At 35.7% G+C, this 64,847-nt stretch overlaps 1 protein-coding gene and 1 long non-coding RNA gene across 2 annotated transcripts; both read left to right on the top strand.

Moving 5' to 3' along the window:
- The first annotated feature begins 4,368 nt into the window (after window positions 1–4,368).
- Window positions 4,369–19,371, top strand: ERp60 (disulfide-isomerase A3). The gene is made up of 10 exons (XM_068373995.1): window positions 4,369–4,572; window positions 12,962–13,049; window positions 13,190–13,310; window positions 13,613–13,747; window positions 15,547–15,754; window positions 16,633–16,765; window positions 16,904–17,067; window positions 17,172–17,400; window positions 17,782–17,910; window positions 18,861–19,371. Exons 1-10 carry the CDS (start codon window positions 4,436–4,438, stop codon window positions 18,963–18,965), a joined length of 1,449 nt encoding a protein of 482 aa, XP_068230096.1. The 5' UTR covers window positions 4,369–4,435; the 3' UTR covers window positions 18,966–19,371.
- Window positions 19,372–27,005: 7,634 nt separating this feature from the next.
- Window positions 27,006–41,311, top strand: LOC137640554 (uncharacterized). The gene is made up of 6 exons (XR_011044398.1): window positions 27,006–27,067; window positions 36,276–36,431; window positions 38,200–38,278; window positions 38,483–38,619; window positions 40,546–40,716; window positions 41,223–41,311. It is a non-coding gene; the product is annotated as an uncharacterized lncRNA (long non-coding RNA).
- The last annotated feature ends 23,536 nt before the right edge of the window (window positions 41,312–64,847 follow it).

Raw genomic sequence — 64,847 nt, 5'->3', positions numbered from 1 at the left:
ATATATATATATATATATATATATATATATATATATACTGTATATGCAATGGAGGATGAAATGTCATTGGAAGGAGAAAGGATTAATGAAGTAGCATCTTTAAAGTATTTAGGAACTACCATCTCTAATACAGGGTCTTTAGAATTGGAGTTTGATTAAAAATTAAAGAAAAAAAAGAAGCAAATCAGACAATGGTTGAGTACAATTTGGAAATCACATCGCTTGAAATTACATATAAAGATCAGACTATATATTAGTTTAGTGAGGTCAGTGTTATTCTATGGACATGAGTCGTGGTAGAACAATGAAACAATCTCCAACAGATTTAGTAGGTTTGAGAACGAATCCTCAGAAGAATATTGGGAGTTAAATGGCAGGACAGGATTAGAAATGAAACTATAAAGAGATTACTCGAGTGCCATATGTGGATGCGATCATGGTGAGGGGTAGATGGAGATGGTTTGGGCATGCTCCTCTCATTCCCCAAGAGAGATTGGTTCCCTAAACATTCAACTGGGTTCCACAAGGACACCCAGGCCTACATGGCTGAGGAGTATGAAGCGTGAAGTCGGAGATGAGGAATATAGAAGTATTGAATTAAAAGCTCAAGATAGAGACGACTGGCGAAATCTAATCGAGGCTCCTTGCGTCAATAGACCTAGGAGATGATGGTGATGATATATATCTCCAAATGGTTTGTATTCTCCCACCCCCTTTTAGAGGGAGTAGTCTAATATAACCTAAAGATCTTCCGTTTCAAAGACCAGTGTATCAACGACCTCTGGTATTTCTTGGTGGTCAGCTTTATAAATGTTTACCATTTCTTAACGCTATTGCAAATTTGTTCCTGTCGTCAGCACAGAGAGAGAGAGAGAGAGAGAGAGAGAGAGAGAGAGAGAGAGAGAGAGAGAGAGAGAGAGAGAGAGAGAGTTCAGATCTTTAAGCCATTGAAGAAAGTTATGCTTGTTCGTCAAAACAAACATTTTTTTCTGTGCACGTAAATCACATTTTTTTTTTTCTCGTTTCAAACAACATCATATTTTTCACCATCTGTCATTCCAAAGAATTGATGAAGAATCGACCAAGCAAAATTTTATCTATGGCATTCACACGTGGATATTAGCCTTATCTGATAACAAAAACGTGACTGAATTAGATCCAGCTGATAACACAAGATCAATTTTGGGGACATTACCCGGAAATTTTTAATAGAAACGCTTGGTGAATGTTTATTATTATTATTATTATTATTATTATTATTATTATTATTATTATTATTATTATTATTATTATTATTATTATCATTATCATTATTTTAGCTAAGCTACAGCCCTAGTTGGAAATGAAAGATGCTATAAGCCCAAGGGCTCCAACGGGGAAAATTAGTCCAGTGATGAAAAGAAATAAGAAAATAAATAAACGACATGAGAAATAATAAACAATCAAAATAAAATAATTAAAAAAACAACATCAACACATAGATTTCATGTATGAACTATAAAATTGCTTGTCAGCCTGTTCAACATAAAAACATTTGCTGCAAGTTTGAACTTTTGAAGTTCTACCGATTCAACCACCCGATTAGGAAGATCGTTCCACAACTTGGTCAGAAAGTGATTGTGTTTTCTTGACTAAAGCTAAGAGTCCTGTGAAATACTCCCCTTTGCTTAAATGACCCCCAAATTGTCCGTATATTGATGACGTTTCGGATTCTTGTAATTGCATCATTGGTGGGCTCGTTTCTTCAGTGACTGGTGCAAGACATGCAAGTTTTCCCGCCATGGCGTAATTTTTGACTCGACGTGTCACTGACGTTCCATTTTCTTATATTCTCTATTGATTACATCTTGTCCACATTGGATAGCAGAACGAGGGGGGGGGGGTTTAACTAGGGTACGTTAACACGAACACAGTAATTATAGTTCGTGCATGACCTACTAAGAACTTGCGATCAGACAAAACGAGAATCGGGTCTGGTGGTGTAGAACTATTTTGATGTTAAAAGATAAATCGATTTTCTCATTGTTTATATTAGGATTAACAGAGTACTATATTAATCCTGGTTTATATTAGCAGGTTTCAAATGCTACGGGGGAATAGTGATATGAAATAGTCCCTTGCTTACAACACTGTTGGATTACTATAGGCCCTCTGCGTCATATCACAAGGCCCCAGATCTTTTAAGATTAGTAACAACGACAATGATAATTGCCATGCATTTTTATCAACGTAAGTAGATAGTATTTGATGACCTCAGAGGCTTTTAGCAGCTACCTTAACAATGCTAATCAATATAACACAAACGTAGTATATACCATATGAAATCATTTTAACGAAACATCTCATTGACCCTAAATTTATATTGTTAGGCATTTTTTTCTCTTCACGCAGAAGTTTGACACATGAGAAATCAATTATTGTTCCAGAAGTTTGAGTCATGAGATATAAACTCACGCTAAATCGTGGCAAACGTGAAAAGAAGTTGAATGTTGTGTCAGCACTGTCAGGAGAACGGGAAAGCTTCAAATGAGAAACAAAGGAACAATAGATAGCGCAGCTTACTCAGGTTAACCCATTGTGTTCAGTCAAGGATTGAAAACAAAATTGTAATGTTATCCCATTCTCTTTGAATATATTTTATTTATTCACATCTGTTTATTTCAACTTCTGCTTTCAGAATTTGGAAAACAAAAATTGTTACGCCAGTTGGTCTCCATAATCTCAAAACCATCATATATTTCGGAGAATGTTTGCAAATCCGTACGAAATAATCCGCTTGTTATGCGAAATATGTCTTATCCCTTCATATTTATGTGAAATACATTTGCCAGGAATGGAAAAGGAGGTTCAATCAAATGAGAACGATCGGGAAAAATAATGGAACACCTGTGCTCTTAACTATCATTACCAGTGCTAATTCTAAGCCTTGCACTCATCGTCACTCTTCTTACCAGTTCTACGTTTATTTAATCGTGAACATAGAATTAGCTGTCTGAAAGAATATGTATAATACCTTAACATGCTTGTTTTTAATCATACAGGAAGCAGGCGAAAGATATGATCGATGCATTGGTGAAAAAAAAAAAAAAAACGAAAATAATATATCCCTGTCAAGAACTTCATGTAGACAACACTCCCAAAACTCAAATTTGTCTTACGTCAATATAGGAAGATTTAATTTTTCCATGATTGATGTTATTTACTGTAGATACATCTGTGAACATAACTCACAACGACAAATTATCATTTCTTATTATCTGCCAAAGAACAGGAGCCCGTACCACGAGTTGTTTTAATTTACAATATCGACATTATCAAGAATTATTGCCTTACCAAAACGGTAAAATAAAACATCTTCAAAGGGATGAATACGTTTGATATTTGTTGAGACTGTTGGACGTTATTAAAGGCTTATTTTGATTCATTCTTTTTATTAAAATGAAAATATATTTTACCTAGATTCCATATTAAAACACTATTTATTGAGTTATTGATTATTATTGTAAGTCTGACTTGAAAATTTCAGTTAGGGTATGCTTAAATCCTATAACTTGCTTTTCTTGTCATTATTAGAAAATTTATACCTATATATATATATATATATATATATATATATATATATATATATATTTATATATACATATATATATGTATATATATATATATATATATATATATATATATATATATATATATACATATATATATATATATATATATATATATATATATATATATATATATATATATATATATATATATATACACACGTCTGTTTGAGTGAGAGAACTGTCATCCTTTGTTTAATAAAAAGTAGATAGGGCTCATTCTTGTTAATCAAAATTGACATTATTAGCTATCTCTATATGAATTACATTATCATTTCGTATTACCTTATTCTAGTCCTTTTCATCATACCGCCATGATAATTGATTGTTATTTTGATAAGTGTATTGCAATGAACATTATCTCCAATCGCCCTAACGAATAAATCTCTCAATATAAGTGAAAGAGAAAATAATCTTACAAGCAGTACATAATATATCAGCTGTTTACTCCGGTTTAAATGGCGCGCCACTTGCTGTCGAACCTAAGTGTAAGGTTGCCATTGGCCATAGTATTCCGCCCTTGGCCAATGGTTGTTGGCCAACACAGAGACAGATGGCGTTATTATATGCGGACTTTATAAAACCTTCAATTTATTTCCGCTGATTTAGCTTATTAAAGTGAATAAAAGTAAGTCAGAAATAAATATATTGAATTATTTATTGTTTTATATGATATATATTAATATTAAGTTGATATTTTAGTGTAATTAATTATTTTTCGAAAGAGTAATCGTCAACTTCGAACGCCTTACCAATGTACACAAGTCCCAGTTGCCGGCATTTAAACAGTCAGGAGAAGTCGACTCGGGAGTACACTTCCAGCCAAAATGTTAACGAAGATTGTTGTTCTTTTTGCCATATTGGCCGTGTCTTTAGGAGATGAAGTCCTACAATTTAATGACGCAGACTTCGACGGGAAAGTGGCCAGTTATGATACGATTTTGGTGATGTTTTACGCCCCATGGTGAGTTACATGTCGTAATCCTCGTCATGCATCCTATTGACGTAAGGATGTGTGCCGTGGAAGTTAGCACGAGTAATTTTAAGGTGTGGATTATCAGGGTATTCCTGTATAATTGAGAAATATGTATGTTTTATTAATTTAATGGATAAAGTAATTCTATCACTCGTCTAGCTATACTTTTTATTGTTACTAGAACAGGCCAGCCGTGGGTTTGATTGCTTCCATAATTTAGGGTTAATTCAGGGCATCCGTATCTCGTATTTTACCTCGATGACCTTTATTATTGAGACGCCTGTTTTGCACAGGAGTAATACAAGCTTACAATTAAACTATAAGCAATGGGTTACAACATAGGTGGTCTGATTTGGTGATGCGAGAAGTGAAATTGTGGCCGTTGACATGTAATTGTTAAGTCAAGTATACCGAGCTACCCTAGCTAAGCCCAGAACTTTATGGTAAATATATACTATAGCTATAATAAAACTAAATGTGAAATAGGTTTCTATTATTTCATCTGCAGGGTTTGGTTCTTTTTAAATCTAGTGGTAGATGGTAAGGTAATCGGTAATTTAGGATTGCGGCCTAATCAGACTGTCATTGTAATGTTGGACAAAATTACTTCTGGTATAGGTGTTTATTTTAATAAAATCAATACCGATTGAAGTGAGATTAACAATGATTACCAAAATTACTGTCCAGAAGATCTAATTGAAAGTTTTGGAATGCACGTCCTGTACCTACATGAGATGGTTTTCTACGTGGTTTTGTCATCGTTCTTGTCTCGAAATTTTTATGGGACGCTTGGCGAAAGGCCTAAATTGTGTAGCTTTAATACAAACCTTGGAGCTTTTGTTTATCAGCGGCAATTTCCTCCTGTGTGCATAGAAATTGTGAATTTCTTCACCTTTTTCAAGTCGTATGTAAGACGTGGCCGCTATACTACACAATGTCACCTTTTCTGCAAAACTTCTACACTAGAACACCACACAACCTAACCTACAAGCAGTGTTCTTACCCACTTAACAAAATGGGGGCTAATGCCCCCATGCTACCCCCTTACACTGCTGTATTCTTAGCTTATCCTGTTTGATTCGTAATCAGTTTCATTCATTGCAGGGCAAGTCATATTTCAGGGTCAGCTTCAGGAAAGATTAATAGACTTTGCAACGCCACAATTACTCAGTCATTGTTAGGTTACTTCCCCTCATATTTAAAATGCTGTTAGAATATGCGACGCTGGACAATTGCCTGAAAAAATGCCCCGTGAGATTCATTTTATAAAAATAAGGAGTCAATTCATTACTCTAAAGGTCAGAATCTTTAGAATTTGGATTAATCAAATTGGAAGACGATTCACAAATATCTTTGCAGTGATATGTTGCTATCTTTGCGACTCATGGTTTAAGAATAAGCATCTCCGACCCACGCTTAATGCTCCCATTGCCCTATTTGAATTTTGGAAATATGGGATTCGGCTTGGATAAAATTAAGCCCTCCGGCAACTTCTCGGGTCAAATGGGGTACGATTGGTTAGTTTCAAATTACCGCTCCCTCCTATTAGTTTAGTATTCTGCTGCCAAAGTGCTGTTGAATTGATCAAAATGCCATTTAGAGAATTTTAGGCACTGCAGTACTGTACAAGAGCTTGTCTGACATAAATTGAAAGGCAGTTTTGTTGGTATTAAAAATAATTGTTTGTCTTTGGTAAGTGCTTATCCAGGGTATTTATATTCTGAACAGTTATGGTAGTTGTCATCGTACATACAGGTGGCCGCTATCATACATACACCCTCAAACCATCTTTTAATGAAAAGTATGTTGGGACAGACGTGAACTTTATTACAGTACAGCACTTGTCAAATTGAGATTCTTTTATTGGAAAAATTATATTTGATTGAAATAAGATATGAAGATAGTTTTAGGATTTATGAAATTCAATGATCTAGTGTTACCTTGCTATGAGTGAAACTGGTTGAGAGGCAAACACAATGCTGAGACTGTCGTAGGGTAAGCTAAGGATATGCCTGTACAAGGAGAGGTTGCAGCGTTAGTCATAACCTGACCCCGTTAGGTAAGGATATAGCACTAAGTTGGGTTAGGTAGGGAACCTTACGTTAGTTGGTGTTCTTGTTTGTTTCCCTTTTTAAAAAGGTTTATAAATCTTGAAATTTTACAAAGTTTGTCCCAACTCACTGCAAAGGCTCTGATTCTATTGGTTGAATTATAGAAAACTGCTAGTGTAACTTTACAATTGCTATTTGCAACAAGTATTGAGAGCAGTATGTAGTTAGTTGGGACAGTTACTGACTTGTTGCTTGTTAAGTCCTTTCTTTATGGGGAAAATTTTTATCTTTGTTAGAGATACAATATGTAGCTAGTTTTGATTTATGGAACAAGATTGTTTCTTAGTTGGGAATAAAGCTGGCTATGAAGCAAAATATGTTTGGGATTCGGTCATAAGGTAAGCGAAGTTAGTTTGGATTTCATAGTCCTTTAGTTTGTTATTGCTTAAGGTGATTGTCTAATTGAGGAATAGTTCAGAATGTGCGAAAGAAAAATCATAGGCCCATATATAGACCCATGTCAGTGATACTTTCTAACTTAACTACACTTAAGTGACCTAACATTAAGGGTCAAGGATCTTACTTGATTCTTGGGCTGCCCTTATAAGCCTTAGCATAATCTCAGATCTCTAATTCATAACTGTTTTTAGCATTAAAAATAGCATGACTTGCGAAAATTAAAAATTTTCTTGTAGGCTTAAGCAAAAATATAAAGTATGGTTACAGTCTTTAGATGGTGTGGAAGGGATAGAAAACAGCCACTCAGGTGTACAGGGCAAGACTTGGCCCATCCTAACAGGATTAAGGGCTTAGGCAAACTTGCATTATGTCATGCTTGTCCTTCGTATACTAATTTGCATGCTTGCAGTCGGTACTGGTATGAAGCCAAGCATATGCTGAAAGTGGTACTATTAAGTCTCGACAACAACAAATTTGTTGGATGTGGTTGCATACTTGGCGTCTTGGCAATTATTACGTAAGGAATGAAGGGAAAGTTAATTATTCAGTCACTATTGTTAAAATTAAATTGAGTTCATCAACATTTTATGTTTGACTTGAGCCCAACTGCATTCCAGGGAATCTTTAGAGGAAATGGTAGCGTCCACCTATCGTTCTTCTGTCGTCCAAAACCAGTAGTGGGCAGTTTGCCCATCAACACTCCGCTCATATTAGGAAATCTCGGTCCTGTGGAGACCAAATGGGTTTGTAGAAGAAAACCTTCCCCAGCCCTCCAAATGGAGGAGGAAAATTTTATCTGAAGACCCTAGTTGCTTTCCCAATTGTTAAGGGATAGAAAGCTGCCCTTGCACCTCAGAACTAATATGCTGGGTGCAACATCTGTTCCAGAATTAGTATGCTGGCTGCAACAGTTGTTCCCACAACAGGATGTCGAGGCGATGGTTGAGAAATGGAGGAAGATGAGCCATCTCTAAACTCCTCCAACAGGCGGTGACTTATAGGGAGGAGACCAAGATGCCCCAGTCATCCAGGCCTTTCAACAGAACTATTTCCTGTCTTCCAGCGACCTACGGAATGCTTACTATCAGATCCCAGTCCATCCGAGGACAAGTAAGTACATTACCTGCTTTTCACCTCAAAAGGTCTCCCCATGGTTGCATGCCTCGGGAATTAGACTTCTGTGCTATGTAGATGACTGGCTGTTATTGCCAGTCCTGGTTCTCGGCCACGGGAATTAGACTTCTGTGCTATGTAGGTGACTGGTTGATCTGCCACTGAGTTGAATCTGGAGTTTTGCTGCAATCTCTGGCTAAATTTGGAGAAGTTGAATTTCCATGTCCAGTGCTGTCTATGGTATCATGGCTTTGATATAAGACTTGGTCCAAGCCAGTATGTTTCCATCCAGACAGGATCCTGCAATTCAAACAGGTTGCAGCACCATTCTTAGAAGGATTTCCTCCAAGTCCATCTTTGGCAGAAGCCTATCGAATATCTAGCCTACCCCTCTGGAGAAACGTGCCTTTCGGAAGAGTGCTGATTTGTTCCATTCAGTGAGCACTAAAGGGACAGTGGTCTCAAGTTAACTGAACCTCGGTTTGTTTTCTCAATAGTCCATCGAGAAGTTACTTAGATTTTGCTTTACGGATCAAGAACCTGCTAGTCGGTTTACCACCATAGGTCCTTCCTTCGGATTTCCTTGTTCTCGGATTTCTCTAGGATGGGGAGCCTACCTGCCAACAGAATAGGTGTCTGGGACGTGGATGGAGGAAAATAAGTAATTAAAAATTAATATACCTAGAATTGAAAGTGGTTTATCTAGCGTTGCTCCTCTTCACGAACACAAAGGTCACTCAATGGTGTCGGTGCAACAACATGGCTGTAGTGGCCTGTCAGCAAGCGAGTAGGCTCGCTGTCGCCTCCTTTGCTAATTGGTGGTAGGGCTGCAACATTGGGTGTAAGTGTAAGCTGCCAGTTTCCTCCCGGGGAAAAGGGATGTAATAGTGTAGCAAACAATGAGCAGGCTAGGGTTTATAGTTGGTTTAGCATAGTCTTTTAATCAAGTAGCAAGGGAACTACAGTACTGACGTTGTGGGGTTCCATAATCATAGATGTTTACCACTCGCCTGAAAAATAAACGAAGTATATTGTTCTCCAGTTCAGGACCTAGCTGCAGTGACGGATGACACTTTCCAACACCTCTGGTACAGAATGGACGTTTATCTTTTCCCCCATTCTCGGTATGATTGAACCTTAGAGTAACACGGGTAATGCCAAAATTGCCACACGTAGTGGCATTTGGATCCTCTAATCTGCTCATAAAAGTTACCCAAGTACTACCAGTTTGGCCAAACTTTCTATGACAACCACATGTAAGACTGTTCCACATAGCAGTTCAGTGCCTCTCTTCATGGTTTCAGATTATCCATCTTATCCTCCGAAAGAAAGGTTCTTAGAGACAACTGCAAAGTACAGTAACTTTGAGTACAGAATACCTCAGTCTTCAGCAGCAGTCTACTAGGCAAAGTGGTTCCTCCTTTGTATTTGGTGTCATAGACGGGACACTGAATCACTCAAGGCCACTATTCTACAGATTGCAGAATTTTTACTCTCTAATCTGTCTCTGCCGTGGAAGGCCATCACTCTGCCTTGAGCCCGGTTTTTAGACTTAAGGGAATTGACCTCTCCTCCTTGTGGGAGTCATTTGCTTTGATTAGAAGTTTTGAACAATCTTGCCAATCACAGGAAATCAAATCCCCTACTTGGAGAGTGACCAAGATCCTAAGGTCCCTGAACATGGCTCCATGTGGACCTCTGAAGACTACGGATAGACCTCTGATATTTCCTCAGGAACGTAACTGATGATTAGTTTGTTACTACAGCTACGGATAGACCACTTGCATTTCTTCAGGGAGTTAACTGATGATGCCAGTTTGCTACTACAGCTGTGTCCTCTTGAGTGGTCAATCTTTACTTGTCTAAGAATCGCAAAGGACACCATTTGTTTCAGGTTATGTGAGACAATCATGAACGCATATGTCTCCGGTAGAAGTCTGAGCCCTCTCCCAAAGAACATGTCAAGATACTACCACTAGAGATTTATGGGGTCCTTTTTGACTGGCCAGACAGTACTAGATTGGATCATTCTCCCTGGTTACGGTTCATTTTCCCTTTGCCTACACATGCACTGAATAGTCTGGCCTATTCTTTACATATTCTCCTGTCTCCATACACACAACACAGATTACCAAACAATTCTTCACCCATGGAGTTAACTACTGCACTGTAATTGTTCAGTGGCTACTTTCCTTCTGGTAATGGTAGAAGAGAGACTTTAGCTATGGTAAGCAGCTCTTCTAGGACGACACTAAAATCAAACCATTGTTCTCTCTTCTTGGGTAGTGCCATAGCCTCTGCACCATGGTCTTCCACTGTCTCGGGTTCTCTTGCTCGAGGCTACATTTGGTCACACTATTTTATTTTATTTCTTGTTTTGGTAAAGATTTTAGTTTATAAGGAAATATTTATCTTGTTACTGTTCTTAAAATATTTTATTTTCCCTTTTTCCTTTGCTCAGTGGTCTATTTTCCCTGTTACAGCCCTTGGGTATATAGCATCCTGCTAGCTTAGTAAGTAATAATGATGATAATGCCGCAACCCTGGCGTTCCGCGAAAACTACTGTAACTTGGGTTAAAGCGGGAGTCTAGAAAAGACTACAGTACTTCTGTTGCACACTACTCAAAGGATTGCACCCAGAGGTCTCTAGACATTTTCTCTAGGTACTGTTGTGGCCACCAAACAAATGATGTAAAGATTAGGCCCTGGTGTCGTGTTATCAGTTACATCTAGGTATTTTGGTTTGAGAGTTGTGCCTGATCTTTTCCTCTTCCAGTTCTCCCTCCCTTAGGAATATCTCCACTGATCACACTTATATAGGCAAGCTCACCAGGGATAATGTTTTGTTTTTAACAAATCCTTGTCATATACCTATGGTTCTTTTAAGAGTAAAACCTTTATCGGGCCGTGGCATATTTGCCTATTAATGAGTCATGGGAGGCTACAATGCCATGTCCTTGCTCATCAGGACTAGTCATGATTGTTTGGAATTAAGCACCAGACAGATGCCATGTTCACTTAGGGGACTTCTCCCTCCTAATTAAATGATGAGGCTTTGTATATACATAGGAGCTTGTACAAATTTTAATATAATTTTTATTTTTCCTAGTTATACTAACCTGAATCATTTTATTACTCGCCTCTACCACCCCCTACCCTAAGTCCTGGTCAGAGACAACCATATCAAGTTGCCAGACCATCAATAATTCAACAGGTCATAACAGGCTGCTCTAGAATTAACCCAAGAAAATGACTGGTTTGCATAGCAATGAAAAATAGAAATATTAAAATTGTTAATTCTGCTCTTACTTCATTCGGCTTCAGTTACATCGTATAAATAGAGTTGAAGGGCACCGAAAATCACTTTACTTAGGGGATGAAAGAGGGAAAACCTGACATCACAGATGTGAAGAGGACTTGTAGGACCATTTAGCTTTTTTGGAAATAAGTCTGCTGGGTATTCTATATATATAGAAGTACAATACGTTGATCATTGATGATCTTGAAATAGTTAAATTTAAGTAGTTATGAATCTCTTGATAGTTATACTGTAGACTTCTCAAAGGGATTAAGTTCAGGCTCCCAGGGTCTTTTGGCTTCAGTATAGCTACGGACTTTTGAACGTTGGAGCGTTGCTGTGAATATTCAAATTATTAAGGTTGCCAGGCAGTAGTCTTAAAGACATGTGCATTATACATATGGAATAAAAAATGTTGGACAAAAGGGGATTCATGCTAGCGTTGATTTATACAAGGAATCCAACGTACAGAAGTGTAAAGACTGCCAATAAATTAAGTAGTTCCTAGATATGCTCTGTCAGCCCCTTGGATGTGATGTAAGACAGTGTACTAGAGTACAGTATCTAGGAAATTGGTTTGTACTGCTTTTCTGGACTTTTTTTTTCATTTTATTTACTGTAATATACCTTAAGCTCATAATGAGCTCTTTAGAGGGTAAATAATAAGATTAGGAGAATAATTATAAGATCTATAACTTAGCAGCTGATGAATGTCATGGGATGGGAAAGGGCTCAACATTTATACCTCTTCCAAGTGGTTTTTAGCAATGATTCTGTAATATACAGGTTCATGGTGTCTATATAGTGCCAGGATGACTCTTGCAATTTGACGATATATCTAAGGGGTTAGAGATTTTTTTACTGCATTTTAAGAGTTCGGTTCATGAGCCTCTTCACAAACATAGGTGTGATATGACTGTCAGAATTGTATATGCCTTATTAATGGTCACAATTGGCTCCAATTTAGGCTTTTTGTGAAGCAGCACTGTTCAAGTAAGAGCAGCATACTGTATATTTCCCATAAAGTTGTTTGGGTAAACATTTAGATGACGGGTATCAATTAATTGTTCATCAGGTGTTTTCCTGGTGTTAACTGGGTAAACTGCAGAACACGCCTAATTATTGTAGTGTGCGTTATTGACAGGGAGCTAGTTAGGAAGCATATAGTTTTAGAAGTCAAATGATGAATTTGTGGTCTTCACAAAGAATTATCTCCTTGTAATGTTCTTGGCTTCTACCATTCATAAGGTATTTTGTCTTCAGGTGAAGATGTTAAAAAAAAATTTCGTACAAAAAGGGTGGAATACTGTAGGTGCCACTGACACTGGGTCATTAATAATTTTTACTCTTATTTTATCAATGCTATGGGAGTGTTCATTACAATCTTAGTTTATATTCACCTTTTGAAATACTAAATTTGCAATTTTTATATATTACAAACTTGCAACTTTCCAGGTGTGGACACTGCAAGAGATTAAAACCAGAGTTTGAAAAGGCTGCTCCAATCTTGAAGGCAAATGATCCACCTGTTATGTTAGCAAAGGTAAATATTGCCAAGACTTTGACTAATGTACTATTGATTATTTGTAGAATGAAATTTTTAGCAAGCAATTTAAAAAGTATGTAAAGTAAATTGGGAAATAATTGTAAATTTCCAATGTTTAATGCACTATATTTTAACAGGTTGACTGTACTGATGATGGTAAAGAGAGTTGTGGAAGGTTTGGAGTTTCAGGATATCCTACTCTTAAGATCTTCAAGGGTGGTGACCTCTCTTCAGATTACAATGGCCCCAGAGATGCAAGTGAGTTCTGGTATAGTTTTGTAAGTGGGGAATGTTTTTTATTTTGACTTTCAGACTTCCCTAGATCTAGTTACTGTGATGCATAGCCTCAAATTTTGCTGTTTTATCTATTTTCTAAGTTTTGACTTTAAAATCTAAGGTTATATAGATGGTTCTTTTTCAAGTGGGATAAGACATTTTCTCCAAGCAAGGAGAGGCATTGTAGCAGGTTGTATAATTTAAAATTTGTTGTTAATGTAGATGAACATTGATGGTAAATATTTGAAAGTATTGTCTCTAAACCATAAACTTTGTTTCCACAGGTGGTATAGTTAAGTTCATGAGATCGCAAGTTGGTCCAGCATCCAAGGAGTTGACCTCTGTGGAAACTGCTGAAGCCTTCTTGTCAAGCCCGGAAGTAGGCGTTGTCTACTTTGGAGGAGAATCAAAACTTAAAGGTAATGGCAGTATACTTTGCTGGCAGTAAATAAATGGCCATAAAAGTAGCAAGGTTTGAAAATCTGACTGCTCCTTTAGTTTTACATGTATGGCTCTGGGATAAGGTTTTTTGCCTGTACATGGTATGGTCCTTGGCCTCATAACTATTGACGTAGGTATTAATTCAGGATTGCTTATATCTTGTTGGTTAGGTACATACTGAAAATATCTTAATCTGAAGAGGTGTACTGTAGTTACTAAGACACTTATTTCTTCATTAAAGCCTTAAATTCTGTGAAAGATGTTTCATAAAATTTATAAAGACTGTTTAGAAATTATTTTATGGTCAAATTTAAAAAAAAACTAAGTCTGAAAATGCTCGTTTAGCTAATGATGCTGTACCGGCCTGGAAATAGTTTTCTTGTCATAGGATAGTAAAAACTTATCAAGAGCAGTAAAAGTATTTGGATTACTGTACAGACATGGCTTTTATTAGTGTCCATAATTTATGACTGTCTTGTTCATTATTGGACTTGGCTAGATATTTAAACCTTTGTTTTCAAGTGCTGTCCTGTAGGAACAATCACATATTTGCTTATTTGAATATGCAAATTATTGGATTCATACTGTACAATTGTCCCTTATTCATTGTGGGAACATATTCCCTTGAAACCTGGTTTGGACATGTCATTATTTTCGTTTGAATTTAACTGCTGATGTGGGGAACAAAGGTGCACATACCTTAGCAATAATTTTATTCTAGTTTTACGAACATGGCCTTTGTTGTATGGCAAAGTTCTAGGCTAAGGCATAGTTACCCATACTGAAGATACTTCCATAAAGTCTAAGGTCTCATTCACATCAAAGTAGCATGTCTTGAGTGGCATGTCATGTAGCACAGCAGGTAAACACATGCATGAAGAGATGTATGGAACCATTTATTATATAAATGGCGTGACACGTTGCACGTGGTAATGGGGCACCTTTGTTGTGGTGCACCACTATTGCAGGGGTTCGTATATTTGATGATTTTTTCAACTACCTTGCTACATACCATGATGTGCCACTGGTGTGAAAGTGCCTTTAGGGTACTTGCAACAAGTCTGAATTATGGTACTACTTATGCTGCGTGTAATAGGACCAAGGCAACCTTGTACCTATTCTCAAGCGGCAGCAATTAAAGGCACCAGAGAATGAAATATACTAGAAGGAATTTGCCCCTGTTGCTATTAATGTGGATTTTAACTATCCAAAGTAGATTACTACCATCCCTCCATCCAGCTAAGTTAAATAAACAATTTTTCTTAATTTATATATGGCCAAATACTTTGTACCCTCCAACCTTCCAACAATCTAATGTAATTGATTTGTAAGTAAATGGAGGGTTACAAACAAATGCTAACGGTTCACTCTGATTAGATAAATAAGCGGCTAGATGGTCTAGTTAAATCTTGGAAAATACTTCCCATTTGGTTTTTTGTCAAGATTGCTCTTACAACATTAAGCACATGAATACTGTATTGGGTTAGTAGTGAAATGAATAAGAAAAATTACCAGGTTCTGTGTAACTGTAAAATAGGTTACAAAAAATGTAACATTTTGATGTTTACTAGTTTCAAGAATTTAAATTTAAGTTAAATATTGGACTGAGTTTTGCCAATAGTAAAGTTTAACCAGTTCTTTGGGTATATTCTAGGTCAAAAGTTTAAGTATTTTAGGTGAATTTATGTGGATGGTACTCAAGTGTTTTTAATGATAGCTATCAAAAACTATTACCATTGCACTTCGATATAGTAACTAATTTTTTTCTCAATTTCAGATGCCTTCATGAAAACAGCCGACAAACTGAGGGAAAGTGTTAGATTTGCTCACTCGCTAACAGCTGCTGTCAACGAGCATTATGGGAAACAAGACGTTGTTGTGTTGTTCAGGCCAAAGCATCTCGGCAACAAATTTGAGCCTGATAGTGTGACTTATGAAGGATCAGAAGACAAAGTAGAAATCGAATCTTTCATTAAAAAGAACTTGTAAGTAATCTTTTCTGAAATATGGTTGAACCCTATTTCTGCATACTTCTGAGTAACTTAGCTGTTTAGGGAGTTTTTAGGGCCTTAAGTGTGGCATTACTCAAGGGTCTTGCAATGTTCTGTGTTGCAATCTTCTTGAAATCCCTAGCTTATCTCTTGTTAGCATTCTACTACAAATACAATACTTCCATTCTTGCTTCCATGCTACTGAACTGTCTCACATTTCTTGCTTCAGTTCTACCCCCCTCCATACTGGCTTCTGTTTTCTTTAACTTGTACCTTGTGCTGTAAGGATGGGGTTTTCCCCCTTTCGTGCATGGGTGCTGAATGTCCATCCCTGCCCCAATTGCCAGGCCTCGTGACTCATGTCCTATCCTAAGTACGGTAATTGGGTTGTATTGTATCGGTGAATCTTTTAACGAAACTAGTAGTCCGTAGCCTGTTGAGTATTTTTCAATGACAAAGCCATGGCTTTGGTCATAAACAAATGATGAAATAGTTTTCTAATGGATGAGTTATGGGAGATTTTTTTCAACTTTCTATTTAAACTTTAAATTTACCAATTCCACTCGGTAGATAGGCGGAGTATTGAATGTGTGTAAATTTTTAAAAGCCATTTATATAGACTTGACTTGAAAAATTTTCATTTTGTAAAGCCTGAGACTCGCTTGGTTATTCGTAAATAAGAATCTGTAGTGGGAAGGGGTGGGTTGAATGCTAGCAAGTATTTGTGCTGCTGTTGTGGGCAGTGAGGTGTTTTACAAATGTTTTCATTGAGAACTATGCTGTAGTTATTGTATTTTTGTTATGTATACTGTATTTACAAGTATTGGGTAGATTAACAAAAGGATGTAAATTGTATCTTTTAAATTTTTCAGCCATGGATTGGCAGGCCATCGTACTCCAGACACAGCTCAGGACTTCCGCCAGCCACTTGTTGTTGCTTACTATAACGTGGATTACGTAAAGAACATTAAGGGTACAAATTACTGGCGTAATCGTGTGCTAAAGGTAATTAGTTTTAATGCTTACATAAGTATATTAAACACTACATATTTTATACTCATTAATATTTTTAATTTTCATACCAAAGTAAATGTTTTAAGGTATTTTAGCAGTAATCTTAATCAAATTTCTTTTTACGTGTAGGTGGCCTTGAAGTTTGCTGATGATTTCACATTTGCTGTAGCAAACAAGGATGACTTCCAGCACGAACTTAACGAATATGGGTTGGACTTTGTTGCTGGGGACAAACCCGTCATCTGTGCACGTAATGCAAAATCACAAAAGTTTGTGATGGCGGAAGAATTTTCGTAAGTATTCCATGGGTATTTTTACTGAAAGTAATTTATATGGCTTTGTAATGTGTTTTTTGGTTGAAGATTGCTAGCTTTACATAATGGAAGTTCTTTTACAGGATGGAAACCTTTGAAGCATTCCTTGGTAAATTGAAAGCTGGAGAACTAGAGCCATACCTCAAATCTGAAGAAATTCCAGATCAGACCGGTCCAGTGAAAATAGCAGTCGGTAAAAACTTCGATGAACTAGTCACCAACAGCGACAAAGATGTATTGATTGAATTCTATGCACCTTGGTGTGGACATTGCAAAAAATTGGCCCCTACTTATGATGAGTTGGGAGAAAAGGTACAGTTTTATGACTTAGATTTCCAGTCTTTATTTTTTGCAGGTTTTACCACTTAGGGTTCATGTTTTACTAATAAATTTGTTCCTTATGTTTGGTTAGCATCAGTTTAAATTGAAACTATATTTGAAGAATTAGTTTAAAGTCCACATACATAATCCTGCTAGAATCGCCCCACTTTAGTTGTACCAGGCTTCTTATGCTGTTTCTTCTAGTTTTGCTGATTAATGTTCTGTTTTCTTCCTACCAGACTGTCTTGCTACAAAAACTTTACCACTCAACATGAATTGATAATTATGAAGCTGCAAACTTTTAAGAAAAAAATATTGCAAGGGGTTATAAGCTTTGTGGTCACATGTTTTTACCTGCAATTACTTTTTCAGATGGCAGGTGAAAGTGTAGATATTGTTAAAATGGACGCCACTGCCAACGACGTCCCCAGTTCATTCAACGTACAAGGTTTCCCAACTATTTTCTGGAAACCTAAAGGTGGATCACCTGTCAATTACAATGTAAGTAAAAAATTATGGTAAAAGTTTTAAGTAATTATATATAAATAGGAAAGCAAATAGAAGTTCAATTAAAGTATTTAGTAGAGATATGCAATTACTGTAAGTGATAGAAGATTTCATCTCTTTCAAGTTAGACATAAAATAGAAAAGGATGATGCCAAATTTTTTTTTGGAAAGATTATTTCTTTAAGAATGTATTGAGGGTTGTCAATGAGATTTGACACTTGACTCTTGATCATCAGTGTTGACTGCTTTCATGCATTGAAAGGGCAGCGAGATTAAAATTAAAAGCGGGGAAAATACTTGTCCCAAGCAGAGTCTAGGTAAATGTGTAGCTGAATTAAAGTAAACAGAACAGTATTACATTTATGAAACAGTTTTACTTAAAACAAACTGCTCTAGGGCAAATTGCATATATAGTACTTCACGTACAATGTAGAGGTAGACTGACGTGCTGAAATGTGGGTTGTTACTCTTCAGTTATGGCACGCAGGACCAGAGGCCACTGTGATTTTTGTCCAGGAAGTGGGGTATAAATACAGTATTTGTTGAATGTATATATAAAAGAAATTAACTTGATTTTCATATAAATTCATTGAATTTAATTTAATTTTCATATAAATTCATTGAATTTAATTTCTTTTGATAGTCAAAGGGGTAAATTACTAAAGAGCACTTTGAACAAATGCTGTTAAACAAGATTTTACTTGATATTTTGAACTTCAGAACTGTGAATAGCTCCAAACTAGAATAGGTACAATATAAGCTTGTAAATAAATGTAAAACTTGCATTAAGATTTAGAAGAGAATTTTTGTCTTACAACACTGAGCATCAGTGCTGTCCATTTTAGATTTTGGGTTTGAGAGGACTAGAGTGATTTTTTAACCCTTGCCGTTTTCTTTTTGGTTATGATCTTATAAGAGGAACATGATGATTTGATCTTTTGCAGGGTGGTCGAGAGCTTGACGATTTCATCAAATATATTGCAAAGGAAGCTACGGAGGAGCTTAAAGGATTTGATCGCAAGGGTAAAGCCAAGAAGTCCGAACTTTAAATGCAAGATGTAGGGTACAGTTGCCAAGTTTTATACTTCTTGGTGGTATGAGAGATACCAGTGTTGAGTGCAATCATCCGTACATTATAGTAAGAAAAAAATATTTGTGGACAAAATGTTAATCTGTTTATTTATTAAGGAAAATTTCATAGCCCATTTTTGTATTAATCATCAGTATTGGAATGGGGAGATTGTACCGTTCAACAACGCATAGCAAGATTGGTGCCTCGAGGTTTTATAGTGTGCAAGATTGTGTGAGAGTTTTGATTTTCTTTATAGCGTGTTAGTCGAGAGGAAGATTTTCATTCATTTGCTATCATTCCTTGCTCTTGTCCTGAGCACAAGTGCACAAGTCTCATTAATTGTGTATCAAGTGGAGTTAATAAATTTTGTAATATATTTAAAATTGATTTTGATAGCCTGTATGTGGTCAAATTAGTCACTTATGTCATTTCATGATTTTGGGACCAAATTGTCTATCAGAAGCAAATTGAAATCTGTCATGAGCATCAAGATGTCTAATATGAATTTGAAATTTTATGTATAAAACATGCTTAAAGGTTTTAACCAGTCCAATTTGTTGGAGTTTAATGACAAAAAAAAAAATAAACGTCCTAGTAAGAATTTTAGAAAATTTGTAATTGCAAGATTTTTTTAAACTACCTTGCATTACATGAAGAAAAAAAAGAAAAATTGAATAGTGTACGAAATTTATAATTCTGAAAAGATGGAAATTTAAGAAAGCCCCTCAAAACCACTTATTAATTCACCTACCACATTCTATTTGTAAAATTGATTTCTATAATAGTTCATGATGCTTCTCCAGAAGCTTGGCTTACATGGACATAGCCCAAAAGCTGAATTTGTCTGTTCATTTTTATACATACATATACCAAGGCACTTCCCCCAATTTTGGGGGTTAGCCGACATTAACAAAGAAACAAAAACAAAAAGGGGACCTCTACTCTCTACGTTCCTCCCAGCCTAACAAGGGACTCGACCAAGTTCAGCAGGTACTGCTAGGATGTCACAGCCCACCCTCCCACATTATCCACCACAGATGAAGCTTCATAATGCTGAATCCCCTGCTGCTGCTACCTCCGCGGTCATCTCTTATAGTTTTAGCTAATACTGCACTGGACAATCTCGTGGCTAAAAGTAATAGATAGGTGTGTGTTCGCCATGCTTGCTTTCTTGGTCTTGATAGGGAACTAATTTATCTTCTCTCCCACTGACTGGCTATGTCAAGGAGGGTTGGCATGTATATGAAAATCAGGTGATACAATTATTTTATTATAATTTAGTTTTTTCATGAACCTAAGGAATTTCTAAACTTTGCCTTTGCCAACTTTCACACTGATGGTTGGCCAGTGAAGTCAGCACATAAGCAATTGTTCTAAAATAATCTTATAGTACTACTCTCTCCTTTAGTTAATTGCTAAAGTCTTCAATTAAAAATTAACTTGATGCCCCCAAATTGTTCAAATCCAACCTTGGCACCTAATCTTTTATTTATACATTACCCAACAGTGTATACCAAATAGAAGAATTAATCTTTTTACTAATAGCATTTGAAATTACAAAACTTCAAAAAAACACATCTAGCAGGTATGCCAGCACCTGAAGCCTAAACCCGTCCACACGATCGAGCATGCCCAACGGGCAAACAGCGATACCAGACCACAATAGTTAGTAAGAATGAGAGTTAATCACGTCAGAAGCGGGAAAACCACAGACAGGGATCTGGCATCATACAGTGTTGCCAGATCCCTGCCTTTAGTTTTCCCGCTTCTGATGTCATCAAACCTCATTTTCACTAACTATTGTGGCCTGGTATCACTGTTTGCCCGTCGGGCATGCTCGATCGTGTGGACAGGGCTTTACTCAATAGCTAAGTTAAGCAAACCAGGAGTCCTTGGATAACATTTAGCAAATACTGATTAGGTGCTGATGACATTTCCCAAAGAAAAATGACTACATACTGTAAATTAGAAGGTAGGTGCACTTCGTAATATCATGAAGCCTAACCTTCATCTTCCATCATACTTGATTTAATGCCCTGTGGGCCTCTGTTACAAAGCTTTTGATAAGGAAGGACACCTTGATTTTTGGACAGAGGACTGTTTGGAATCCTGAACTGACTGGGCAAAGTTTTTGCAATCTTGTCCTAATTACTGCTCTTGTAAGACAAAGAATCATTCACTTGACATACTAATAGTCCTTTTCCAAAGTGGGAATATGAAAGTGTCTATATAAAGTTAATCTTTAAATCATTCTTGGCTCTGAATTGGGGAAAGTGAAGATCCAATTTGCTCCCTAACCAACCCATGTGGGAAGAACTTTGAGCTTGCCAGTATATTTAGCTAATGCTAACTCCAGCAGTGTCTTAGCCGTGGTATCCCTAACCTATGGTTGTTCAAAACTTTAACCTTTAATTTTGATACATGTAGATTCCGAAAACTTACATCAACTACTGTAGGATTTTCAATAGAAGACCTGAATAAATCTGCTGTAATAACTAAAACTTTAATCCAATTTTAGATGGTTGAATACAGAATTAAGCATTGATCAATAAACTGATAACTGAAATGGATATTTGCAACTAAACAGTTACTTACCTGCATCCTTTAATACGAATAAGCTTTCGGTGAAGCTGGGTGTGGCTGTTGAGATAACGAGGTTGTAATTATCCTAAGGGTGACCGGTAAGCCACACCCATCCGATAGGGCAGTTCCCCTTTTTGTTTTCAGCTACTGCAGAGTTCCTTTTTGCTGTTCATATTCTGGCTGTTTTAACAATTGTCAGATCATAGTGTGCGAGGGATAATAAAGACCTTGAGGATATGCAAGCATTCCTGTTAAAATATAGCTGTATGACAGTTATCTGTTCAACCTGCCGGTATCCATATGAATATGCAGCAAGTCCGTTGCTGTTCATTCCCTCACGGGTCGTGCGCTTGAATACTGTAATGACGTTTGCCAGAGTCTATTAAAAAACATGCTTCCTTGGATAGTTTTTAAAAAAAGGCCTTTGTTATTAGTAGGCTTGGAGGAAGATCAAAGTAATTAAAGTATGAAGTGGCAGTGATGAAGATATGTAATTAAACTTGGAAAATACTAAACGCAAAGTAAAATATGTACAAAATTAGAAAAAGGATAAATAATTTTATTCGTAAATTTGTGTTAATATATTCTGCCATTTGTTATGTGTCCTAAAATTAAGTGGTGTGTTGTCTGCCATTTATTAATGTTTTGTAAAGTTGTGTTTTTCTGCCTTTTGTCATACTCCTCTACCTCCCTGTCACTACGCTCTCGGACGTTGCCTTACTCCAAAGGTAAGGTTCCACATTTTTATCACGGTGTTTTTACTGTTTGATCTAATTATACATTTTTAATACAGGTTACTAATGGTTAGGTTATTTTTGAAAGATCCAAATAATAGTATTTCATTGAGTTTAGTGGAGTTTAGCCTTCATATAAACATCTAATGTGGTGTTTTTGTAGGGCCTAGAATATATTAGGCTATTTACATGCAAAAGGCGACTCGCAATGTGAAAAAATCAGTACGAAAGCCACTACGGAACCAATTAATTTTGTGTTGAGAAATTACTACTTTGTATGGATCATCACACACCTATTATCAATGCAAGGTCTTATAAATGTTTCCCAAGCGAGAAGAAAAGTCTACTTGCAAAACCCTTGTATGGGGATATGCACACACACTGTTGGTAGTGATGAAGGTCATCGCCTTTCACCAATTCCGGACAACCGATCTCTCTCCCTTAAGAGGGGGAAGGGATGCTTGAAGAAAACTAAACCATATCAGGTGGTGGTACAGTATCTGTACAAACTGCTCGTACCCGATCTCAATCTTGTACCAGGGGAGCACGTATCAAAAATTATCTCATTGTGGAAAGAAATATTGGCATGCTGCTTCTCTCCTTTGGACGATAAAGAACACAGTACAGTAGTCTAAAAATGACTGCCTGAGGGTGGTATGTACCAGAAGCAGGAACATACCCAGCCCTGAGCAGTACTATGTGGTACAGGTGTTCATGTGCCTCCTACCAATACTATCTTGTACGGACCGAATTCTTTTACCCTGGATCGAGATGAGGAAAGATGCCCTCAGTACCTGCCTCCTAACTATAGTTCATAAGAGATAAGATAATGATAGCCTATCAGAACGATTCTGGTGAACGGGATGACAGACTAGCTCCTCCCTTGTGTAAACGGTGATGATAAAAGCAGACAGTTTTGCCACAATCACAGATGGCTCTCATTACACACTTCACGAGTACGCACCCGGTATCCATGGTCCTGTTCTCCACTCACACTGCCACCATGTGATTGGTGTTCAAGCACACAGTTACTGCATGATCAAACATCACTATCAAACTCCTCTTGCTTACTCTTCAAGGTATCATGACTTGATTCTCCTTAACGATCTATGCGACATATTGAGATCTTCCTTAGCTATGAAACCTATTTACTTCTAGAGATTCAACCACTCACTGAGACCTGTTAACAACGTTTAACCTTCCCCATTTTCCCATTCAATCATTGAGATACCACATAGTACGAGCATCTCGGGCTCTGAGGAGTCTAATCTTAAAGCTGTCTTCCACTTTTTGCTGCGGTTCCATTCTCGATCTGGTACATGAAAATGCCGAGGAAAGATTTTTCTGAGGTAGGTGCTGATACCACATAGAGTGAGGAGGAGATCTTGGACATTGTCGACCCAACACCGGATTCTGGATCAGCAGAAGGTATCGACTCTCATTCTTGTGTTTGATGACCTCTGGAAGACAACAGTATTGTTCAACAGAGGTGAAATGACATCAATTGATCGCCACTTCGGTTCTCCTTTGAGATCGATGCAACCCTTTCGGTGCTACGGTCGTTGGAACTTAATCGTATAGTTTTAGATAGGGTCAATTCAAAGATTTCTGGTGAATGGAATACTCTACGCACTTGTTAGTTGAATAAGATCCTGTCTCCCACCCTCAATGCACAGCCTTCTCAAGCAATCTAACCAGCAGATTTTAGGCTGACTGCAGGGACAACCCTGAGAGATACTAGTTCAGGGGCAGGTAGTTCTCGATACGTGTGCCTGTTGCCATGGAAGACGCTTCCGTTGCCAGCATTGGTCAGTTAAAGCAGTGTACTGTACTTGACAAAAGTTGAGTAAATACATGGACTTGATCCTGTCAAGCACTGAAGACAAAGACTTTTTGGCGCAGCAACTGGCTAACTAGTCCAACTTAATCCTGATGAGAAGGAATATCACAACCTTTCGCTGCACTTAACAGGTGAGACTAGAAGACGCTCCTTGCAGAATGTATAAGTATTGGAGGCGGCAGTCCTGTTTCTGCTGTGGGAAGCAGACGTTATGATGGATAACTGAAAGAAGGCAAGCCAGGTCTCCTTCCATTGAAGAAGTCTGGCAACCCATAGGTCCAGATTTGCACCTCAAGTCTCTTGTTCATCTGGAAAGGTTCAAACAACATTCCACCCTTTCGTCATCAACCCAGCTGTTTCTGGAAGGGGTAGGGGAATGAAAAGGAGATGATGCTAAAGCTAATATGCTTGTTAATAGGTTTAGCAAAACAATACGGACTTGGAGAAATGAACTGGTGGATGGAAAGTTTTCGAAATGGAAGCTACCTACTTGTCATGAACTTGTTCTTCCCTCTATCACACACACTAGTGATGATTCAGTCCTAGATTTCGATATTGCTAAAAAACTCGCCCCGTAGTAGCATAAATGGAGGTAACGGAAGAGCTATAAAGTTAAAGTTGACTCACAGGACCAAGCAAACTTGGAAATTTTTTAATTTTAACGTACAGTATACAAATAGTATATCATTGGCATTGGTGAAAAATGTAACTTAGTACGTCAGGAAATGACATCTCCCAGTGAGCACAGCTCTCGTTACTTCGGTAATCATACGAAAAACCTCTACAAAACTTTGCTTGCTTCTGTGCTTGTGACGTCGCCTCAAGCAAAGTTCATCGTATGGACAGAGCCTAAGGTGTTTTCATCATGACCCTGACTTATACATGGGGAAAGAATTTCTTGCAAAAAATAAATACTCTGAGGGTTAATATTTGACAGGAAGTTAGCATGGGTTCCTCATAATAAAAATTTGAAAGTAAAATGTATCCAGTCTCTTAATTTGATTTGTTTTATCCCATACTGCTCGGGGTGCTGATTGAAAGTACCTAATTCTTCACAAAAGTTGCATATGGCTGTGAAATATATTCCTCAGCAACAAAAACAACACTGACACTATTGGACTCCTTACACAATGCTGGAATAAGAATAACAATTGTCAGTGGAGCTTTCAAATCTAACCCTATCTCTTAGTAAATACTTGTAAATTAAGAATATATATAAATTTCGTGAGTGTCTTATGTAAGCTAAACAGAATATATTGAGATGAAACTAACGTCTTTGAAATTATACGATAACGGATTAACCGAAGTGAGTGTTGTATGATTCATATGTTATATATCAATCACAAAGTAACTGCTTTGAAATCAAAGAATGGTTTTACCAGAAATATGTGTCAAGCATGATTTAGATGTTATCCTTCACAACAAATGAGTTTTACTATTCGTAATGACATGAGATTCAAGCCAGAATCAAAGAAATCAGGGATTCATTGAGTGGTGATACAAATTTAAAGATTAATTAAAGTATTGGGTGAAAAATATTACGTTACATCTATACAAGTGAAGTTTCCTTTTATCTCTAAAGACTCTGATGTGTCTAATTCCCACCAATTGAACAGTATCGGAATACCTCTTAAATTTCATTTTTATATTAGTTTACGCTTTATAAAGCCAGTTACATTTTCTTTAAATACTGATGAATCCTTTTTCTTTATTGAGCGTGTATCTAAGGGTAACTTATTTAGTGTGTTCACTAAGACGATAAACTTCGTCCTCAATTTTTAAATTTTGATCTATCATCGGTCCACTTGCAGTATCGTATTAATATTTATCAATATATATATATATATATATATATATATATATATATATATATATATATATATATATATATATATATATATATATATATATATATATATATATATATATATATATTTATCGGTAAAATTATAATTCCCGTTGGAGTAACATTTTCTAATAGATTTTTTCCCCAGAGAAATTCCATATAAAAATAATTGATTTATGATTGAGTTTCCATGAAATGCCTGTTTTCTAGGACGTTAGGAATGTTGTTTGGTTTTTCGTGTAGTATTTTTGTTTATTTGATCGAGGCGTTGTAAGAATTTAGTGTAGGAGGGAAATGTGTGAATCTGTGTGGGATACACGAATATGGTTTTCTGTAAAGTCACCAAATCTAGACTATGATTGCTTCTATTTTAGATTGGCTAGCTGTCTCTCACATTTAAGATTCACAAACTATTCTTATCAGAATATGTTAATGTAAGTGTGTAAACACTATGCAATAACGATGTGAAGAAAAAAAAAAACGTCAGGTAATTAATGAATAAAAGCAAGTTTCTACACTACGTTAATTCTAAACGATCTACCACACCTTGATTCCTACGAGTAGGCCTATTGAAATGATTAAAATGATACTTGCACCCCATACATTTTGAAGCTAAATGGTCAAATTTATCAGATAAGAGAGTTGATCTTGCTCACTGATTTACTACAGTTGTGCCCTGTTTTTATTGCCCATCCCATTTTTTTCACCCACGAAATTAGTGTTATCCTGCTATTCACAAAAAGAATGTTAAAATATTTGAAATTTGAAAATCTTTAGTCCTAATTAAGGAGCAGAAACTTTTTTTGATAATTTAATTGAAGGTGAAATTTTTCTGTAATTTTAATGAAACTGTCGCTTCCAATGGGCAATTCTATATATAAAAAAATTAGGATTTCCAGAAGCAACAATGGTCATGAAAACCAAATGCAGATGGAGCCACCTATCTTCCAAGGACGACAGAATAAGGATTTCTGGTTCCTTGATTCTTGAAGATCTACATTCTGAACCTTAAGACTTTTTAACGGCCATTTATGACCTGGGGCTGAGGATGTGAACGTCAGTCTTGGATATCATATGTAAGTATTATTTTTTATGGACTTTAATTTATTGCGTTTCGTTCTCATATTCCAAGTATTACCTACGTGAAATTAAAGTACTACTGTTGCGAATTTCAAGTGTAAATTGACATTGCCGTGTCAAACTATCCAAATTCCGTTATTTTCAAATAGTTCATCGTCCTTTAGTTTGAGAGTCCTCCAAACTTGAATAAGTTTAATCTATTATATTGTACAAATAAATTTTCTTGTACGCATTTTTCAAGTATACTTTGACTGCCCATAACAGGGCTTTGCCTTGAGTTTTCTGGTCAAGAATACTTAGATGTGCAAAGCAATAACTTTATTTTTTATATTACAAAACTTTATTTTTTTTCTAAGCTTTTAGTATATCCCGTGAAACTGTATTCGGTAAAACTCGATCTAGTGCAAAAGTGGGTAAAACCTTTTCATACAACTCCTAATTGTTCGTTGCCAACGAGAGTATATTTGAAAGTGAAATTTATTGGATATCTGTGCGTATTTTATTTTGAGTAATAGTGAAATTTTCTCGTAAATGTTTGCGATGTTTCGGGGGTTATTTTGATTTTATAAACTATTTCTGATGAAAAATTGAAATGTGAAGACAGGTTTTTTTTTATGCAAGTGTTTATTCCAGTGGTATTTAATCTTAATTTTAGCTGGTTTTCTATCGCAGCTGATGTGATTGTCTTATTTTGGTTACAGGAAACTAATTGTTGATCAAACGTAGGGTCATGTTACACATTTTCCGAAGTTTGGGTCTGTATAGGAACGAGAATCAAACCTTTGCCGAATTTTTACTTTATTAATATCTAAACACGCTTTGTGTGTTTTTTATTAAAACTAATTATTTTGACTTCGGTATTAAAAACAGCTGCTGCTGTTGCTTTTTTTTTTTTTAAGAGGAAAAAATTATTAGCTTAAGTCGACGAAGTCAAGTCCTCAATATCCATGAACGTGCACTAAATTGAATATCCCTCAATTTAAAACTTAATTCAAACATTGCATAAATTCAGAAGTCTCACACATCCTTCTAACTACTTTAGTTACAATGAAAACATAAAATATTTTATGACAATGGGGTAATAAATTGAACTCGCGCAGTAGTGAATTTTGTGAATTTACTTACACTAAATTTGTGAATGTTTTATGACTTCTTACACTTGTGAAGGGTTGTGGACTTTAGTTACACACTTGTGAAGGGTTAAGGACTTTGGTTATACACTTGTGAAGGGTTAGGGACTTGGGTTACATTCTTATGAAGGGTTAGAGACTTTGGATTACACACTTGTGAAGGGTTGGGGACTTTGGTTACACACTTGTGAAGGGCTAGGGACTTTGGTTACACACTTGTGAAGGGCTAGGGACTTTGGTTACACTCTTGTGAAGGGTTAGTGACTTTGGTTACACTCTTGTGAAGGGTTAGGGACTTTGGTTACACTCTTGTGAAGGGTTAGGGACTTTGGTTACACTCTTGTGAAGGGTTAGGGACTTTGGTTACACTCTTGTGAAGGGTTAGGGACTTTGGATTACACACTTGTGAAGGGTTGGGGACTTTGGTTACACTCTTGTGAAGGGTTGGGGACTTTGGTTACACACTTGTGAAGGGTTGGGGACTTTGGTTACACACTTGTGAAGGGTTAGGGACTTTGGTTACACATTTGTGAAGGGTTAGGGACTTTGGTTACACTCTTGTGAAGGGTTAGGGACTTTGGTTACACACTTGTGAAGGGTTAGGGACTTTGGTTACACACTTGTGAAGGGTTAGGGACTTAGGTTACACTCTTGTGAAGGGTTATGGACTTTGGTTATACACTTGTGAAGGGTTAGGGACTTTGGTTACACACTTGTGAAGGGTTATGGACTTTGGTTACACTCTTGTGAAGGGTTATGGACTTTGGTTATACACTTGTGAAGGGTTGGGGACTTTGGTTACACACTTGTGAAGGGTTAGGGACTTTGGTTACACTCTTGTGAAGGGTTATGGACTTTGGTTATACACTTGTGAAGGGTTGGGGACTTTGGTTACACACTTGTGAAGGGTTAGGGACTTTGGTTACACACTTGTGAAGGGATAGGGACTTTGGTTACACTCTTGTGAAGGGTTGGGGACTTTGGATTACACTCTTGTGAAGGGTTGGGGACTTTGGTTGCACTCTTGTGAAGGGTTAGGGACTTTGGTTACACTCTTGTGAAGGGTTAGGGACTTTGGTTACACTCTTGTGAACGGTTAGGGACTTTGGATTACACACTTGTGAAGGGTTGGGGACTTTGGTTACACTCCTGTGAAGAGTTAGGGACTTTGGTTACACACTTGTGAAGGGTTAGGGACTTTGGTTACACTCTTGTGAAGGGTTAGGGACTTTGGTTACACTCTTGTGAAGGGTTAGGGACTTTGGTTACACACTTGTGAAGGGTTAGGGACTTTGGTTACACACTTGTGAAGGGTTGGGGACTTTGGTTACACACTTGTGAAGGGTTAGGGACTTTGGTTACACACTTGTGAAGGGTTGGGGACTTTGGTTACACACTTGTGAAGGGTTAGGGACTTTGGTTACACACTTGTGAAGGGTTAGGGACTTTGGTTACACACTTGTGAAGGGTTGGGGACTTTGGTTACACACTTGTGAAGGGTTGGGGACTTTGGTTACACACTTGTGAAGGGTTGGGGACTTTGGTTACACACTTGTGAATGGTTGGGGACTTTGGTTACACACTTGTGAAGGGTTAGGGACTTTGGTTACACACTTGTGAAGGGTTAGGGACTTTGGTTACACACTTGTGAAGGGTTGGGGACTTTGGTTACACACTTGTGAAGGGCTAGGGACTTTGGTTATACACTTGTGAAGGGTTGGGGACTTTGGTTACACACTTGTGAAGGGTTAGGGACTTTGGTTACACACTTGTGAAGGGTTGGGGACTTTGGATTACACACTTGTGAAGGGTTGGGGACTTTGGTTATACACTTGTGAAGGGTTAGGGACTTTGAATTACACACTTGTGAAGGGTTAGGGACTTAGGTTACACTCTTGTGAAGGGTTAGGGACTTTGGTTACACACTTGTGAAGGGTTAGGGTCTTTGGTTACACTCTTGTGAAGGGTTACGGACTTTGGTTACACACTTGTGAAGGGTTAGGGACTTTGGTTACACACTTGTGAAGGGTTAGGGACTTTGGTTACACACTTGTGAAGGGTTAGGGACTTTGGATTACACACTTGTGAAGGGTTGGGGACTTTGGTTACACTCTTGTGAAGGGTTAGGGACTTTGGTTACACACTTGTGAAGGGTTAGGGACTTTGGTTACACTTGTGAAGGGTTGGGGACTTTGGTTACACTCTTGTGAAGGGTTAGGGACTTTGGTTACACACTTGTGAAGGGTTAGGGACTTTGGTTACACTCTTGTGAAGGGTTAGGGACTTTTGATTACACACTTTTGAAGGGTTGGGGACTTTGGTTACACACTTGTGAAGGGTTAGGGACTTTGGTTACACTCTTGTGAAGGGTTATGGACTTTGGTTACACTCTTGTGAAGGGTTAGGGTCTTTGGTTACACTCCTGAAGGGTTAGGGACTTTGGTTACACACTTGTGAAGGGTTAGGGACTTTGGATTACACACTTGTGAAGGGTTGGGGATTTTGGTTACACTCTTGTGAAGGGTTAGGGACTTTGGTTACACTCTTGTGAAGGGTTAGGGTCTTTGGCTACACTCTTGTGAAGGGTTAGGGACTTTGGATTACACACTTGTGAAGGGTTAGGGACTTTGGTTACACTCTTGTGAAGGGTTATGGACTTTGGTTATACACTTGTGAAGGGTTAGGGACTTTGGTTACACTCTTGTGAAGGGTTAGGGACTTTGGTTACACTCTTGTGAAGGGTTAGGGTCTTTGGTTACACTCCTGTGAAGGGTTAGGGACTTTGGTTACACACTTGTGAAGGGTTAGGGACTTTGGATTACACACTTGTGAAGGGTTGGGGATTTTGGTTACACTCTTGTGAAGGGTTAGGGACTTTGGTTACACACTTGTGAAGGGTTAGGGACTTTGGTTACACACTTGTGAAGGGTTAGGGACTTTGGTTACACACTTGTGAAGGGTTAGGGACTTTGGATTACACACTTGTGAAGGGTTGGGGACTTTGGTTACACTCTTGTGAAGGGTTAGGGACTTTGGTTACACTCTTGTGAAGGGTTAGGGACTTTGGTTACACTCTTGTGAAGGGTTAGGGACTTTGGTTACACTCTTGTGAAGGGTTAGGGACTTTGGTTACACTCTTGTGAAGGGTTAGGGTCTTTGGTTACACTTGTGAAGGGTTGGGGACTTTGGATTACACACTTGTGAAGGGTTAGGGACTTTGGTTACACACTTGTGAAGGGTTAGGGACTTGGTTACACTCTTGTGAAGGGTTAGGGATTTTGGTTACACTCTTGTGAAGGGTTAGGGATTTTGGATTACACACTTGTGAATTTTGTTACACTTGAATATTTAATGACTTGGTTACACACTTGTGAATGTTTAGTGACTTTCCCACTTGTGAAGGTTTAGTGAATTTGGTTAAAATTATGAAGGTTTAGAGAATTTGGTTGAAATTATGAAGGTTTAGTGAATTTGGTTACACACTTGTGTAGGTTTGGCGACTTTGCTTACACACTAGTGAAGGTTTGGCGAATTTGGTTACACACTTGTGAAGATTTTTACTTTGGTTACACACTTGCGAAGGTTTTTACTTTGGTTACACACTTGTGAAGGTTTAGCGACTGTGGTTGCACACTTGTGAAGGTTTAGCGACTGTGGTTACACACTTGTGAAGGTTTAGCGACTGTGGTTACACACTTGTGAAGGTTTAGCGACTGTGGTTACACACTTGTGAAGGTTTAGCAACTGTGGTTACACACTTGTGAAGGTTTAGCAACTGTGGTTACACACTTGTGAAGGTTTAGCAACTGTGGTTACACACTTTTGAAGGTTTAGCAACTGTGGTTACACACTTGTGAAGGTTTAGCGACTGTGGTTACACACTTGTGAAGGTTTAGCGGCTGTGGTTGCACACTTGTGAAGGTTCAGCGGCTGTGGTTGCACACTTGTGAAGGTTTAGCGACTGTGGTTGCACACTTGTGAAGGTTTAGCGACTTTGGTTACACACTAGTGAAGGTTTGGCGTCTTTGCTTACACACTAGTGAAGGTTTGGCGTCTTTGCTTACACACTAGTGAAGGTTTGGCTACTTTGCTTACACACTAGTGAAGGTTTAGTGAGTTTGGTTATACACTTGTGAAGGTTTTTACTTTGGTTACACACTTGTGAAGGTTTAGCAACTTTGGTTACACACTTGTGAAGGTTTAGCGACTGTGGTTGCACACTTGTGAAGGTTTAGCGACTGTGGTTGCACACTTGTGAAGGCTTAGCAACATTGGTTACACTTGTGAAGGTTTTTACTTTGGTTGCACACTTGTGAAGGTTTTTACTTTGGTTGCACACTTGTGAAGGTTTAGCGACTGTGGTTGCACACTTGTGAAGGTTTAGCGACTGTGGTTGCACACTTGTGAAGGTTTAGCAACTGTGGTTACACACTTGTGAAGGTTTAGCAACTGTGGTTACACACTTGTGAAGGTTTAGCAACTGTGGTTACACACTTGTGAAGGTTTAGCAACTGTGGTTACACACTTGTGAAGGTTTAGCGACTGTGGTTGCACACTTGTGAAGGTTTAGCGACTGTGGTTGCACACTTGTGAAGGTTTAGCGACTGTGGTTACACACTTGTGAAGGTTTAGCGACTGTGGTTACACACTTGTGAAGGTTTAGCGACTGTGGTTACACACTTGTTTAGCGACTGTGGTTACACACTTGTGAAGGTTTAGCGACTGTGGTTACACACTTGTGAAGGTTTAGCGACTGTGGTTACACACTTGTGAAGGTTTAGCGACTGTGGTTACACACTTGTGAAGGTTTAGCGACTGTGGTTGCACACTTGTGAAGGTTTAGCAACTGTGGTTACACACTTGTGAAGGTTTAGCGACTGTGGTTACACACTTGTGAAGGTTTAGCGACTTTAGTTACACACTTGTGAAGGTTTAGCGACTGTGGTTACACAATTATAAATGTTTAGCGACTGTGGTTACACACTTGTGAAGGTTTAGCGACTGTGGTTGCACACTTGTGAAGGTTTAGCAACTGTGGTTACACACTTGTGAAGGTTTAGCGACTGTGGTTACACACTTGTGAAGGTTTAGCGACTGTGGTTGCACACTTGTGAAGGTTTAGCGACTGTGGTTGCACACTTGTGAAGGTTTAGCGACTGTGGTTACACACTTGTGAAGGTTTAGCGACTGTGGTTACACACTTGTGAAGGTTTAGCGACTGTGGTTACACTTAGGAAGGTTTGGTGAATTTCATTACACTTGTGAATGTTTGGTAAATCTTGTTACACACTTGTGAAGGTTTATGAATTTTGTTGCGCACTTGTGAAGGTTTTGTGAATTTGGTTACACACTTGTGAAGGTTTTGTGAATTTGGTTACATACTTGTGCAGGATGGGGTGAATGTGGTTACACACTTGCGCAGGATGGGTGTATGTGGTTACACACTTGCGCAGGATGGGTGTATGTGGTTACACACTTGTGCCGGATGGGTGAATGTGGTTACACACTTGTGCCGGATGGGTGAATGTGGTTACACTTTTGCCGGATGAGTGAATGTGGTTACCCACTTGTGCCGGATTGGTGAATGTGGTTACACACTTGTGAAGGTTTTGTGAATGTGGTTACCCACTTGTGCCGGATTGGTGAATTTGGTTACACACTTGTGAAGGTTTAGTGATAGGTTACACACTTGTGAAGGTTTAGTGATAGGTTGCACACTTGTGAAGGTTTTGTAAATTTGGTTACACTTGTAAAGGTGTAGTGAATTTGGTTTCACACTTGTGAAGGATTGGAGACACTGGTTACACACTTATGCAGGTTTTGTGATTTGTGATTTTGGTTACACTTTTAAAGGTGTAGTGAATTTGGTTTCACACTTGTTAAGGATTGGAGAGACTGGTTACACACTTGTGCAGGTTTTGTGAATTTGGTTACACTTGTAATGGTTTAGTGAATATGGTTACACACTTGTGCAGGATTGGTGACTGGTTACACACTTGTGAAGGTTTTGTTAATTTAGTTAACCCTTTTAAAGGTTTTGTGAATTTGGATACACGCTTGTGAAGGTTTAGTGAATTTTGTTACACACGTGAAGGTTTAGTGAATTTGGTTACACACTTGTGAAGGCTTAGTGAATTTGGTTACACACTTGTGAAGGCTTAGTGAATTTGGTTACACACTTGTGAAGGTTTAGTGAATTTGGTTACACACTTGTGAAGGCTTAGTGAATTTGGTTACACGCTTGTGAAGGCTTAGTGAATTTGGTTACACGCTTGTGAAGGCTTAGTGAATTTGGTTACACGCTTGTGAAGGCTTAGTGAATTTGGTTACACACTTGTGAAGGTTTAGTGAATTTGGTTACACACTTGTGAAGGTTTAGTGAATTTGGTTACACACTTGTGAATGTTTAGTGAATTTGGTTACACACTTGTGCAGGATTGGTAACTCTGGTTACACACTTGTGATGGTTTTGTTAATTTGGTTACACACTTGTACAGGATTGGTAACTCTGGTTACACACTTGTGATGGTTTTGTTAATTCGGTTACACACTTGTACAGGATTGGTTATTGTGGTTACACAAGTGAAGATTGAGACTTGAGTTACACACCTTAGAAGGTTTAGTGACTATCACATGAAGACTACTTCGATATTTCAATATTTAGTGTAATTTAATCTATTAGTGTAATTTAATCTGTTTCGGTAATTGGTTATGTTGAAAATGCTTCCATTCAGTATATAGCTGTTGTTGCTCCTGTGAAAGGAAAAAAAAATCCTTAAAACAAAGTCCCACCGGGTTTGAATAAGCAGCACATTATGTACCGCTTGGCAGAACAGAGGAACAGAGATGTAATGTTAATTTTGCAAATATAGCGAGCTACGGCCGAGAAAAAAGAAATATTAAAGTGAATCATAGATAATTATACATTGATTTCCAGCGACATACATAAACTATATTTTCCAAATGGCCACCTTGTTTATAATGCATACCTGACTATTATTACTGCTGCAAATCACACATTTTTGGGCTTTTCCCCACCCAGAAACTCCGGTTTCCCGTTGGTTCCCCATAATTGTCCTTATGTGAAGGGGTCCAAGAACTCATAAACGGGTGGTTTGCCCCAATAATCATGGTCAGAAATTTATAAAATACAATTTACTGAGTAGGAAAAATATGGTTCATGTACTTGGTTAGATATTCAAAGTATCTTATATTTACCCTTCTGAATTCTAAAGTTGAAATATTTCACTTAAAAAGGAACTTGGCGTTTATAGGTTTTCTAATTTTTTTAGTACTTAAGTAAACGGTTGAAAATTCGATAACTTTTATTTCGTCGGTTTTGAGTCTTATTATTTAAAGAGTATAATCTGCTTCACGAACTCCCGTTGTAGGTACGCATTAATTTTTTTTTCTATTTATTTATTTATTTTTAAATCTCTTGCGTTTCGGGCCGAGTTTGGTCTTAAAACGTGACAATGTTTGAATTTCTCAGGTCTTAAAGAGGTATTTATTTTTCCTGGAGAATTTTGATTGCATTTGAATTTTATTTTAAGTGATATCTTGTTAGATGCAAATACTAGTTACTGGAATGAGTAAATTAAGAACAAAGTTTAATGACAGATGTATAGAAGTTTTCACTTAGGATTGAGGATGTTGTTGTGAATTTACTTTTTTTTTTATTTAATTTGATCCCATAAGTTGTTTATATGGCACAGGAATTAATGCATAGTGCCATGAGTTTCTGACAAATTTATAAACATATCCTTTGGGCATTTAAATGCTTCAATTTTGAATAAAAATTTCGGCAGCTTCATACACAAGTATTGGTGTTTTTTACCAGGTGTTTTAGTCATACATGTTAACTGGGTAATCAAATTAAAAGATTTTTTAAGAACATTTATTGGGATCTACTCGGCACAAGTTATAATAGAAATTTATATTAATAATGCTGCTAGTTTAAGAAAATATTTCTTGGTAAACATTAAAATGATTAGCATATTCTCTCTGGTAATTTTCAAATGAAGTCTTTTAGTGACCGAAATATTTGCACACATTAATGAATTTTCTTTTCCAGATTTTTAATGACCATTCTGATCGAGGTACAGAAACTTGAACGATGAACCATACGAACAAGAGAAATTTCTTAAGGGAAAATTTCATTTAGCTGAAGTGGAGAAAATTAAAATATTTACCTGGAAATTGACCCACAGATACAAATCCTTCAGTACTGGTAGGTGGATAAAACTTTGACCCTTATCTTCGTGGCTATTATCTAAGTAAAAATTTAGAAAAATGGTTTAAATAAACTTTTAAAACATGAAAATTAAACCTATCGTTTTAATTGGTTATTAGAATTTGACCTGATTAAAGTGGACGTCATTCCTTATCAAAAATATTCTAAAATCACAATTTTTAAATTACTTGGCTGCATCTTTAATACCTGAAGAGCTACAGTAATAGAGAAGTCGAATACATGAGACGAAAGCATAATAAATGAATATTAAATGTTTATGTACCCGGCTCGAGTAAAAGAAAATTTTGTAGACTTTAAAAGCTTTTACAGTTGGACATAAAAGAAAATTGGGCGTTAGTGACCAGTGCGTAATCCTCGGATTGTCAAGAGTTAATTTTTGATGGGCAGATATTTTAGTGATAAATGTAAATACACCTTAAATTTCTAAATTGGCTACTATAGAGATGAGCAATATATTCAAATTGAAGGTGGAACCGAAACAAGTGTCTTGGTGAAACATTAGTTAGTGAACAATCAGACAGTAGTCTCCCACCATCACCAATGACCAGCGTGGCGATGGAAACCCCAGACATGAATAAAGACATGTCTGAGGCCATTGTATTGCAGTAGACTAGAAACGGCTTCATTTGTTTGATGTTGTATGTTATAGATTTGATAAGTTTAGTGTTTTAAATTCTTAATTTTGAGTCGTTAAAGACATTGTCTGTCACTCAAGATTTAGCATATAACGAATAAAGATAGAATGTTAGTGTTTGCATGATGTGCTTAAGATTGTATGTATAACTTGTTGTAATATTGTGAATGTATAACTTTAAGATTATGAATGTATATAACTTGTAAGAGTGTGAATATGTATAGCTTGTAAGATTGTGAATATGTATAGCTTGTAAGATTGTGAATATGTATAGCTTGTAAGATTGTGAATATGTATAGCTTGTAAGATTGTCACAATGTGAATGTCAATAGCTTGTAAAGATTGTGAATGTTTAAATTGTAAAATTGTGAATGTATAGTTTGTAAGATTGTGAATCTTTAAATCGTAAAATTGTGAATTTGAGTAAGATTATGAATTTGAATAAGATTGTGAATTTGAACAACTTCTAACATTGTGAATGTGTGTGGCTTGTAAGATTTTGCGTGTATCAGACAATGCCTAGGTCAAGTAAAATATGGAAATCAAGTCGCCTGAAATCACATATAAAAATCAGGCTATTTATCAGTTTAGTGAGATCGGTGTTACTATATGGACAAGATGTCATATGACATGAAACTCTATCCAAACAGATTTTGTAGATATGAGAACAAAGACCTCCGAAGAATATTGGGAGTTAAATGGCAATACAGGATTCGAAATAAAACTTGAGATTACTCGAGTGTCATATATGGAGGAGATCATAGTGAGGGGTAGATGGAGATGGTTTGGGCAAGCTCTTCGCACTCCCCAAGAGAGTAGCCCACCAACTTTCGACTGGGCTCCACAAGGTGCTAAGAGTCGGAAGCCTCAGGCCTACATGGCTGAGGACTGAGACGTCAAACAGATGATGCTGAATGAAGTAGTATTGATTTAAAAGCACACGATACTGCTGGCAAAATCTGAGGCCCTTTGCGTCAATAGGCGTGGGAGGAGATGATGATAGCTTGTAAAATTGTGTATGTATAGCTTGTAAGATATTTCGAATTTGTATAGCTTTTAAGATTGCGAATATGTATAACTCAAAATTTTGAATAAATACTTATTTTTCAGATGTTCGGCTTCATGCGAGTGTTGAACCTACGGTTTTCCCATGGGTAGAAGGACCATCAGAATATATATATTTTGAAAGGTAAGAGAAGAATTAGTAATATACTTTTCGTAAAAATCTATCATTTATCAAAAACTTTAATCTGATGCCAAGTGAAATATAAAATATTTATTAATAGTTTAACAAATGTTTGATACTTCCAAGGTAAAGAGTAGGCCTACTTCTGGCAAAAATAGGACTAGTCAAAAGTTTTAATATGTCACTATATGCTTTGATTTCTTCCAGGTGTATTTGAAACTGGAAAGAAAGGGAATTGCTAACAGGCTGAACGTTAAAACGCAAACAATGAAGCACCATATTTCGAGAGAAGTCAAGAACGAAATAACCAGGAAAAATGATATAAAATACTACAACCAAAAAATGTAAATTTCACCAATAAACGAACATTGTAGCAAAAATACTTTTAGTTCACATTAAGTTACTGTAGGTGTTTGATATCATATTGAATAGCCCTTTTCCTATTATTACTGCCATTTGATTTCATAGATAATTTTCTAATCCTAATTTTCAGAAGTTGCTTCCTGATGTAGTCTTTAGTACTTTGTTTTTCTAATGATTTTTTTTTTTTTATATTTTCAACCAATGAGTTTGATTCTAGTCTCTTAACTGCTGCAATTATAATTTCTATTGCATATTGGGTTGTCTTCTGGTCTTATCTTTTTCGTGTTGCATTTTCCTAGAGTTTTCTTCTTTTACGTTTTCTTCTGGTCTTCCTTCACCAAACTTACTTTTCTTGAGGCTGTGGTTACGCTTATAGTGGATATTGATCTTGGGTTCTTTCACCTGCGGGTTAGGTTGGGAGATTTTGGTTAACGTTCCTACACAACTCTGCCGATTCTGTAATTCTCCAAGTGTAATGTTTCGGCAGTTTTGGTGGCCTTTCGCGACTTTATTTTTACACTTTTTCAAAGTTTTCCTTTTACTTTGAGATTCGTATGAATTTTCTCCTTATTTCTTGTGGCCGGTTTCATATCAATGTAGCCTACTATTTAGATTTTTTTTAATAGTTTGTATTCTCAGTATTTTTCCTATTTCTACTAAAATCTGTTAAAAATTTCTGGTCGAGTTCGTAATTAAATTTTCTTATGGGAAGTTTTAACATTTGGGTATTATGAAATGCATCTAAGATTGGTATAAATCATTGTAATTTAGGTTAAACTTTAGGGATTTTGACTTAAATAATTTTCCTGTAGTTTGACATATTAACAGGCAATAAAATTAAAATTCTCATTACTTCTACAAATGACACTTGGTTTTTGTAGTTATTAAACTAATTGTTTTTGTTCTAAAAGAGTTTATCTCTACATGAATGTTTGAATTTCTAACAATTGTGGAAGATTCATTTTACATTTATCTTGTTAATTGTGACGAAGTGTTCAAGATATAAGTTTTCTAAAAGTATTTCCAAAATATCTCGTGGCTAAGGGGCTTTTTTGGTCTTAACACGTGAGGTTAATTTCTCAAAACAGTTCCTTGTATATTTAGATAACTGGTGAATTTAGGTGGTTTGACTTTGAGTTAGGTTGACATAAATATCCAATTGCTATTAATAAGTTAATAAAACGCGTTAAATGTTAATTATTCTAGCTAATGGCTATTCTAGTTTCTCAAATGTGGGGGATGATAAGTTGAAAATTGTTGCATGTTGATTTTTGAGGCTTCAACTCTTTGGCAACTATGCATTACGGAAATTAATATCAATGAAAAACTATATTTGTAATGTTCTTAAAAGAATTCTATATATGGGATTATTGAAAATTCTTTTCAATCTGGCCGATTGTTGCCTATGGAGTTGAAAATTTTTCATACTCAATTATTTATTAGGTACTTTAGTAATGGAGTTAGGGTGTAAAAAGGAAGTTAAATAGGAATTAAGGATATTTCAACAGGCTGGTTTTATTAGGTACTTTAGTAATGGAGTTAGGGTGTAAAAAGGAAGTTAAATAGGAATTAAGGATATTTAAACAGGCTGGTAATTGGAATTTAATATTTTAATGGTGTTACGTACCATTATATATCTTGGCATGTATGTAAGTTATGTTCAGTAGTTTTCCTTGCAAATGAATCTCTAAAAATGTTTTCTGTTAGTGAGGGTTACTGGGTGATTTGCTCAATATTTGCCAATGCCCAATTGTTTTTGGCATGTTTTAAGGAGACCATAATGACAGGCATATCTGAAAATTTTTCTTAAGTAAATTAGTCCTCATTGCCTTAAGGCTTTAATATTTAATGGTTACAAGAGATTTTGTTTAATATTTGCACAAATCAATACTGTATTTCTTTTGCAGGTTTCAAGGCGACTTAATGACAAGTTTATACGGAAACGAGAAGCAATGTATATTGTACCAGAGAATTTTGAAAGATTTTTCACCAATAAATCTTATTCAGGTATTTTAAGACAATGAATGCAAAGTAAAATGCTGCCATTTCACCGACGCAGTTGAGAAACATTTGTATTGGTAAGTGGATAAAACCTTTCTTTAATTTCGTTAGCTTTAAAAGCAATAAGAAAATAAGTTTGTATTTCTGTTAGTTTTTAATCAAAATTTATGCAAATAAATTAGTGTGTTTTCAGGTGTGGGTTCAGTGTGGATTATTTTTGCAAAATCCTCTGCCGTAACTTTAATAATGAAAAAGGTTTAATACTCGATTACTAAAGACTTTTGCCCAAATAAAAAAAAAGTTTGCAATAGGAAAAAGTCGTGGAAACTGCCTCATTTTTGTGAAAAGGTAGCTATATATATATAAGCATAACTCAATAACCAGTTAAATGTTAGCTTTGTAAATTGACTCAAGTTCAACTAAATTGATGGAATTATAATAGAATTATTCAATATAGGGGGATAAGTGGACTGGTTTTAGTGAAATTTGATAAAAAGATCTGTAGGCGTTTAGCTTATATTGGGTTTTAACGCAATGCAATTCCCAGAAAATCGCATGTTGTTAAATAAGCCTATTATTTCAGATTGCAGTTTCGTGCAAGTCAAATATGATCAAATGGAATTGATTTATCCAGTCAAGATACGCTTAAAGGTAAATGTTACTCAATTCCCCTTTTTTGTTTTACAATTTTCATTTTTTAAATTAAATTAGTGGTAAATAGTTTTTCAATCTGGGAAATGCTAATATCATGTATATTTTCTAATTTTCATTTTTTAAATAAATTAGTGGTAAATAGTTTTTCAATCTGGGAAATGCTAATATCATGTATATTTTTTTTCTATGTTAATTTTGTAACTAAGCTTTTAAAGTGAGGAGTAGGGTGAATTATATAATGAAAGCTTAGAAGTTTTCGAGTAAATTGAGAAGCGTGTAAGAGCGCAAATATTGTTTCAAATCTTAAATTTTTAGGATACTACTTTCAAAATGAGGTCCAAGTTCTTTCATTCATAACAATTAAGAATTATACTAAACTAGGAATATTATTTAGATTTCACTTAAATTTAACTAAAGTCTTGTGGCGTCAAATCTTAATACTGAAGTTGACTGGCTTAACACAATTATTCTCTTTTTTTCAGATGCTGTGAGACTGGCACGGAAGAGGACGGTTAATGTGACACATCAACTATGCAGTGAAGAATAAAAACCAAACAGAAGTCAATGTGAGAAACAAAGACCATTCATATAGTGATGGAGAATAATTATTAAAAATAAAATAAAAGACTAAAATATTTTGCGATATTTATTATATACACCAAACCACACAGTCCTTCTGAGACCGTAATCATAGCTCTAAATAAATTGTACAACTCGTTTTCTATACTGAATACAATCTCTGGGTAGAGATTTTGTTCTCTATGCTATATTTTATGCATGGCTTCCAACGCATGCACATGTTACATACTCCACTTCGAATATCCTCAAATTACTGCAGCAATGACGTAAATCCAAGCAAAATCTTCCCACCTTCTGGAAATGGGTGTGAATAAAATGCTACTCTTCTCGACATAGACGATCTAAGTTAAGAAACAGTAGGCGCAAGAACCTTAGTTCTTTTCTGCGATTCGTAGTTAGAGATGTTAATTACGATTCGCAGAAAAGAACTAAGGTTCTTGCCGCCCACTGTGTTTCTTAACTACTAAGTTCTCAGCCTTTTCTATGTCGAGAAGAGTAGCAATTTATTCACACCCATAAATGCATTTACACATCCTGGAAAAAAATTGGAATAAATTAGGATTTTTTTGCTCTTTTCAATATAAAAGGTGATTTTATTCACATCACAGAAAATAGACATTGAACATGAAACTCTATAAACTAGCACAAACTAAATGTCAGCTATACTATAAGTGTTTGGCAAATGTTTAGAAATTTAAAAGACAACTTAAAACTTGTCAATTTAAAACAGTTTTAAAACAAAATTAAACATTGATACCAAGCAAATTTGACTATTTAGAAAGGGTTTAATTTCAAAATATGCAAAGATGACAAAACATTTAAATCAGATAAAAAAAAAAAATAAGATTCCTGACAAGATATCCCAAGGTTAAGAGAAACAATTAAGTAAACACTAAGCCAAAAGGCTCAAACAACATAAGGTAGCTACGCTTAAATCCAATCACAGCAGCATAAAACTAAACTTTGGACGTAACATTTGAATATAGAACGGAATCTGTTATACAATAGCTTGCTTGCTAATGAATTGTGGTAAAATCCATGTTAAACCTTAATTCATCTTTTCTTAGACTACCACCCAAAATTCATGAAACTCAGGACAATGCTATTTCACACAAGCTAAATTACTGTATAGCATGATTTTTAACAGTTCATTAACTATGAAAGTTTAAATAGGGTCTTCAGACCCGCTAACTTTAATAGTTTTTAGGCCTTAAAACTTTCTGACTTCAAACAATGTATTCTAATCAATCAAATCTTAAGGCTGGCAACCACAATTAAATGATTAAGTTTATCCAAACTGAATATCCCTATTTCTCCTAGTTAACTTAAAGACTTCCAAATTCAGGCTAATTTTCCCTATACCAAATTCAGGCTAAATTTCCCTAGACCAAATTCAGGCTAAATTTCCCTAGACCAAATTCTGGCTAAATTTCCCTAGACCAAATTCTGGCTAAATTTCCCTAGACCAAATTCTGGCTAAATTTCCCTAGACCAAATTCTGGCTAAATTTCCCTAGACCAAGTTCTGGCTAAATTTCCATAGACCTCAAATTACGTTAAAAGCTAAAATCATAAACGACAGACCAAAAGCTAATTATTATAAAAACCGACAAATGGGACCCGCCTAAATCATGAGATCCAAAAATATTAACACGTTTTTCACTATTCAAGTCGTTAGTTTTAACTAACACCTCTCTGCTTAAGGTACCTAAGAGTTCCTAACTCCTTTACAAATCTATATAACCACCAAAACCACTACTAACACCTCTCTGCTTAAGGTACCTAAGAGTTCCTAACTCCTTTACAAATCTATATAACCACCAAAACCACTTTCAGAAAATGAGATAGATAACTAAAGACGCCCTAATAGGCTTATAAACAGGGATAACTAGTTTCTCAACCATGACTTCAATTAAAGATAAAATAGGCCTATCTTGAAAACTTTACACCAAAGGCCAAAATTTTACCCATCTACATTGACTCTGAAAGAAGCTCTAGAGATGATTAAAAATAAAAAAAAAAAAGGCTAACCTGGAAACTTTGCTCTAAAGGTCAAAACTTTACATATCTACTTTGTAACTTGGACTCTGAAGGAAGCTATAGATTTACCGGTTATCCGAAAGCAACATTTTTAACCAAAATAAGATTTATGACTTCACTACAAGTCAGGTACGATAGGAAATTACCAATTAATTTCAAAATCTCTTCGAAATTACACCGTTGTTCAAGATCTCAATCTAAGATTTTCAGGTTTAAAAAATCATAGCAAAATTTACCAAAATTTCACAACGACTCCAAAAAGTACCGAAACATCGTTAATATTTACGCTAAAAATTCAAGGCACAAAATTACTACAAAAGAAAAAACGTAGGGATTATATTGAAGTTTTAAACTTGTACAATAAATTTCAACTGAGTATCCTATCAATGGAAACCAATTACTTTGAATTTCGCAAATAAAACTATCAAAGTTCACAGGATATGCAAAACGCTTCAAAATAAAATACTGCACATTGATTCAAGAATCATATCCAAGTTTGGCTGCTTTAGACGTAAATACTCTAAACCAAACAATGATTTAGTAAGAGCCTTTTTATGATTAGCAGTCTTTGATTATCCCAAGCAATATACTTATAGATAAAAGACTTAATTGCCAACATAACTTATAACCAAGCGTTTTGCAATTACGAATTGGGTAGATTCAAGACACCAAGCCGGTTAAAGGTCTGATAGTTTGAATTTATTTAAATTTGAAAAATATGACATTACAGTATACTAAATTGTATATTTCGCCTTTATTTTATAGAAATTTAAACTAAAACGTTCGTTACTAAAAACAGCTTACGAGGTTAACCGGCATCTTACAGCAATTACGAATCCTGGCCATGTCTTCCAGAGATAACATAAGACCCTTATACAATCCAAATTTCAAAAATTCATTCCTATGCAAAATTTCTAACTCGGAAACCCTAAGCACCATTGGATTTGTAGAATATATCAAAACGATCCCTACACAAAACTAAAATTTTCAAAATGTCATTCCCAAGCATAAAATGTCTAACTTAGAAACCCTGAACACATTTAGATTTGTCAAATATATCCTCAAAGGATCCTTATACAACACCAAGTCAATTTAAAATTACATTCCTTAATTTCTAACTCGAAAAGCCTGAACACCATGAGATTTGTAAACTGCTTACCTTCATACCACAAGCCCACAAAATGGCGACGATTACTGGAACCACAGATCCAAAGGCGAAAGATTCAAACACGATATGCAAATGACTTGAGCAGCTAAAAATGGTGTGAATGTATATCAGCCCTAAAGCGCACTGACATTGCTTCCAGATTTTATACCGTTTACAGTTCCTTCTTGCCGGCTTTCTTCCGTCTCAACCAATCAGAAGGGTCCGTGTCCTTATTTCCAGACAAAGAATGAGAAAACGACTCCTGATTGGTCGAGAGTCTAACAAGGACTCTTCATGAAAACAATTACTTTACAAAGATGTTACGTCACCACTTAGAAGACCAGTGACATCTGTTGGCTAGATAATTAACCATGAAATAAAAATCAGTGAAAAAAATTATATATTCAATCCTTAATAAGAAAACAATTTCGTTATCTTAAGGGACATGTTGATACGTAAAAAACTTTTATTGTATAATTTTTCAGTTCAAAATTTACTATGAAATACACTTTCTTTGTCTAATTCTAAATTGTGCATTGAGTACCATGTACAATATTCTGGTCAAAATTTTAACTACTATTTCAAAAGTGAACCGATTATTCCATTAATAATTCTTTCATGTTCCAAAAGATATGTTACAATTTTCAATCGGGAAATAACAATGATTTCAGATTCCTTCGCGTCTATAATTATATTCATATTGTTATAGTATTTCTAATTTCTAATGTATTCTTCTGTTTCTTCTTCCGTAACACAGGAGGCTTTCCCTATATTAGGTCACTTAGACATCAAGAATTTGGGTTCAATAATAATAATAATAATAATAATAATAATAATAATAATAATAATAATGATAATAATAATAATATTTGATGAAGAAGGAAATGTTCAGGAGCACAATCATGCTCTCTCTCTCTCTCTCTCTCTCTCTCTCTCTCTCTCTCTCTCTCTCTCTCTCTCTCTCTCTCTCTCCTAAACAGGTCTTGTGTAAGTTGTGTAATGCTATTAATAGAACAGCCATATTTATTGTAAAAAGGAAACAGAAAAAACAGGTTTGCTGTTGTTATCAAGAGAAAGTTACTCAATTGAAATTAAAATAAATATTAAAGGAATATATTTATTTCTGGGCCTTTTGTTCACTTCCTACTGACAAAAATATTAATGCGGACGGAATTCAACAAGAACGGGCACTCAGTAGAGCGCATACCTTCGCCAACGCCACATTTGTTACAGTGGTTATGCAAACAAATCGGATAATAATGGTAGCGTAATGACGAAACCTGCCCTTTTTGCAAGTTCAATGACCCCCCTGACCTTTGAACTCAATCTGCTGACAGGGGCAAAGACGTCACCATGTCATGTTGTATATCACAAGATAGGCAATTGAATTATGCACATTTTGGTACTAATTTTATGCAAATCGTATAAAAATTGACTAAAATATAGCAAAAAAATACTTTTTTTTACCTTGTCGTTACCTTGATCTTGGACCCCATCACTGCAAAAATCTAATCAAATTTTCCTTGGATCATGGCAAATCAAGCCACCAAATTTCATGAGATTCGGTCAAATAGTTTTTGAGTTATGCGATTCACAAACAAACAAACATAAATAAACATGGGTAATGACATCACTATATCATGTATGATGCATGATAGGCACTTGAATTATGCACGTTTTGGCACTAGTTTCACGCAAACTGGATAAAAATTGACTAAGCTATGGCAATAAGACGTTCTTTACCTTTTCGTTACCTTGACCTTAACTTTTGACCCAATCACTCCAAAAATCTAATCAGATTGTCCTTGGATTAGGGCAAATCAAGCCACCAAATTCCATGGGATTTGGTGAAATAGGTTTGGAGTTGTGCGAATCACAAACACAGAGACAGACATACAAACAGATAAATACACGCCTATCAAAAAACATAACTTTCACAACGAAGTTGGCGAAGGTAAAAATATCCCGATTCAAGTATATTTACTAATTCAAATTGAAATTTAAATTCGGACAATGTATTGACAAAAAAAAGGCGTCAAAAGGAGCTGTTAATATTGCTAGATAGCCCATATACATACATATATATATATATATATATATATATATATATATATATATATATATATATATATATACACAAATATAATATATATATATATAAATATAATATATATATATATATATATATATATATATATATATATATATAAAGAGAGAGAGAGAGAGAGAGAGAGAGAGAGAGAGAGAGAGAGAGAGAGAGAGAGAGAGAGAGAGAGAGAGAGTTGCAAATAGTTTTTACGAATAAAAACACTTTCTACATAAATAATTACGATTTTACGCAAAATGAATTCACATAAACCTTATCAGACTATTTCACAGGCTTAAAATTACATAATGCTTAATGATAGTTACAATTTTCCTCAAAACAATCATTTAAGTAAAGTCCCCATTTTCAGTAGAAATAGACTAAACCAAATACACCCCTGTTATGATTAATTTAAATGCCACAATATCACTTCAAATTGGCTTAAAATTTTCAAAATAAAAAATCTTATTTACTCCACTGTCTTGGGTTAGAGTTCTCTTGCTTGAGGGTACACTCAGGCACACTATTCTGTCTAATTTCTCTTCCTCTTGTTTTGTTAAAGTTTTTATAGTTTATGTAGGAAATATTCATTTAGTGTTGTTACTGTTCTTAAAATATTTTATTTTTCCTTGTTTCCTTTCCTCACTGGGCTATTTTCCCTGTTGGGGCCCTTGGGCTTATAGCATCCTGCTTTTCCAACTAGGGCTGTAGTGTAGCAATTAATAATAATAATAATAATAATAATAAAATACATTTCATACCCATTTTCACATAACAGGAGAATTATGATTATAATGTACAGAGATAAACCACTTCTAATTACAAATTTTCTAGAGAACACATTTGCATACAGTATTACAACAAGCACTAACATCTACAAGTAAAAACAGTAATAAAGTAAATTATCAATTTGAGTACCTATGTCAGTGTTTCTAAATATTTCTGCAATATTCTTCTACACATTATTAATAATGGAAAACACACCCTTTGCTCAAAACAATTATTAAGATTTCTAAATTCGGCCAAAGAACTACATAATATGATGTTGCAGTGCGAGTGAATTAGCTGCGTCACAAAATTCACAAAGGGGTTCCCTTCCCACTCGTATATTCCTAGTAGTATTTATAGCCTAGTTTAAAGGGGCCCATACACGTTAAAAAAAATCGTCAAAATTTTGCATCAAAATTTTGATATAAAAATTTTGATGCAAAATTTGAGTGTGTGTAGGACGTTTGGACATCAAAACGTCCTACACACACTCAAATTTTGTATAAAATTTTTATATCAAAATTTTGATGCAAAATTTTGACGATATTTTTGAACGTGTATTTCAAGCTTAAGTCTCATAACAATTCCATCACATTTAGCTGAAGACTTTCCATAAGTAAAACGTTTATTATTAGTAATATAATCATAATGAGACATGCTATTACTGCCACTACTCATAATTGCCATAGCCTTCTCACTGTTCCATCCTTGCCTTACTCTTCCCATGTGTGACTTTTTTCCTCATACTAACTAAACTGGCGTAATACAGTATATAGATTCTTTATAACACCCCTGTTTAGCTAATTCTTCAGCAAATAACATTAAAACATATGCTATAATGTGAAGATATCCAGACGAATTTTATATTTTAGCCAGGCACTTTTACAATAGAAATGTACTCTTTGCATTTAGCAACTATCAATAGGTACTACAGTACTTAAATCCAAAAGAGCACTGGAACTGTCAACAAAGCCTATAATAGATTATCCTTATTTATTTCAAATTTAAAACATTCATATATTAAACAGCTCAGCAGTGGTAGATGAGCTGTGATCACCAATACGTTTAGATATTCTCTCTATGCTAATACCAAATTCAAACTATTCTCTAATTACAACAAGATCAGCTCGACATCCAGTGACATTTGGGTACTGAGATATCTTCTCCAAAACCAGCTGTTTAAGTTAATTGGGATTGTTATCCCTTTTATTTTTTTTTCTTTAAATCAAACTGTTCTATACTCACACCTACTTTCTAAGTAATCTAAGGTTTTATTGGACGTGAATTATTATTATTATTATTATTATTATTATTATTACTAGCCAAGCTACAACCCTAGTTGGAAAAGCAAGATGCTATAAGCCCGAGGGCTCCAATAGGGAAAAATAGCCCAGTGAGGAAAGGAAATAAGGAAATAAATAAATGATCAGAACAAGTTAACAATAAATCATTCTAAAACAGTAATAAAGGTAAACAGAAATAGAAAAAATATAGTCATTCAGTATTTTACAAAGTCTTCGTGAATATTCATTTAGTCTGAAGAATCCAGGAACACCCGTCACCTATCTATTCATAATAGATTTTAGATGCCTAAATCATGTCTAATCAGTCTTATAGTTGAAGAGATTGTTGACTCTTTTTACTCTTTGAGTGATACCTGAAAAATTCAACCCTATTCGCATTATTTCAATCCTTGCAGTTCTAGAGAAACCTACTATTACCTCATAGCTTCATTTTGCAACGGATACGGATACGGATACGGATAAGAATAGGGAAGTGGGGAATATGGGGGAAAGGATAAGTACCCCTGGATACAATCCAGTTTATAGCCCGAAGGCAGGTACTCGGGATGTGAAAGAATAAGGAAAAAGGGAGAAAGAGAAGTACAGGAGAAGAATAAAAGAGAGGGGCAGACCCTCATGCGATGTTAGATAGTATTAGAATCAGTTTGAGAAAAGAAAAGACAGGCAGGGAGAGGAAAGGTTTTTTGGTTTTATGTCTAGCCCTTGCTACAGGAGTCTGCTCGCATGACGCCTATTTTGATGGTTGAAAAAGGTATGATTGTTGAAAAATCATGTTTAATTTTGCAATAATTCCAATGGGTTAAGATCCTTACCTTTATAACAACATAAGTTTGGAGATGAGTAGTCTATGGTACTTCGAATGATGGCAAGACATATAAACATTAATGTTGGAAGACCAACACCGTTACCATAATTAGACAAAACACGTTACTATTACTATTACTATTAAATGCTAAGCTACAACCCTAGTTGGAAAAGCAGGATGCTATAAGCCCAGGGGCTCCAACAGGGAAAATAGCCCAGTGATGAAAAAGGAAATAAGGAAAAATAAAATATTTTAAGAATAGTAACATCAAAATAAATATTTCCTATATAAACTATAAAAACTTTAACAAAACAAGAGGAAGATAATCTAGATAGAACAGTGTGCCTGAGTGTACCCTCAAGCAAAAGAACTCTAACCCAAGACAGTGGAAGACCATGGTACAGAGGCTATGGCACTACCCAAGACTAGAGAACAGATGTAGATGTGTTCTTCACATACAGCAGGTCATTTGATCACTTTCTTACCAAAACTAACATACATACCTAACTATTCATAGAGGATATTTAACTATGTACATCAAAGGATAGCCAGTTCCTTGTGATGCGTAGTGCCTATCTAGGATATCCCTTGATGTATATAACCAATTAATCCTCTATAAATATTTAGATGAGTATATTGGTTTTGGCGAGAGATTGGTCAAATTAGAGACTGGTAGAATCTAACTGAGGCCCTTTGCGTCAATAGGCCTAGGAGGAGATGATGATGGTGATATGTTTATAACTTGTTGTTCTTTCTAGTTTTACTCCATTCGGTGGAACTTCAAAAGTTCAAAGTTGGAGCAAATGTTTTTATGTTGACCAGGCTGACATGAGTCTTTTTATTGTTTATATATGACATATCTGTTTTGACGTTAATAGTTTATATAGGACATATCTGATTTGACGCTGTTACTGTTTTTAGAATGATATATTGTGAAGTTTTTCTCATCATTTATTTATTTCCTTATTTCCTTTCCTCACTGGGCTATTTTTCCCTGTTGAGGCCCTTGGGCTTATAGCATTTTGCTATTCCAACCAGGGTTGTAGCTTGGCTAGTAATAATAATAATAATAATAATAATAATAATAATAATAATAATAATTCTTTATCACTTACAATTCGTGATTAATATTTCGTTTTACTCTCATTCACCACAAGACCAAAAGATATACAAAGATCTGATATTTCAGCCAACACAATAACTCAAGGGCCTCCTCTCATTTACATTCTATGGGAATACTAATAGGCGACACATTGGATACAACAACACTGCTTATCCTTTTTCCTTTTCTTGCTTTTGATTGTGATCTTTTTCATCATGAGGCTCAATACTACACAGCATTCTAGAAGTTTTATTCCAGCTGTGACCAGCTGTAATAGTTAGACATGCTGATGACCCACATAGACTATTCGAAATTAGTGTGAATCATGCAATAGGAGGAAGAATGTTCAGTTATGCTGCACAGAGACTCTTCAACGACCTTCCACATGATGTCAAGAATAGCAAAAATGTGGCAGCTTTCAAGAAAAACCTGAAGACTTATCTTTTTAGAAAGTGTTATAATAGTGACCTGAAAACTATTAAGCCTGAATACAAATGCTAGCGAAATAACTGATAACGATACAGAGCAAAATATTAACTGGAAAGAAATTATTTTTTCACACACCAAGGCCCGCCTGAACAGACTTTTAGTGTCTGACGGAGGGCGAGAAATAAACCCGTAAAAGTAAAGTAAGTAAAAGTAAGTTGTGGAATGATCTTCCTAATCAGGTAGTTGAATCGGTAGAACTTCAAAAGTTCAAAGTTGCAGAAAATGTTCTTATGTTGAAAAGGCTGACATAAGTTTTTTTTTATAGTTTATGTATGTCATATCTGTTTTGATGATGTTATTTTAAAAATATTTTTTGTTAATTTTTTTCTCACTTCGTTTATTTATTTCCTTATTTCTTTCCTCACCGGGCTATTTTTCCCCATTGGAGCCCTTTGGCTTATAGCATCATACTTTTCCAACTAGGGTTGTAGCTCAGATAATAATAATAATAATAATAATAATAATAATAAGTCTACATTTACTACCTGGATAACGTCCTCAACAGACAAAAATATTCCCATCACATGAACTTTAAATGTCAAATTATCAAAATTTATCTTTGACAAGAAACAAGCATAAGCTATAACAGTCTTTTATGTTTTTCATTCATGGGAATCTCGGAGCTATACTGAACAAGGCAAGTTTAAAATAACCACTTTAATGGCCAAGTGTCAACAGTTTCGATAAGCCCCACTTGGATAAAATGTGATCGTGGGTGAGGGTCATTTCATATCTGGAACCGAACCTCAAAATATTGTATAATGATTTTGAGATTTCTTTATAACTTTAAACAATAGGGTGAATAAAAATTAATATGATAACAAGCGACCAGTTAGGGAAAAGGCTAGAAAGGGTAAGGACAGATCTTAGTTCAATTATGAGACTAGAGAAGATTGCACCGACTCGCAAGGGTGCCCTTTTAGCTCGGAAAAAGTTTCCTGATCGCTGATTGGTTGGACAAGATAATTCTGATCAATCAGTGAGCAGGAAAGTTTTCCGAGCTAAAAGGACACCGCTGCGAGTCAGTGCAAATGCGCTTTTAATTCATTAAAAAAAAATGAGTATAGATGTAAAGAAAGTGGAGTCGATTAAAAACTGAAAATAATTACCAATATAAATAGCAATTTAGGAGAAAAAATTAACACTAAGGAAAAATCTAGGAAACAACAACAGACATGAATAAGTTATCTTCTAAACGGTGTAACGGGAAATTAAATAAAAAAGGGCTCCGGTGGGTATAGTAACCAAAGCTTGGCAAATAGATTGCTAGAATTCTTAAATTTCATAGACCTATTTCAAATATATCCTCTATTTAAAATGTGCTAGAATACGTAATTCTTGACCAACTAGTTAGTTATTTAGAATGAATCGAAGTATTGCCAGACAACCAGTCATCATACAGACAATTGATTATATTGTACATAGACAACTCTATGCTCTGTTGCAAATGATCTGCTGGAATTAATGGATGAGGAAAAATGTGACATCTTGATATTACTCGATCTTAATGCTGCTTCCTATGCAGTTGTGCACGAACTACTACTTAAATGATTTACGACCAATTAGTATTGAAGATGAAGCTTTTGGGTAGATCGATTACTTGGTTGACAGAACTTATTCTGTACGAATTGGAAACTCTTCCCATATGGACGATTAAGTAGAGGAGTACCCCATGGAAGTGTACTAGTTCAATCTTATTTTGTATCTATCCTATAGGTCTATCAAAAGTGCTTACAGAGACAAAGTGACGTTTAAACTATTAGCAGGTGATAAACAGTTTAACTTCTCCATAAATGACATTGAAGATAACGCTGAAACTTTAAACCACGCTCGTACTAGTGTTGGGGAATGGATGACAAAAAATTATTATCATTATTATTATTATTATTAGCCAAGCTACAACCCTAGTTGGAAAAGCAAGATGATATCAGCCCAAGGGCTCCAATAGGGAAAAATAGCCCAGTGAGGAAAGGAAATAAGGAAATAAATAAATGATGAGAACAAGTTAACAATAAATCATACTAAAACAGTAACAACGTCAAAAGAGATATGTCCTATATAAACTATTAACAACGTCAAAAACAGATATGTCATATATAAACTATAAAAAGACTCATGTCAGCCTGGTCAACATAAAAACATTTGTTTTAACTTTGAACTTTTGAAGTTCTACTGATTCAACTACCCGATTTGGAAGATCATTCCACAACTTGGTAACAGCTGGAATAAAACTTCTAGAATACTGTGTAGTATTGAGCCTCATGATGGAGAAAATAAAACCGAATCTATGGTGGTAGAAAATTAAAACAATTTAAGAAACTTGGGTGCCAAATCTAGTCCCGACATCCAACAGAGTTCGTGTAAAACTTGACTATTTTTTTTTCTCTCTGTTCTCAAATAAATTATGTAGTAAGAATCGCTAGATATCACCTAAGAAACATGGCGTTAGTAAAGAAGTATCAATAGGGATATTCTGTAAAGAAACTTGCAATTAACTGTCCTATTACCAGGATTGACTATTGTAACTCAATCTATTACAATCTACCAAATGTGTTGAAGTACTTACGGAACAATACATAGAGCAAGATTAAAAAAGGTGCTCCACTCCAAGAAAGAATTATCCATATACTAATTGAATCACAGTGGCTACCTATTAAAGCTAGAATGATGTTTTAAGATATGTACAATGACTCAAGTTATCAGAACCAGCTGTCTTTAACATTTTTGAGAATTGCTACACACCGTGCAGTCAACGAATCGTGTCGTCGCGAGAACCTTTGATGTCAGGATGCCAGAAAACTTAAAATCAAACAATCGATACGAGAATAGTTACAAATGGTTTAAAGTTATTGGAGAAAAGACGTAGACCTGCTTATATTGCAGATTGTAGAGTGTAACAAGCTCCCATTAGAGTACATTCAAAAGACAACATTCATTCATTTCATATAGCCCAGAACTTGTCTCTGGACCAAGCTCATAGCCTAAGTCATAACCCCAAGAATGAAAGACGGATGATATTAAGGTTTTCAAGAAGAATCTGAAGACTTTCCTATTTTCTAACTACTTCAATAATGTGGACTTGATAAATAACGCGGATTATGTTGTGTGATACTGTAAATACCCAAGAATGTATACGACAAACAAATCCTACAGCTCCTGTAGGGCACAGGACTTCTATGTGTGATAGGACTCTGAAAATAATTCAAGTTAGAATTGTTTATATTAATCACTGACCTTTATTAGACCCGGTATTTCTGTAGTCTTTCCATGGCACTTTAGCCAGCAGCCTTTTCAAGCACTTCTTAGATTGCTTCACAGGCTATACTGTGACAAACTTCAGCTCATACCAAACATTTAAGTGTTACAGTTCCCGTCACTGTACAGAATGGACATATTTCATTTAGTTGTCTTGGTTATCATTGTCACAGGTAAGTAGTTTAAAGACAGATTCACGTTTGCCAAATGAAAGTACTGTATCTTTAGTATGTCCACGGTGGGCCATTTAAGCTGCAATGCAAATAGTACCTTGTACAGTATTTGGTTCTGAAGCTGGTTTTAATGCGTAGAGGTTAGGTCATTCAGCACCATTCTAAAAATTTAGGTTCTTAAAAATGAAAAATTTATAATTACTTAGAAAACCACACTCGCAGGTCTAGTTGCGTATTTTTCGGCATGAATTTTGCTTTCATTTTCCTAAGGACAACCTCATACACTACACCAGAAGGCTTCATCAGACCAGTTGTCACCCTTTAATGTATATCATTTTTAAATCCTTGTTTCTTTCTGTCTGCAAAACTTTGCTAATTTCTCCTTTTTATATTTTTTACTTTATAAATTTCAACAATACCACTTTTATAGAAGTTTGTGCCGTATATCTCAAGGTGTTTATCAAATGGCTGTTTTTAAGAACTTCGAGACAATACAGTACTGGACAATTTATTTAATGAGTGACCTGCTGTTATCTGTCTGGGATTCGTATGATGGTCTACTATCCAAGTGTTCTTTAAATACAACATTGCTTCAATAAACAGTATTAAAAACCAGTATTTTAACAAAGGAAAACAGGTATTAAGGCGTGAATAAAATAGGTACTCACATTTGTAAAGGAACGCCTCATAATCTAAACAATAGTGTTCATGTTTAAGAATGGTTGGATTAACACGCTAAATAACTCAGTTTGGTTTGTAAATTTGTGTAGTAGCAGTTGATAAAGAAGTCTCAAATGGAATTGGTGGTTATGATTTAGAACAGTCTTAATTAAATATTAAATAGGTACCAGTACGTATGCAAAGATAATTTTCTTTCACATTGGAGATTGGCTTAAGTCAAAATTGGTATTCTGAAATAGATTTCATTATTATTTTCTCTTTAATAAAGTTACAGGAAAAGCATAAACACTGATATAGGAGTATTAAAACGAGATGCAATAGATACCTTTTATAGTTATGTGTATAATGTTTATGTGGGTGTAGAATAATGAACTTCTATGGATAACAAAATATTTGCATATAATAAGAAATATGCTCTAAAGAAGAACTACATTACCTAAACAGGGGTCTTAATTGTCTCTGTTTTTTGCAACTCTGATAGAAAGCACCATCACACGTCAATAGTGTCAGCCTCAATAGACGATTACAACAAAGTACCTTTTTATAATTTAATCAAAGCTTTTATGGTATTGTAATTTGTGAAAAATTAGGAATTTCCATAAAAAAGCAATGTTGATAAATATTTATATCAAAACTCGAAAAAAAAGAAGGATTAAATGAAGACTGTACAATCACACGTGTTAGAAGAGTAGCTTAGTATTGTAAGTGATGACCTTAATAGTAAAAAAGAAAAGTTTGCATATATAGAATATACAGAATTCTAAAAAACGCTACTAGATATATACAGATTTGTTGTGAGGCAATTGAAAAATCCTTTGCATTAAGAAAGAAGAAAATATATGGTTACTGACAATCACAGCCAACTAGTTCAGGCAATTTAATTTTCTGGAAATAAGAATAGTAAGTTTCGAACACTATTTACGCCTTATATTGTACATACTACAACATAGTGAAATATTTTTCCCGTTATTTTCCTTTTATAAGTTATTTCCTCAAAATTGCTCATCACTACTGAATTTGTCCAAAAGTAAATCGACACAATAGCAAAACTGGCAAATATCTATTCTAAAAGGCATTTATACTTACATTTTTTTAGGCATAAAAATATGACATTCATTAAAAATCTACACACGACATTCATTAAAAAACTACGCAATGTATACATTAAAAAACTACACAAGACATTCATTAAAATTTACACAAGACATTCAGTAAAATCTACACAAGACATTCATTAAAAATCTACACATGCCATTAACTAAAAATCTAAATACACTGCTCAAGTGCAGGTAATTTTCTAACCACATTCAAAGTTGTAAGCTCAAAAATCCCTTCGTACTTTTGTAATGTACAGAATATGGTCATTAAAACCCCACTTCATCTTTTTTGATGCAACGCTAATATGACACTGGTTCACGCTGGTAGCAAAATGAAGGGAATTCTCATTGACGTAAGCCCTCATGGGAGATATGGTTTCGAACATACGCATTTTAGAGTTGATGCCTAGAGAGCTCTAAGCCGACAGATTTTCTGTATAGTTCCTGTACGGGACGTGACTTCTTCTGGCTGATCGCCATGACGACGTTGTTGAGGTCGGCCAGAGACCTGGTGATGTTCTTCAGTTTGATTCCTCCAATCCCTGAGCCGGCAAGACCTACCACGCTGAACGTCCCTTCGCAAGTCTCTCATCTCCAAGTTCTCCCCAGAAAACCTCTGCTGGAAGACTGAGTGTGACCTGCAGGGTCTCTCATGTTGGTGGCTGCCTCTGCTCTGTTGAGCCATGTTCAGCAAGGTGTGAACTTTTCCTTCCTCTTCAACAGGGACCTTCTTGAGATTCATGATTTAAATCTTGTTCTTCTTGACCTGAAATTTGATGCATTTCAAAATCCTAGCCATTTTGGGTGACACTAAGAGATCCCTGATGGTTTCATTGCAAATCTATAGAAAACTAGCTACACTTTGTACGTGAATCCTTTAAACTTCACTTCTTCCCAAGTCTTGAAGATCTACGTAACGGTTCTGTTCGTGGGGTCATTCCTTCCAAGTGTTCGTCTTCGTGGATGCCTTCCATGGTGCGTTTTGCCAGAACTGATTTGCCCACAGGCAAATATGCACACACTGTCCATCCAATGCACTCTGGCTGAGCCAGGATATCACATTGAAGAATTCGGCCTGCGTGGCAGATGGCTCAAAACATGTCATATGAGGCCTGACATCGAGCTTGTGTTGACATCTGTAAACCAAAGTATTAAAATTAATTTTAAAAAAGTGAAAATTGGTATAAAAATTTAATGAAAAATATACGAACACACCCTTCATCGAATGTATTACAAGTTTTGTAACTAGAAGTCAGTGTTAACAGACTGGCTAACTGTCAAGTTATCAAAGAACTATACATTACTTAAGTTGCCTCTTCCAATGATTTATTTTTTTGTCTTACAGGTAATCATTGAATGGTGCCTCAATCATTAATTCTACACTGATACAGAGGTTTACAGAATCAGTCTCATATATAGTATTAGAACTATTACAACATTTCTTTCTATGAAATATTAAATGTTTAAATATGGAATTTTAATTCTAAAATTAATAATACCTATAGATAATTTAGCTAGCCCTGAATCCCAATAATCCACCCACATTTTTACCCAATTGGCAACCCTGATACCTCATATTCTGTCCTGTTGTTAGTAATAATGGCAGTTGTGTAATACCAGAAGTAGAGAAGGCTGGGTAAGACTAGCTAAGTTATCCAGGTATGCATTATTATTAATGTTCACCAAAAAGTATATAAATTATTGTTTTTGAGTGACTAAAAATTGAAATCAAGATGTGTGATGTTGTAAATTGTTAAATTAGATGGATTTGTTTATAGAAAATGCAATTAAATGTGATTATACTGTAAATATTGTGATTGTAAAGAATATGTAATTTAACTTTTTAATAAAAAAAAATAATTTTAGTGTAAGTTACATATTAATGAACATTACCTTAGGATAATTCATCTACAGTGCTCATTATCCCAACTGACAAGGAGACAAAGAGGTGTTGCAGGTAGGGTCAAGTTGCGTGTGTATGTTTAAGGTGGCGGCTCAGTGCCCTTACAGGACACAAAATTATTATTATTATTATCATTATTATTATTATTATTATTATTATTATTAGCTAAGCTACAACCCTAGTTATAAAAGCATGATGCTATAAGCCCAAGGGCTCCAGCAGGGAAAAATAGCTGTGAGGAAAGGAAACAAGGAAATAGATAAACTGGAAGAGAAGTAATAACAATCAAAATAAAATATTTTAAGATAATTAACAACATTAAATTAGAGCCTTTATATAGAAACTATAAAAACTTCATGGAAACAAGATGAGAAACAGATGGAAAGAGCGTGCCTGAGTGTATCCCCATGGTACAGAGGCTATGGCACTACCCAAGACTAGAGAACAATTTCATTTTGGAGGGTGCTTCTCCTACAAGAGCTGCTTAAAATAGCTAAAGGTGGTTACCTTTTTGAGGTTTGCATTTAAAAAGATGAAAACCTGGAATCGGGAACTGACAGATTCTGGGTTTCGGCAACGAACCTGGAGATGAAAGTGAACAAGACCTGTCTCCATCTGGTATGAATGATGTTAAAGGAGAGGCCATGTGTCTATAGTCCATTTCTTTTAGCGAGTCATATTTGCACCGACTCGCAGCGGTGCCCTTTTAGCTCGGAAAAGTTTCCTGATCGCTGATTGGTTGGACAAGATAATTCTAACCAATCAGCGACCAGGGAACTTTTCCGAGCTGAAAGGGCACCGCTGCGAGTCGGTGCAAATATAACTCGCTAAAAGAAATGCACTATAGTTAATCCAATTAGCGAAGGACAAAGCGAACAAGAAAACCATTTTGAGAGGGAGGTTTCTATCTGAGGCAAGCCTCAGTACCCTTTTAAGGGGAGTAAGACCTTAGTCTCTTAGTAACGTTCCAGGGTGGTGGTTTCACAGCTAACAGAGGACAGATCTGTTAAAAGCTATGGGACAAAGGGACGGTGCAAGGACCCTTATGCAATGCCTACAGCTCACTGCGTGAGGTGCACTGATGGCACTAACTGCCTGGAAGGAAACTTTCATTATCATTATTACTAGCTAAGCTACCACCCTTGCTGGGAAACCAGGATACTATAAGCCAAGGGCTCCAACAGGGAAAATAGCCCAGTGAGGAAAGGAAATAAGGAAACATAGAATTGTGTCTAAGTGTACCCTCACGCAAGAAAACTCTAACACAAGACAGTTGAAGATCATGGTATAGAGGCTATGGCATTGCCCAAGGCTAGAGAACAATGGTTTGATTTTGAAGTTGCCTTCTAGAAGAGCTGCTGAGTCTGTTCTACCCTTACCAAGTGAACAGTAGCTAGGCTATCTAATGTATATGTAGGCAAAAGAAAATGAACCATAACCACAGAAGTAGCCAATGTAGTACTGTCTGGCCAGTCAAAGGACCCAATAACTCGAATGGTGGGTTCTCAATGGGTGGTTGGTGCCTTAGCCAACCTACTACCGTGAGCTATATGACTTCTTTATCTATTTCATTGTAAGATTAAAGTGTGACTGAACACTGGGTGGGGAGTACTTTGGTTTACAAGGGTTGCTCGTGAACAACCGTGAACATGCAACTGCACTCTTGTACAATATAATACAGACCTAACGTATAGACCTAGACACATAAGATCGGTGCCTGAGCCCCATCCTTAGAAGATTAAAGTGTCTGGTTTCAATTCCGGTCTCATCACAATAGCTGCTCACCAGAACGTCAGCAGGGCAAGCCCAACCTCCTACTATGGTGTACTACCATAGCAGTGGCCTCTCCAGTAAACAACTGGGATTGTTATGCTTTACTTGTTACTTGTTTTGGGTTTAAATCCAACCCTCCACTGAAGTCGAGTGAACTACTTCTCGGGCGGGTCCATATTAATCATCTAACGAAACATTTTCATTTTAACTTATACAATTCTTTGATTGTAGCATCTTCCAAATCATATTATCTTGTGAAAAGTAATGTCTTTAGTTTCTTCTTAAATTCAATTGCTCCCTTTAGGTCCTTCATTTCAGTTGGCAGTTTATTATAGTGTCTATGCTCACAGTAGCTAAAAGCCCTTTCACCAAATTTACTCTTTGTTCTTGGTTCAGATAGTCTATGTTTGTCACTCATGTGTCTTATGTTAACATTTGTTTCTATTTCTAGTTTCTTCAGGCATTCTTTTAGATATTTTGGTTCAGTATCTTAAACGTTAGTAAGAGTAGCTTGTATTCAATGCTGCCGTGTGAATGAGAGGCGAACACGTTACCACTGCACTAGCCAAGTAAGGACCAGGGGGGGGGGGGAGAAGGGAATGGTTTCTAATTATTTAAGAGGGAGGCCTTCTGGCTTATCCCCTTTCCCCATCCCTTGCTCACTCGTGTTTTCCAGTGAAATCTATCCAGCCGTTAACTCTGGCCAGATTGCCAATCGCCAATCGCAAAAATACTATTGAATATTGATCGTTGTTACAACTACTTACACTTGGAGTTTCAATCCTAAAAGACAGAAATTGTTTATGATTATAAAAAGGCATCAACTCAAATTAGTCTGTCTCTGGTTCTTCCACGAAAGTGATATTTTATGTTTGCAAGACTTTTAAAATACAGTTTTGAATAGATCAAGCAGAAGCTCATGGTAAATACAATAAAAAAAATAATTAAACGGGCAAAATAAAAGTTGATTGTATTCTTTGCTGCTTTTAATTAAATTATATATTCATAATCAGCTGTAGGCCTAATTACTCCACGTATGAGAAATGTCGTTCACTAATTTACTTATTAGGCTGCAATTCCCAACGTTATTTCATATATTACAGTTACACATGACATTTTCCTGGTTCGTATGAGATTTTCCCAGGGTGTCTTAGAAAAGCGTGTGACATAAACAAGTGGTATTTATTTAGGGATTCAGAGATAAGATGATAAGGAAGGGGGGGGGGGGGGAGGTTATCCTGCTGTGAAATAATCACCACAAGGTTTAAGTAAAGTTGTAGGCCTAAAAGAATAGCTGCAGTGTTCAATATAACCAATAACTATTATTATGAAAGGAAGTCCTAAGAACTAGAAAATGGGAAGATAATTCCCGTTTTCTATGCATGCGGGAGGAACTGGCCACTAATAACTATTGTTATTAACAGGGAGGACATTAACAAGCCCAGTGACAAAAAACGATTTTATGGGACTTCGGTTAGATATATTTAATTCCAAATCATATTCATAAAATAAACTTTGTAATTATAGCTGACTGATACAATCTGTCTTAACACGAAGTTTAGAAAATGGATTTGATTTACCTTGTGTTGTTTACTCCCTTAAAAGCTTGAATGTTGCCATTCCATTGTCAAAGCTAAACCAAAACCGTTTTCAGTAGACCCATATTGTTTAACTTCAGATTTTTTTCGTCTTAATGGATTATTATTATTATTATTATTATTATTATTATTATTATTATTATTATTATTAGTCCTACAATCCAACCAAATAAAATCCATTAGATTTTTTATTTGTTTTAATCAAATGATGTTCATCTATATAAGCAAACCAAAAACTTTTTTAAATTAAAATGCTGTTTGGAAACATCATCATAATATCCAATAAGTAAAATATACGTAAAGACCCAACAAACGAAAACATTCTAGAAGGGAGAAGAACCGACTGACAGACAGATATTACATTTCATTGGGAAGAGAATGAGTAAGAAATTTTTTACATTTCATTAAGAAAAGAATGGTGAATGAGTAACCAACTTTTGACTAATGTAAACACGTGCATGGTATGCGCAAATACCAAATCATCATCATGAACATGTATAGTCTTGTTTTTAAGGTTTTCCCTAATTGTGCCAGACCCGGGTTTAGTTTTTTTTTATCTTTTTATTAAAAAGTTAAATTACATATTCTTTACAATCACAATATTTACAGTAAAATCACATTTAATTGCATTTTTCTATAAACAAATCTATCTAATTTAACAATTTACAACATCACACGTCTTGATTTTAATTTTTAGTCACTCAAAAACAATAATTTATATACTTTTTGGTAAACATTTTATTCATTTTGTGATGGAAAAGTCCACGTACTTTCTCACAACTTATGTCAAAGTCCGATACCTACATTTTTTTTTCAAAAAATCAAAAGAAAAAAACAGTAAGAGATACGTCATTTATTTTAGTTTATGTAGTCGCTGGCATTTGTACTGTTTACTCATAAGAGATTTCCTAACATATTTTGATTTTTACAACGAAAATCTCCTGGACGATTGGTCGAAAATTGGTTTCACTGCCCACACAAGATTGGTCTAGGCTACTCCTTTCAAAATGTCTAGAACCAATATACTTTTTTTATTCTATTCGTAAAGTTGATATCTATAATGCTTGATTTGTATGTAACGTCTTTTATAAAGATGATGATGAAATACATATGGGCCAGATTGTCATTAAAAACCTTGAGAAGGTATAGACACCATTAGGCCTACTCCTTAAACACATGCACGTTCATCCCAGTCTAAAACTAGTGGGGCACTCAGTAGAGCGCAGACCTCCACCACGGCAGTTTATTTCTCGACCTTTCGCTCGACCTAGACCTTGACCTTTGACCTTAACATATATTGATTGGCGTGGATTTTCATAGACTTAAATATGAACCAAGTTTGAAGTCTCTGTGACAACGATGTCCAAACTAATGGCTGATTACGTGAATTGGATATTTTGCTTGTCCGTGAACTTGACCTTTCAAATTTTAATAATTTCCAGCTTTTTACATAAGTTGATCCTTGCAAGTTTCATTTCTCTACGATTAAAATTGTGGTCAGAAAGCTGTTCACAAACAAACAAACACATACACACAAACAGGGGGTAGTATAACCTCCTTTCAACTTCGTTGGCGGAGGTAATCACTCAGCAGATAGCAGCAATCTGTAATCTATTTCACTGAACTGCGGCTTGAAATACGCAATGTAATTTCAATATTATTATGACTGAAAACTTTTGAAACATTACAAGTCATAAGTGTAGTTTTCTATTGTTTCTAAGGCAGTTCCCATCAGTCAACTTGTAATAAAAATGGAGTTCATGGATTTATCTATTATGCCAATTTGCCGATTGGTGCTACCCTACATAAGCAGGCGTAATAATTCAATTATTATTTGTTTCCCGGATTCAAACAAACCATTGTTCATTACTCCTCTTATAGTTTATTTCCTTATTTCCTTTCCTCTTTGGTCTATTTTACCCTGTTAGAGCCCCTGGGCTGCTTTTCCAACTAGGGTTGTAGCTTAGCAAGCAATAATAACAATAAAAATAATAGCCTAATTTTTAATAACGCAAACATAGGCCTACTTTTGATACAACTTCCTCATTCTTTTTCGAGCCATTTCGGGACAAGTTAATCCTCTTCATCATCTCTTCTTACGCCTATTGACGCAATAGACCAATACAATGATAATAATAGCCTATTTTTAATAACGCAAACGTAGGCCTACTTTTGATACAACTTCATTCTTTTTCGGGCCTTCTCGAGATCAGTGAATCAACATCATCTCCTACGCCCGTTGGCGCAATAATAATAATAATAATAATAATAATAATAATAATAATAATAATAATAATAATAATGCAAGCGTAGGCCTACTCTTCATAGAACTTCATTAGTTTTCGGGCCTTCTCGAGATAAGAGATTCCTCATCATCATCATCATCTTTTCTTAGGCCTATTGACTCAATAGACCAATACGATAGTAATAATAGCCTATTTTTTTAATAATACATACGTAGGCCTACTCTTCATAGAACTTCCTCGAGATAAGAGAATCAGGTAATAAAAATAGACCCAGTTCTTCATCCAGCTGTTGTATTTCCGATGGAACCAACAACTTTAAGTGACGTGGCATACGAAGGCAAACTTAAAACAAAGAATATTTAAAATGCGTACATTCGAAGAGCAGTTGGTATAATGGGCAGCTATATGTATACAATTTTCTTTACCATTTTAAATTCTTAGTTCAGTGCTAATTTTGTAATATATATATATATATATATATATATATATATATATATATATACTTATAT

This window comes from Palaemon carinicauda, chromosome 5 (genome assembly GCF_036898095.1).
Source record: "Palaemon carinicauda isolate YSFRI2023 chromosome 5, ASM3689809v2, whole genome shotgun sequence".
In the NCBI taxonomy this organism is placed as follows: Eukaryota; Metazoa; Arthropoda; class Malacostraca; order Decapoda; family Palaemonidae; genus Palaemon; species Palaemon carinicauda.
Note: the sequence above shows the minus strand (reverse complement) of the source record. Positions and strands in the feature narration are given on the sequence as shown.

What these genes read in the sequence shown, in the direction of transcription:
- ERp60 (XM_068373995.1), top strand. Translation starts at nt 4,436, where the DNA reads ATGTTAACGAAGATTGTTGTTCTTTTTGCCATATTGGCCGTGTCTTTA. An exon ending in GTGATGTTTTACGCCCCATG is followed by an intron (nt 4,573 to 12,961) that starts GTGAGTTACATG and finishes GCAACTTTCCAG; the next exon opens with GTGTGGACACTGCAAGAGAT. An exon ending in GTGATGGCGGAAGAATTTTC is followed by an intron (nt 17,068 to 17,171) that starts GTAAGTATTCCA and finishes GTTCTTTTACAG; the next exon opens with GATGGAAACCTTTGAAGCAT.